This window comes from Caloenas nicobarica, chromosome 25 (genome assembly GCF_036013445.1).
Source record: "Caloenas nicobarica isolate bCalNic1 chromosome 25, bCalNic1.hap1, whole genome shotgun sequence".
Lineage (NCBI taxonomy): Eukaryota > Metazoa > Chordata > Aves > Columbiformes > Columbidae > Caloenas > Caloenas nicobarica.
The window spans coordinates 1889403-1956436 of NC_088269.1; the positions used below are offsets into that span (position 1 = coordinate 1889403).

General features: G+C 60.6%; 6 protein-coding genes across 8 annotated transcripts in view; 2 read left to right on the plus strand and 4 right to left on the minus strand.

The window, feature by feature from the left end:
• Window positions 1–3732: 3732 nt before the first annotated feature.
• On the plus strand, window positions 3733–7299 carry MRPS24 (mitochondrial ribosomal protein S24). 3 transcript variants are annotated; one of them, XM_065651722.1, is made up of 4 exons: window positions 3733–3788; window positions 5424–5492; window positions 5594–5705; window positions 6971–7299. In XM_065651722.1, exons 1-4 carry the CDS (start codon window positions 3756–3758, stop codon window positions 7252–7254), a joined length of 498 nt encoding a protein of 165 aa, XP_065507794.1. In that variant the 5' UTR covers window positions 3733–3755; the 3' UTR covers window positions 7255–7299. The 3 variants fall into 3 exon arrangements, with proteins under 3 accessions (XP_065507794.1, XP_065507793.1, XP_065507792.1); XM_065651721.1 differs by lacking the exon at window positions 3733–3788 and adding an exon at window positions 4610–4676; XM_065651720.1 differs by lacking the exon at window positions 3733–3788 and adding an exon at window positions 4917–5006.
• A 1690-nt stretch (window positions 7300–8989) lies between these two features.
• MXD1 (MAX dimerization protein 1) lies at window positions 8990–18653 on the minus strand. The gene is made up of 6 exons (XM_065651719.1): window positions 18545–18653; window positions 18367–18463; window positions 15317–15346; window positions 12980–13094; window positions 11837–11996; window positions 8990–11760 (listed from the first exon to the last, which is right to left on the minus strand). Exons 1-6 carry the CDS (start codon window positions 18615–18617, stop codon window positions 11570–11572), a joined length of 666 nt encoding a protein of 221 aa, XP_065507791.1. The 5' UTR covers window positions 18618–18653; the 3' UTR covers window positions 8990–11569.
• Window positions 18654–19700: 1047 nt separating this feature from the next.
• Window positions 19701–24229, minus strand: SNRNP27 (small nuclear ribonucleoprotein U4/U6.U5 subunit 27). Its single transcript, XM_065651783.1, has 6 exons — window positions 24148–24229; window positions 22880–23000; window positions 22639–22751; window positions 20580–20659; window positions 20433–20497; window positions 19701–19970 (listed from the first exon to the last, which is right to left on the minus strand). The coding sequence occupies exons 1-6, from the start codon at window positions 24182–24184 to the stop codon at window positions 19916–19918; spliced, it is 471 nt and encodes a 156-aa protein (XP_065507855.1). The 5' UTR covers window positions 24185–24229; the 3' UTR covers window positions 19701–19915.
• Window positions 24230–25030: 801 nt separating this feature from the next.
• On the minus strand, window positions 25031–36095 carry ADD2 (adducin 2). The gene is made up of 14 exons (XM_065651622.1): window positions 35909–36095; window positions 34968–35106; window positions 33658–33809; window positions 31670–31750; window positions 31440–31589; window positions 31214–31357; window positions 31043–31141; window positions 29790–29966; window positions 29446–29703; window positions 28851–28970; window positions 28653–28742; window positions 28411–28567; window positions 28233–28319; window positions 25031–27466 (listed from the first exon to the last, which is right to left on the minus strand). Exons 1-14 carry the CDS (start codon window positions 36074–36076, stop codon window positions 27183–27185), a joined length of 2106 nt encoding a protein of 701 aa, XP_065507694.1. The 5' UTR covers window positions 36077–36095; the 3' UTR covers window positions 25031–27182.
• A 576-nt stretch (window positions 36096–36671) lies between these two features.
• On the minus strand, window positions 36672–40153 carry FIGLA (folliculogenesis specific bHLH transcription factor). Its single transcript, XM_065651636.1, is given in 6 exon segments — window positions 36672–36743; window positions 37447–37630; window positions 37916–37983; window positions 37985–38071; window positions 38336–38488; window positions 39929–40153. Coding segments are annotated over 6 exon segments (789 nt in total).
• A 14087-nt stretch (window positions 40154–54240) lies between these two features.
• The window catches only part of LOC135998364 (hexokinase-2), a 29985-nt gene continuing 17191 nt past the window's right edge, over window positions 54241–67034 (plus strand). Inside the window, exons 1-2 of the mRNA XM_065651525.1 lie at window positions 54241–54369; window positions 63281–63443. Coding sequence (XP_065507597.1) covers window positions 54307–54369; window positions 63281–63443 — 226 coding nt within the window. The 5' untranslated portion in view covers window positions 54241–54306. The remainder of the gene's footprint in view (window positions 54370–63280; window positions 63444–67034) is intronic.

Below are 67034 nucleotides of genomic sequence, written 5' to 3' on the forward strand. Positions count from 1 at the left end.
ACAAGAGCATCGCATGAGGGGTGTGCAGGGGTATCGACTTTCACGAGGCGGGTAGCGCCTTGCACAAGGACGTTCCACAAGACAATTGCGGGGGGGCATTGCCTTGCACGGGGGCATTGCCTTGCACGAGGGCCTTGCGTAGGGGCTTTGCACAAGAGCGTTGCACGAGGGCATTGCATGCAGGGGGATCGGCTTGCACGAGGGTCTCACCTTGTCCTTGATGTTGACCTTGAGTCCTCTGAGTGCTGTCACCACCCGCTGGCACAGGGCCCACCAGTGTCACCAGTGCCACTAGTGCCCCACAGCTCCCTCCCAGTGCCACCAGTAACCCCCGCAGCTCCATCCCAGTGCCACCAGTAACTCCCACTGCCACCAGTACCCCCCAGTGCCACCGCTGCTCCTCCCAGTGTCCACCAGTACCCCCAAAATGCCATCCCAGTGACCCCCAGTGCCACCAGCAACCCCCAGTGTCCCCAAGTGCCCCCCAGTGCCACCAGTGCCCCAGTAGCATCATCCCACTGACCTCCAGTGCCACCAGTGCCCCCATAGCACCATCCCAGTGCCCCCCAGTGCCCCCCAGTGCCACCAATGCCCCCATAGTGCTGTCCTAGTGGCCCCCAGTGTCAGCAGTGCCCCCCAGTGCCACCAATGTCCCCACAGCACCATCCCAGTGCCCCCCAGTTCTCACCCAGTGTCCCCCAGTGCCCCCCCTGTCCCCCTCTTGCTGTCCCCCCAGTCCCCCGGGGTGTCCCCCCCCCGCTCCTCACCCCCCTGTGTGTCCCCGCTGTGTCCTCTCGCCGCGATGTCATCGTCACCCAGCTGGAGTGTGTCCTCAGTGTGGGGGGGACAGTGACACCCCGGGGTGCCCGGGGGTCCCCTCGGCCCCCGCCAGCAGCGCTGGGCAGGGACACGCCCGTGTCCCCTTCCCTGCCCCCATGTCCCCTCCTGTCCCTGACCCCACATCCCTGTCACTCTAATCCCCATGTCCCCCATGTCCCCTCTATCCCCTCCCCATGTCCCCATCCCACCAACACGTCCCCCACATCCCGATGCCACCAAAGCCCCATGTCCCCATCCCTGTCTCCCATGTCCCCGTATCCCCATTGCCCTGGTCCCCATGTCACCCCCGCCACGTCCCCATCTCCCCCATGTCCCCATCGCTCTGGTCACCATGTTCCCCATGTCCCTGTCACGCCCACATTCTTGTCCCCCATAGCCCCACGTCCCCACACCACCCCTGTCCCCATATCCCCATGTTCCCATGTCCCCCTCCCTGTCCCCATAGCCCCATGTCCCCATCCTCATGTCCCCCTCCCTGTCCCCCATGTCCCCACGTCCCCATCCCTACGTCCCCATGTCCCCATCCCCATGTTCCCATGTCCCCATAGCCCCATGTCCCCCGCCCTGTCCCACATGTCCCCACGTCCCCGTCCCTACGTCCCCATGTCCCCATCCCCATGTTCCCATGTCCCCATCCCCATGTCCCCCTCCCTGTCCCCCACAGCCGCATGTCCCCAAGTCCCCATGTCCCCATATCCCCATACCACCCATGTCCCCATAGCCCCATGTCCCCCGCCCTGTCCCCCATGTCCCCATGTCCCCCTTCCTGTCCCTCTGTCCCCCGTCCCTGTGTGTGTCCCCACCGGTGACCCCAGCAAGCAGGGCCAGCAGCACTGGGGACATGGTTGCCTGTCCCCAAGCCCCAGGGGACCTTTATGTCCCCACAGGGTGGGGTGGCACCCAGGATGGTGACAGGAAGGGCCCCCCCCAAACCACAGGGGGACAGGGGGACCCAGGCATCCGGGAACAGTGACACCAGGTCACCTCCGCTGGGGGGGACATGGGGGACATGGGGGGGAATGGCAGAGTCCTTAGGGACCATGGGGACATCGGGGGGACATTGAGGGGGGAGCAAGGAGAGACCGTGGGGACATTTGGGGACATCAGGAGGACATTGGGGAGGCAAGGAGAGACCATGGGGACATTTGGGGACATCAGGAGGACATTGGGGGAGGCAAGGAGAGAGCAGGGGGACATTGGGAGACATTGTGGGGGGACAAGAGGAGACCATGGGGACATCAGGGGGACATTGCGGGGGGGCAAAGAGAGAGCAGGAGGACCTGGGAGGAGTCTGGGGACATGGGAGTGACATGGGGGGACTTCGGGTGTTGCGGGAGTCCTTGGGGACCTGGGAGACATTGGGGGGACATTGCGGGGGAAAAGGGGACACCATGGGGACATGGGGCAAGGAGAGAGTGTGGGGACACTGGGGGAATGGGGACAAGGTGGGACCTGGGGGGGACAAGGTGGGGGAGATTGGGGGTGACCTGGGGGGACTTTGGGGACTGGGGGGGGTTGGGGAAGATAAGGGGGGACCTGGGGGGAGGGACGTGGGGATCAGGGTGACAGGGCCATGGGGCGGGGACAGGAGGGGACATGGGGGGACAGTGGCACCTCCTGTTCCCGGCAACCTCGGGGACACCGCAAACCCCAAAGCCACCAGGGGGGATATGGGGGGCTCTGTCCCTGTGCCCCCCTTCCTGTCCCTGTCCCCCCCATGAAGTCACCCACCTCTGTCACCCCCGGCCCCCCCATCCTGCGGGGGTGACAGGGGGACAGGACAGAGACACCCCCGCCCCCCCAACCACCCTGGGGCGCCCAGTGCCCCCCAGTGCCCCCCAGTGCCCCGCACTGTCCCCGGCATCCCCCGTCCCCCCCAGTACCTCCAGTGCCCCCATCACTCCCAGTGCCTCCCAGTACCCCCCAGTACTCCCAGTTTCCCCAGTACCCCCCATTGCTCCCAGTACCCCCAGTTTCTCCAGTGCCCCCCAATAGTCCCCACGACCCCCAGTACCCCCATTACTCCCAGTACCTCCAGTGCTCCCAGTACCATTTCCCCAGCATCCCCAAGTACCTCCCGTTACCCCAGTGCCCCCAGTTCCCCCCACTATCCCCAGTGCTTCCAGCCTCCTGCCCAGTACCTCCCACTAACCCCAGTACCCCCAGTTTGCCCAGTATCCCCCGGTACCCCCATTACTCCCAGTACTCCCATTAATTCCCAGTACCCCCTATTACCCCAGTACCCCATTAACCCTCCTTACCCCAGTACTCCCAGTATCCCCATTACCCCCGTTACCCCATTATCCCGGTCCCCCCAGTGCTCCCAGTGTCCCCCATTTCCCCATTATCCCGGTCCCCCCAGTGCTCCCAGTGTCCCCCATTTCCCCATTATCCCGGTCCCCCCAGTGCTCCCAGTGTCCCCCATTTCCCCATTATCCCGGTCCCCCCAGTGCTCCCAGTGTCCCCCATTTCCCCATTATCCCGGTCCCCCCAGTGCCCCCAGTGTCCCCCATTTCCCCATTATCCCGGTCCCCCCAGTGCTCCCAGTGTCCCCCGTTACCCCATTATCCCGGTCCCCCCAGTGCTCCCAGTGTCCCCCATTTCCCCATTATCCCGGTCCCCCAGTCTCCCAGTGTCCCCCATTTCCCCATTATCCCGGTCCCCCAGTCTCCCAGTGTCCCCCATTTCCCCATTATCCCGGTCCCCCAGTGCTCCCAGTGTCCCCCATTTCCCCATTATCCCGGTCCCCCCAGTGCCCCCAGTGTCCCCCATTTCCCCATTATCCCGGTCCCCCAGTCTCCCAGTGTCCCCCATTTCCCCATTATCCCGGTCCCCCAGTCTCCCCCGCACCCCGTTCCTCCGGCGCGGCCTCCAGCCGCCAGGGGGCGCTGCCCCGCCCGCCGCCCCGAGCCAAGATGGCGGCGCCCGCGGCTGCCCGCGCGCTGCGGGTGGGGGACGGGACGGGGACAGGGACAGGGACAGGGACAGGGGGACAGGGACACAGGAACAGGGGAACAGGGGAACAGGGGGACAGGGACGGGGGACAGGGACAGGGATGGGGGACAGGGACAGGGGGACAGGGACAGGGACAGGAGGACAGGGGTGGAGGACAGGGACAGGGATGGGGGACAGGGATGGGGACAGGGGGACAGGGACAGGGGCAGGGACAGGGATGGGGGACAGGGACAGGGGGACAGGGACAGGTGGCAGGGATGGGGGACAGGGACAGGGACAGGGGGACAGGGACAGGGACAGGGGGCAGGGATGGGGGACAGGGACAGGGACAGGGATGGGGGACAGGGACAGGGACAGGGGGACAGGGACAGGGACAGGGGGCAGGGATGGGGGACAGGGACAGGGGACAGGGATGGGGACAGGGGCAGGAATGGGGGACAGGGACAGGGACAGGGATGGGGGACGGGGACAGGGATGGGGGACAGGGACAGGGGGACAGGGACAGGGGACAGGGATGGGGACAGGGGCAGGAATGGGAGACAGGGACAGGGACAGGGGGACAGGGACAGGGGACAGGGATGGGGACAGGGGCAGGAATGGGGGACAGGGACAGGGACAGGGATGGGGGACGGGGACAGGGATGGGGGACAGGGACAGGGACAGGGACAGGGGGACAGGGACAGGGGACAGGGATGGGGACAGGGGCAGGAATGGGAGACAGGGACAGGGGACAGGGACAGGGACGGGGGACAGGGGACAAGGGGACATGGGACAGGGGGACACTGGGGACAGGGGGACACTGGGAACAGGGGGACAGGGACAGGGGGACAGGGGACATGGGACACCAGGGACAGGCAGACACTGAGGACAGGGGACACCAGGTGTGGGGGACACTGGGGGTTGTGGGCTGGGGGGGGGGTCTGGGGACACTGGGTATAGGGGACATGGGGGACATCGGGCATGGGGGACACTGGTTATGGGGGGCTCTGGGGACACCAGGGACACTGGATATAGGGGACACCGGGGACAGGGGGCTCCAGGCCTGGGGGGGGATGGGCTGGGGGGAAATGAGGGCATGGGGGAGTCTGGGGACACTGGGAATAGGGGACACCAGGTGTGGGGGACACTGGGGACACTGAGTACAGGGGATACTGGTCATGGGGGCTCTGGGGACACCAGGTACAAGGGACACTGGGTATAGGGGACACCAGGTATGGGGGGCTCAGGCCTGGGGGGGGTGTGGGCATGGGGGGTCTGGGGACACTGGGAATAGGGGAGAGCAGCTATTTGGGACACCGGGGACACCAAGCGGGGGGACATTGGGGATACAGGGTATAGGAATCACTGGGTGTGGGGGACACTGGGGACACTGAATATAGGGGACAGTGGGTGTGGGGGACACTGAGTGTAGGGGACAGTGGGTGTGGGGACACTGGGGACACTGAGTGTAGGGGACACCAGGCGCGGGGGTCACTGGTCACAGGAGGTGACAGGGACACCCTGTGGGGCGGTGGCTCCGCTCTGGGGACAGGAACAGGGGAGCACAGGGCAGGGGGGATCCAGGGCTGGGGGACACTGGGTGTTGGGGACACCAGGGCCCGCTGTCCCTCACCCTGTCCCCTGACCAGGCAGTGTCCCACATCCACCGTGTCCCCGATGGCACCCGGCTCCTCCACACCACCCCCGCCTGCCTCAAGGTGAGTCCTGGGGGTGTCACCACCTGCTCCTGGGTGTCCCCACCCCTCTCCCAGGTGTCGCCCCCCTGGGTGTCCCCCCCTCTGACCCCGTGTCCCCGCAGACACGGGCGGCGCGGGTGCGCGTGGGCAAAGGGGACAAGCCGGTGACGTACGAGGAGGCGCACGGCCCCCACTACATCGGCCACCGCAAGGGGTGGCTGTCCCTGCACACTGGTGGGTCACCCGGGGACCTGGGGACAGTGACACTGTGGTGGGAATGTGTGGGACGTGGGGACACCCGGGGGCATCATGTGGATGGGGACATGGGGGACAAGGGTGTCATGGGGATGGGCTGTAGGGTGTTGTGGGGGCAGGGACGTGTGTGGCGCATGGGGACAGGGTGCATGGGCATGGGGGGGACGAGGACATGGGGCATGTGGACATTGTGGGGACAGTGGTGGGGGGACACAGGTACCGTGTGGGCCGGAGCACATGGGACACGGGGGCATCCTGGGGATAGGACACGTGGTCACCATGGGCCACAGGGACATGGTGGGGACAGGGACATGTGGGTCACCAGGGCTTCCTGGGGATGGGACACATGGTCACCACGGGGCACAGGGACACAGTGGGGACAGGGACATGTGGGTCACGAGGGCAGTGGGGGGATGGGCCATGGAGCATGGTGGGGACAGGGACATATGGGACATGTGAGCACTGGGGACAGGGACATGCGGGGCACAGTGGGGACAGTGGCAAGGGGGACACGGGTACCGTGTGGGCCAGAGCACATGGGACACCGGGGCATCCCAGGGATGGGACACATTGTCACCGCGGGGCACAGGGACATGGTGGGGACAGGGACATGTGGGACTCATGGGTGTAGTGGGAACAGGGACATGGGGGACACAGGGGTGTCACAGGGGTGAGGCACAGAGGGACAGGACATGTGGGGCATGAGGGTGCTGTGGGGAGGGGACAAAGGGGCATTGTGGGGACAAGGACATGTGGGGCACACAGGCAGTGTGGAGATGGGGACATATGGGGGACATGGGCACTGGGGACAGAGACCTGTGGGGCATGAGGGCACCATGGGGATGGGGACGTGGGGCACACGGGCATCGCAGGGACGAGGCACAGAGGGATGGGGACACATGGGGCACAAGGGCATCGTGGGGACAGTGGCAAGGGGGACATGGGTACCATGTGGGCAGGAGCATGTGGGGCACTGGGGCATCCCAGGGATGGGACACCTTGTCACCGCAGGGCACAGGGACACAGTGGGGACAGGGACATGTGGGACACTGGGGCATCCTGGGGATGGGACACACGGTCACCGCAGGGCACAGGAACACGGTGGGGACAGGGACATGTGGGACACTGGGGCATCCAGGGGATGGGACACATGGTCACCGTGGGGCACAGGGACACGCCGTGGCTGGGACCGCGTGGGGTGGCCTCCCCGTCACCCCTGGCGCCGCGTCCCCGTGTCCCCTTAGGGAACCTGTGTGACGAGGCGGGCGCGGCGGAGCGGGCGCTGGAGGACGCGTTCCTGCGGCGGTTCCTGCGCGGGACGTTCCCCGGGGCGCTGGCGGATGCGCCGGTGCTGCGGCGCCGCGGGAACGTGCTGGTGCTGAGCGCGGCACTGACGCGGGCACTGCCTCCCCCCAAGCTCTACTTCCTGCTGGGCTACACCGAGACCCTCCTGGGCCACTTCTACAAGTGCCCCGTGCGCCTGGAGCTGCAGACGCTGCCCGTGCGCGTCCCCTACAAGTACCTCTAGGGACACGGGGACGCCGCGTGGAATAAAGACGGATTGTGCCTGGAATTGGTCCTGCTGCCACCTCCTGTGTCCCCAAGGTCATTCCGTGTGCCACCCTGTGTGTCCCAGGTCCTTCTGTCACCTCCAGCACCCCCACATGCCACCTCATGTGTCTCCCAGGTCCTTCTGTCGCCTCCTTGTGTCCCCAAAGCCACCTCATGTGTCCCAGCTCCTTCTGCCACCTCCTGTGTCCCCAAAGCCACTTGGCTTTCTATCACCTCCAGCACCCCCACATGCCACCTCATGTGTCTCCCAGGTCCTTCTGCCACCTCCTGTGCCTTCGTGTGCCACCCCAGGTGCCACCTCATGTGTCCCCAGTGCTTCTGCCACCTCCTGTGTCCCCAAAGCCACATGGGGTGTCCCAGGTTCTTCTATGTCCCACGCCCCCGTGTGCCACCCCATGTGTCCCAGCTCCTTCTGCCTCCTCCTGTGTCCCCAAAGCCACTTGGGGTGTCCCAAGTCCTTCTGCCATCTCCTTGTGTCCCCAAAGCCACCTCATGTGTCCCAGCTCCTTCTGCCTCCTCCTGTGTCCCCAAAGCTACTTGGGATGTCACAGGTCTTTCTGCCACCTCCTGTGTCCCCAAAGCCACCCCATGTGCCACCTGGCATGTCCCAGGTCCTTCTATCACCTCTAGCAGCCCCAAAGCCACCTTGTGTGCCACCCAGGGTGTCTCAGCTCCTTCTGTCACCTCCTGCACCCAAAAAGCCACCCCATGTGCCACCTGGCGTGTCCCAGGTCCTTCTGCCACCTCCTGTGATCCCCCCAAAGCCACTTGGGCTGTCCCAGGTCCTTCTGTCACCCCCTGTGCCACCCCGTGTGTCCCACATGTAGGGGACATCCCAGCGGGCCACAGTGCCAACTGCGGCGACGGTGACAATGGTGGCAGCAGTTGGTGACCCGGGGGGGACCCCGTGGATGTTGGGGACGTGTCGGGCTGATGCCACCTGCCCAGTCCCTGCTGCCGGTGGAGCTTCGTTACCCCGGGGCTTGGTTAATTACCTGGGATTCAGTACCTTCCCCCTCCTGGGTGCTGCTCGACCCCGCGCGGGCAGCAGCAGCTCCCAGTTTGCACCCAGGAGATCCCAGTAAGCAGCAGGGATGTCCCAGTACGCACCCAGCAGCTCCCAGTTTGCACGCACGAGCTCCTGGGCACTTCCAGTAGCTCCCAGTTACTCCCAGTAGGCGGCAGCAGCAGGTCCCAGTTTGCACCCAGGAGTTCCCAGTCACTCCCAGTAGGCAGCATTGAGCTCCCAGTACACACCCAGAAGCTCCCTGTAGGCACCCAGTACACTCCCAGTCACATCCAGTTACTCCCAGTAGGGAGCAGTGAGCTCCCAGTACACAGCCAGGAGGTTCCAGTTGCTCCCAGTATGTGCCAGCAAGCTCCCATTACACACCCAGAAGCTCCCAGTCACTCCCAGTAGGCAGCAGTGAGCTCCCAGTATGCACCGGCAAGCTCCCAGTCACTCCCAGTACACACCCAGGAGCTCCCAGCATCAATGGCAGCATCGAGCTCCCAGTTGCTCCCAGTAGGCACCTAGGAGATTCCAGTTGCTCCCAGTACACGCTCAGGAGCTCCCAGTCCCTCCCAGTAAACACTCAGGAGCTCCCAGTCCCTCCCAGTAAACGCATCCTCAGGATCCCCCCAGCACAAGCGTCTCTTTCGTAATGAAATAATTTATTTTCTAACAGTTGAACAATCCAGAAATATCCATATACACGGCAAAAGGTCTAAAACACGGAGTTTCTAAAAAACGCGTCTGAAAAAAGCACCATCAGAGGGGGACGGGGGGTTCCCGGTGACAACGCGGGTCCCGGCAGGACCAAAATGAACCCGGCACTGGAGCCGTGTCGGTAATCGGGGAGGAAAAAGAAGAAACGAATGGGAAAAAGATGGAAAAGCACAAATAAAATGTAAAAAACCACCCCAAAACAACCTGGCTCGGGCGGCTCGTGTGCGGCTGTGCCGGAGAAATTAAAAGGATGCGAGCGAAAAATGACAAAACCAACCCAAAAAAGCGTTTTTGACTCACATGCCGCCCCGTGGGGAAGGCGGCAGCGCCAGCGGCTCCTTGCGAACCCGTTTCGTTCGGCACGATCTATAAAAATGTCCTTTCCTGCAGGTTATTTCTCGGGAATGCTGGTGGATCGGGGGATTCCGGGAGCCGGACGCGGGTTTGGGGTGTCCTGGGGGTCAGTGCATCGCGGGGGGATGTTCTGCTGCGCAACGGGGCGATGGTTTGGGATGGAAAAAGAGAAGGGAGAGGAAAAAGAGGAGAAAAAAGGGAGGAAAGAAAAGAGGGCAAAAAAAGGGAGGGGAAAAGGGGGGGAAAGGGGGGAAGAGAAAAGGGGAGAAATAAAGGGAGGAAGAAAAAAAAAGAGAAAAAAGGGAGGAAATAAAAAAGGGAGGAAAGAAAAAAAGGGAGGAAAGAAAAATAAAGCAACCCCCACGTGGCGTTTCACCAACACAAGTAACTCAAAAAGGCACAACAGTGAAAAATAATAATTTACGTCGAGTGGAAACCTCAAGACTTGGGTCTGGCCAAACGACAACCACAAACCCACAAAAACCCACGTGTTGTCCCTCTCGATGGAGTTTCCCCGACGTCCCCGGTTTCGGGAGGGGGTTCTCGGCCACCACGCACCTCGAAATGCCGATATTCCGTGGCTTTTTCTCTGTGCTTTTCATCTTTTTGCCTTTTTTTCCCTGCTTTTGGGAGCCGGGGGTGCTGAGCTCGTGTGTCGAGGGCGGGCGCTGGGGTCTGTGGGACGTCAAGAAGCTGCAGCTGCTTTAAAATAACAAAAAAAAAAAGACAAAAAAACCCCCGGTGGTTTTGATTTTTCTCTCTTTTAAACCCGAGCACGTGCAAAAAGAGCCGAGATTTGGGAGATTTCAGCAGCGTCTCCCGTCTTCCTGCTTCTCAAAGACGATTCAAAAATAGATTGAGGATGTTAAAAAAAGAACAAAAAAAAATATTGAGTTTTATCTTGTTCACTCGCGCTTTGTAGGAGCCAAATCTTGGCGTTCGTTGGGGGGTTTGTACCGGGTGTGGGGTTTGTCTCCTCCCTTGGGCTGGAAAAGCCCTCGGAGCTCGAGGGGCAAAGAAACGTCTGTTAGCGCAACATCTACCTATCAAAGTCCGCAAACATCTAGAAAAAGCAGAAAGTCGTAGGATAGAAAAAGGAATAAATAGGATTTCTAGCTGGCGTCTCTGTACATTCCCTGGGCTCTCGGGCCGGACCCCCCGCCGCGGGCGCTGGGGGGCTCTGCCCCTTTTCTTGGCGTGTTCGGGTTCGAAGGCGGCGACCAAAATCCTTCAGGAGCCCGTTCGGCGCCCGAAAACTCCTCCCGGTGGCCGGGGAAGCGTTTCGGCCGTGCGGGGGGGACCCGCAGGACCCCGCGGTTATTGCTGAGCTGTGGCTGGAACGGGACCCGGCGTCGCTTCTGGCCAACGGCTGAGGCATCGTCTTGGTTTTTTGTGCTAAAGGGCTGGAGATCGTCTTGGTTCATCTCTCCGAGGTAGAAAACAAGTTGTCCCCGAGACAAGAGGTGGGAAAAGGGAATCGTGGAGTGAGGGCGACGTGCGGCCGCAGGGCGGGAGCGGATTTAGGACCAGGGGGATTTAGGGGGGACAGAAAAGCTTCCCCGGGTGTGGGCGGCCGAGCGAGGCTCTGCCGGAGGGAGGAGGGAGACGCTGAGCCAGGAGGAGGCCATGCTGGCACACGGGATCGGCGGAGAGGAGCCCCCGACTCCGGTACAATTCCTGTGCCCGCGCCAGACGTGACGCAGCCAAAACGCTCCGTGTGCCGACACCGACTCGTCCCCGCTCTCTAAACCACCGGAGTCCAGCTCCGTCCCTGGATCCTCACCCAAAACTCGGCATTTGGGCCTCACCGCTGATCAGCGGGTACGTGAGGTCACTGGGCAGACGTGGGGTAGATCGGGGACACGGGGCAGCGAGGCAGAGCCCGGCGGAGGCCGCTGTCACCGCGGTGATGTCCTCGGGCGCAGCGAAGCGCGGCTGGAATGTTCGGTGTGCAGAGGGAGTTTTGGATGGGAAGAGAAGCCGGCGGGTGCGGCGGGGCCGAGCTCGAGGAGCAGCATCACCCGCGGCCCCGCGCGGTTTTGGGACTTCGGCAAAGCTCAGCTTCGTGTCGGTCTGCGGGACGTTGGGATTTTTGAGGTGCAGGACAACGGCGGGACGGTCGGGTGTGCTACCTAAGGAGATCCAGGAGGGAAACGGCGATGGGTGGAACAGCTCCGGGAGTCGCTTCTTATAGCCCGGGAGACGGTTTGTGGCCGCTCTGCAGCTTCAACCGCTTCACGCCGGCGCTGGAATAGCCCTCGTCGCTGCAGACGCTCTGCAGGCTCCCTCGCTCGTCCGAGTCGCTGGGGCTGCTGCTGCTGCTCCAGTCGAGGTCGGCGGGAAGGTCGTCCGTGCTCTCCACGTCCACGTCGATCTCTTCTGCAAGAGGAACGTTGGTGTTACGCCGCGGCCGGACCGCGCTGGGCCCAGCGCCGCCCCGAGACGCGGCGCTCACCGCGGTCCGAGTCGGAGCGCTCGGAGGACACGGCGGAGCCGACGCTGTCCGTCCGCGTCCGCTCCACCCCCAGCTTCTCCAGCTGCCGCTTCAGGTGCCGCTGCTCCCGCTGCAGCTGCTCGATCTGGTGCACGGCTTTCCTGTCGTAGTCCTCAAGCTTCTGCAGAGGGCGAGAGAGAAGGTACCTGAGCCCCCCAGCTCCAAGTGAAACGTCACTTGAGGTACCCAAACGCGACCACCAGCAGCTGCCGAGGGGCTCCTGCTCCAGCACGGGGCTCTGTGCTCAGGGTGTCCGAGAGCCTGGCAATCATTGTGGTTGGAAAAGCCCCTCGAGCTCACAAAGTCCACCCATAACCCACCCCGGCACTGCCCCCTGTCCCTGAGAACCTCATGTCCGTCTGTCCAACCCCTCCAGGGATGGTGACTCCACCACTGCCCTGGGCAGCCTGTTCCAATGCCCCACAGCCCTTTGGGGAAGAAATTGTTCCCAGATCCAACCTCAACCTCCCCTGGCGCAACTTGAGGCCGTTTCCTCTCGTCCTGGCGCCTGTTCCTGGGGAGCAGAGCCCGACCCCCCCTGGCTCCAAGCTCCTTTCAGGCAGGTCAGAGATCAGAAGGTCTCCCCTCAGCTCCTGTTCTCCAGCTGAACCCCCAGCTCCCTCAGCCGCTCCCATCACACTTGTGCTCCAGCCCCTCACCAGCTCCGTTCCCTTCTCTCAACTCGCTCCAGCACCTCAAGGCCTTTCATGAGGTGATCCCGCCACCCCTGGGGCCGCTATTTTGTGTTTTGAGGTGATTTTGGTGCCCCTGGTGACACCATGTTGATCCCTGAGGTGATTTCGGTGCCGCCATTTTGAAGCCCCAGCTCCCTCAGCCGCTCCCATCACACCTGTGCTCCAGCCCCTTCCCCAGCTCCGTTCCCTCCTCTCAACTCGCTCCAGCTTCTCTGTGCAGCTGCGCCGGAGCTCGTCCCACCCTATTTATCCATTTTCAGAGCCTTTGATAACCAGGGAGTCGAGCAGCGGCCGACGCCGGCGCTGCCCCGGTTACCCCTCAGCTCATAAAGCTCTAAATCCACCCAGCGAGGAGAAACCCGTCAAGTCCGCGGCCGGGATCCGCGGCGCAACGCGGCGTGTCGCTCACCTTGATGTGGGACTGGGCGCGGGTGAGCAGGCTGAGCGTGGTGTGTCTCCCGGCGTCGGCGCCCGGCGGCACCAGCCCCTTCAGCTTCTCCAGGCACAGCCGCAGGTGCGCGCGCCTGCGAACACAGCGCGGGCGTCAGGGACCCGCGGCCACAGCCGGGTTCGCCCCCCCGGCCACGCCGAGCTTCGAGTCGAACCGCAAAAGGATAAATAGAACCGTCGCTGCGACCGGTAATGGTCCAAATACACGTCCAGGGTGCGCGCCCCCAACGCCTACGGCTCGGGACCAGAACGCGCCGTTGCTTCAACACGCATTACCTGGGAACTGCGTTTCACGATTCTGAAAGGGTGATGTGAAAGAATGAGGAGAATATAAAACTAAGTAAGCCAGCCCCTGTAGGAAAGAACTGGAGGTAATCCTGGATCAGATGTAGTAGAAACATATAATAAGACAACACACCTCTACTATCTCAGCCTAAGTGGTTTATGAGGGAGGCTCCTGAGCTTGGCACGGCCAGGACCCCTGATTCGTACACTGGTAAATGCTAAACCATCTGCTACTGCATCTCCTCCGCTCTTCTTCACTCCACTTCTCACAGGAGTGGCGCACAAACGCCCCCCTTTTTCGCTTCATACAACATTTGGGGTTGTCAAGGACTTTGCAAAGGTTTCAGAGTTCACCTTAGACAATCAGGTCTGGGTGTCAACAGATTGAAGTGCTCTCGACTGATGAACGTGATGGAAAACACCGGGGAAAACTGTGGCTGGACACCAGGACACCCCCGAAAAACCTGACTGCAGCTCTGGCCGACGCCACCGACAAACCTGCGGCGCCTTTCGGGGCGTTCGCTGGCCAGGAGCTGCCGACGAGCGCGGCTTTTTGGGCGAGCGAACCCGCTTTTGGGCTTTCTCCTCCCAAAAAGCTTCGCCGCGGGGACGCTGCTCGGTCACCGCGTCGCTCCGGCGGCACCGGGACAGGCGCCGTGGAGCTGGAAGCCCAGCGCAGCCCGTCCGTTTTTTCAGTCGGAACGGGCCGGTTTTGGCCCCGTCGCCTTGGCACGTGTGGTTGGAACAGCAGCAGGTCCCCGAGGGGACGCGGCACCAGCTGCTCGCCCGCCGGGAACCTGCGTCCAAGCCGATTTTCTCCGCATTAACGCGTCGGCTCGGGCTCTATCGCTCACGAACCGCTGCCGAGGACACTCGGGCCCCTCGGGGTCGTCCCTTCGCCCGCGGTGCCCGAGCTGCCCCAGCACCGGCCGCTTTCCCACGTTCGACGCCCCAACCCCAAGTTTTAGGTCACGTTCTCGGGCAGCGGTTGCAACACCCGCCTTAGAAACACCCGATCAACACCGGCAGCTGCAAATCGGGGTTTTGCAAGTCCCTGCCGACCCCGTTTGGGGCGCGCGGGGAGGAAACGGGCGTTTGCCCACACAAAGTCCCTCGGAATTATAACGTGGACAGAACACATGGGCCGAGATGAGGTTTTGTGGGCACAGACCTGCCCGGCCGCCTGTGCCGCGTCCCAAGGATCCACCTTGGGATCCATGGACAAGGAGCCGGCCCGGCGCTGCGGCAGCAAAATCAACATTTTCGGCTGCTACTAAACCAAAATACGTCGTCGCGCCGCCGTTCCTGCCCGAAAAACAAGGAATGGAAAAAAACCAGCCGGCCCTGCCCAGCAGAGGTTGCGCAGGAGCAGCAACAACCCGCCCGGCCAGCGCCGAAAAGCGTCCGGGTTTCACAACGCCGGAGCCAAACCGGGGTTTCCGCTTCGCAGTCAGATGGGCAGTGTCCGTAAAAACACGTTTCTGCCCCACCGAGACCGCTGCCACGCTTAAAAAAACCCCAAATCCCACTGGCTCGTAGTAATAAATGAAAAAGCGAAGGGAGAAGCGGCGAGCCAGCCTCGCACGGAGGGTTTGTCTCATTTCTCCAGCCGCCCCGTTCGAAGGGGCGGAAAAGACGGAGCATTTACGGCTTGTGCAACGTTACCGACGGGATTGCGACATGGCTCAGGCTACAGAAGGCGAGAGGGACACGAGGCTGAGCCTGAAGTCACCCAACTCTCATTTTCTTGGTCTTTTCATACGAGGAATAAAAATCTTTGGCCTTTTCTAACCCACGACACTGGGCACACGGGCAGTTCTGCCTCAAGATACAAACCGACCGAGGAGATAAATAGAATTCCCACCTCCTGATCATGCAGCTGCTCCGACAGCAAATTCTGCCAACGTCAGGGACCTTTTTGGCATCACTTTGTCCTGTTGTCCCGTCCCTCCCGCTCCCCATCCTGACACCGCTAGAAAAGCCGCGATTCCCCCAAACCTCCAGCGCTCACCTGTTTTTTTCCATCTCGTTGTGCGTCGACCTGCAAAAGAAAGAACCAATTATTAACACCTCCGTCTGACGCCGCAATCGGGATTAATTTAGGAAACGTTCCGTGGAAAAACGGCGAATTCGGGGGCTCTCGGAGTCGCTTGGTGAAGTGGGGACGGTGAAACAGCCGAAGGGACACAGACAGCCCGGTGCAATGGAGAAAACGGGAGAAAAATGGCAATAAAAGGGTCAGTAAACCCAAAAGATGGCATTTTTAAAGCAGGGAGGCTTAAGTTTTAGAGCTAGGACTAGGATTAAGCAGCAGTATCGGTGCCGTGATGGAAGGGGACGTTGCTCCGTCGCAACACAAACCTGCAACCAGCCTCTGTTGGACGGAACGCGGGTTTTAGGGCAGCACCGGTGCCCCGAGGCATTTGGTTTTTGGTTTTTAAAGCAGCTTTTTGAAGATTTCTCACACAAGGAAGGCACAGAAAGCCAACGGGAGAATCTGTGTCCCGACGAGAGCCGCCAAACGCGACGTGAAACCCTGACGGGTGTTAAATCCGTTTACAAATTCCCTGGAAGCTCCTGATTTTGGCAAAGCAAGAAGAGGCAGAAAGCACAAACCGCTGCTTATTTTCTCTCCCTCGAAACCCAAAACTGCTGCACTGACACCGGGAGAGACGTGCGGGAAGAGCCGCTTCCCACCTGCTCCTTCCTTCACATCTCGAGAAGCCGCTGACCCTAATTTAGGGAAAAACGTTGTTAACGTCAGTGAGGAACAACCCGCGTCGAGGCTCCGGGTGGATTTTGGGGAGGATAATTAAGGATTTTCCTTTTTTTCAAAGGAAAGCAGATCGCAGCAAAAAAGAAGGGAACGGGACCCACCGCGGCTACATGTTTTGAATATATCACAGACCTGCTGTTCTAAAGTGAAGAACAAGCTCTAAATCTTCCTAAAAGGAAACTCAGAGTGTGCGCAGGCGCGAAAAACACCCGCGAATTCGCTCGGTGAGGAGCCCGAGGTTTCACCCACCTCCTGCGCACCCCAAAACCCACGGGGAGGGGACGGGGCCGCGATTTGGGGTTTGCTCTCAAAGGTCGTGGCACGCCGGGGAGTTTGTCCCGGCCGGGTCAATGTGACGCGTCTGGTGACATCGCTGCCCCGCTGGGCAAACAGCTGGAAACGAGCCGGTGAGAGCGGCGACATGTCGGGATGAACCCAACGATGTTTCCCCCGAAACTGTTTCGAGGTGCTGGACACGTGTCCTGGCACAGCGGTGACACTCAGAAGCCGATAATTCCACCTCAATGACACGCAAGGGGTTTTAATGCTCTTAAAGCGACTGGATAAATCACCGGAATGAACAAAATCCACACGGCGACTCCGCGACACAAGCACAGAGGCGATATCTGTGTGCGGAACGGGAGAGCGAGCAAATAAAACGCGATGCGGGAGCGTTAAGTGATTAATCCCCGGCCCTGGGAGGCACAATTAAATACAGCCCGGGAAAAAATCCAAACCCCGGGCTGGTGGGACCTGCTCCCGAACACGACGCAGCTGCGCAGAGCGACTGCGACTCGGACAATCGGAGTTTTCGTGTGGATTGAACATCGGCGAGGAACAACCTGCGTGGTGGTTTTTGGGAAGGATAATGAAGGATTTTCCTTTTTTTTCAAAGGAAAGCAGGACTTGGCGATTTAATTTAAGCGTTGAACGAAACCCAAGCGATTCCCTGCGCTCGCTCGAACAAAATCTCGCTTTCTTTACGGCGAATCCTGACGGACGGGGACAGTTTCACTTCCCGAGCTTGGCACAAGCCGAAATCAAAAGCCCAAGTTCCACATTCCGCCACGTCAGGCGCCCGCACGGTCCCCACCCCGGTTTGCCCCAAACGGGCGGTTTCTCCCTCACGTCTCACCGGGAGGTGCCGGAAAAACACCGGGCGGGGGGGGGACACGAATTGGGGGTGACGACAGGGAGCCCTCGGGGGAGGCGCGAAGGGGACGGGGTGACACGGGGGCTGGCGGCAGAACCTGAGCTCCTGGGGACAGGAGGGTCCCCAGCCCTGTTACACGCCCTGTGACGGAGGGACCTGCCCGGTCACCCAGGGACAGGAGGGTCCCCTGAGGACAGGAAGGTCCCCAGCCCTGTCACACGCCCTGTGACGGAGGGACCTGCCCGGTCACCCAGGGACAGGAGGGTCCCCTGGGGACAGGAGGGTGTCCCCAACCCAAACAGCTTCTGGTGACAGCAGGATCCTACCAGAGCCGGTCACCGGTGACAGGAGGGTGTCCCCCCTGCCACACACCCAGTGACAGCAGCACCTTACCAGGCCAGGTCACCCGGGGACAGGAGGGTCCTCCCAGCCTGGGCACACACAGCCGGTGACAGTGGGACCTGCCCGGTCACCTGGGGACAGGAGGGTCCCCCCCAGCCCTGCCAGGTGCCCCGTAACAGCGGGACCTTACTGGGCTTGGTCACCCAGGGACAGGAGGGTCCCCTGGGGACAGGAGGGTCTCCCCAGCCCCGCCAGCACCTGGTGACAGCGGGATCCTACCAGACCCTGTCACCGGTCACAGGAGGGTCCCCCCAGCCACAAGCGCTGTGACAGCAGGACCTGGGGACAGGAGGATCCCCTGGTGACAGGAGGGTGTCCCCAGCCCCAACAGCTACTGGTGACAACAGGAACATACCGGACCCGGTCACGGGTGACAGGAGGGTCCCCCCAGCCCTGCCAGGTGCCCCGGGACAGTGGGACCTGGTGACAGGAGGGTCCCCAGCCTGGCCACGTGTCCCGTGACAGCGGGACCTGCCCGGTCGCCCGGTGACAGGAGGGTGTCCCCGGCCACATGCCCGGTGACAGGGACACCCTACCGGGCCCGGTCACCCGCTGACAAGAGGGTCCCCAGCCCGGCCACACACCGCGTGACAGCGGGACCTGCCGGGTCACCCGGGGTCAGCCCCCCCAGCCCTGCCCTGCCCGACCGGCGCTCCCCGCCCCGGCCCCGCATGGCTCGGCGGCTCCGGCCGGCCGCGGCCGCTCCCGGTGCGGGTCCCCCCGCCGGTACCTGCTGCCGCCGCCGCTCCTCCTGGCCTTGGCGCGGCGCCGCAGGGCCTCCCCGTCCTTCCCGCCGGGCAGCAGCGAGGCGTAGCCGTGCTCGGCTTCTGCGGAGACACAACCGGGGCCGCCGGTCACACCGGGCCCGCCTGACGGGGCACCGGGCCGGGGCGGGGAGCAAGCGGTACCTCGCTCCCGCCGCTCCAGGTAGTCGGCCGCCTCCAGCAGCAGCTGGATGCTGAGCCCGCCGCACGCCGCCATGTCTCCGCTGGGAGCGCCGGGCCGGGAGCGGCGGCGGCGGCGGCGGCGGGGGGAGCGCGGGGGGCGGCGGCGCCGTCTGTCCGCCTCGCCCGGCCGTTCCGCCAGGCCACGCCCCCCGCCGCCGCTCATTGGGCGTCGCCCCGCTGCCGCCGCTGCCCATTGGAGGAAGGAGGTGGGAGGCCCCGCCCAGCACCCTCACGGGAGGGAGGGCGTTAGGAGGCTGTACCCGAGGCCACGCCCCACGCTCGCTGTCATTGGCCCAGAGCTCCACGCCCTCCCGCCGTTGGCCCGGCCCCCCCCGCGACGCCCCGCCCACCCAGCCGCTGGCTTCATCCGCGCCGCGCCCCATTGGGCGGCACGCCCTGCCACGCCTCTCGCCCTGACTCACTTCCTGCCCGGGCAGCCAATGGCGGAGCGGGGAGCCGAAAGGGGCGGGGCGTCAGCTCCAGCTGGCAACGCGGGCCCGACCGGGGGGGGGTTAAAGGGGAACCCGCGGAGCTGGGACCCCCCCAAGGGGACCGACCCACCTCCTTGCTGGGACCCCCCCGTTCTGGACAGGGAGCCCCCCCTTCCCCAAGGCCCCCCCAGGTCAGGGAGAACCCAGGGACCCCCCCACCAGGGTAAAGAGCACCCAAAACCCCACTCCCCCCCACCCCACAGCCCCCCCGGGGTGACAACCAGCAGGTGACAAGGGGTCCCCCAACCCGGTGACCTGGAGGGGGAAGAACCAGCCCCCATCCACCCCCCCATCACCTCCATTTCGACCCCAGGGCTTCCCTCACCCTCTGCGCCCTCCCCCCGCGGTGAGCAGCTGTTAATTAGCAAACCCTGTTAATTAGCAAAAGACAGAAGCAAAGAAGCAAGCGGACACCTCGCTGGTGGGAAACACCCAGCCCGGCCACCAAAAAAATAAGTAAAAAGAGTGGGGTTTTTGCAATAAAAGGTCCCAAATGGGCACAGCCACACATGGTTTAATTGATTTTATGAATTTCTGTGTATTTGTGTGATGTGGGAATTGGGGGGTTTGGGGCGGAAGGTCCTGGGTGAATAAAATAACAGGAAATAAAATAATAGGGAATAAAATAATAGGAAAAATATACACAGGGTTTTATTATAACGGGGAAACAAGAAAAATACAACGAAATGCCAGGGAGGATCAAACCCTGCAGAAAATTGTACAAACAAAAATAAATCGAAGATCCGGTGACTCGTACCCGCTCGGGGGGGTTGCTGGGGATGACCCCAATTTGTCCGGGATCCGGTCTCAGGGCGGCCGCAGGATCCCGGGGGATCCCCCATCAGGCGATGAAATCCAGGGGCCGGTTGAATCCTCCTTTGCGGTTCATGTACTGCCTGTGGGGGGGGAACTGGATCAACCCCCCAAAATACCCAAAACCCCCCGAGAAAACCCAATTCCCTGCGGATTCACATCAACTGGCGGCATCTTGAGGGGTTCAGGGACCCCGGTGCTGGAGCCAGAGCCCGTCTGGGCTGAAGGCTCAAATTTTCATCAAAAAAGGAGCTTAATTAACAAACTGAGTGGGTTTTTTTTTTTAAATTAACAGGCAAATGGTGTTTTTTAGGCAGTGTCCCATCTACACACCCCAGCTCTTCCACTCCTCATCTAATTTCACCATTTCCAGGAGAAAACCGAGGCCTCTCACATCTTTTTGACAAAAAAAAACACCCAAATTTTGCTTTTTCCCCAAGGCCCACGAAGCCGGATCGTCCCCGTGGCTGCAGAGTTTCCTCCGCACCACGTTATCTCATCACAAAAATTCTCTTTTTATCAGAAGAAAAGGGCCGGGCACAAACCTGTACTTCCTCTTCTGGGACACGTTGATGGCGTAGGCGTTAGCGGCGCCGTCCACCTTCTTCCCCTGAAAGACAAAAAAGGGTCTCAAAACTCAGCGGATCGTCCCCAAAAAGGGGCACGGCTGTGGGAGGCCGAGCCACACTCACTTTGGTCGTGTCGAAGGAGGCGAATCCCATCGTCTTCATCATCTCGATCTCCTCCTCCGTCTTGCCCTGCAAATCCTCCTCTGCCGTGGCAAGAAAATAAAGAGGGTGATAAAAGGAGATGTTGAGATTTGCCAAAAATATTTTAACAAGCCCCTGGGTGTCCCTGGGACACAGGAAGTGGCAGAAGGACCTGGGACCATGGGGTGGCACACGGGGGCATGGGACATAGCAGAAGGACCTGGGACACATGAGGTGGCACCTGGAGTGGCACATGAAGGCACAGGAGGTGGTAGAAGGACTTGGGACACCCCAATTGGCTTTGGGGTGCTGGAAGTGACAACAGGAGCTGGGACACACAGGGTGGTTTTGGGGTCACAGGAGGTGGCAGAAGGAGCTGGGACATGCCAGGTGGCACATGGGGTGGCTTTTTGGGTGCAGGAGGTGACAGAAGGAGCTGAGACACCCCGGGTGGCACATGAGGTGGCTTTGGGGCTGCTAGAGGTGATAGAAGGACCTGGGACATACCAGGTGGCACATGGGGTGGTTTTGGGGACACAGGAGGTGGCAGAAGCACTGGGGACACGTGAGGTGGCACCTGGGGTGGCACATGAAGACACAGGAGGTGGCAGAAGGACTTGGGACGCCCCAAGTGGCTTTAGAGACACGGGAGGAGGCAGAAGGACCTGGGACACATGAGTTGGCACACGGGGTGGCTTTGGGTACACAGGAGGAGGCAAAAGGACCTGGGACACATGAGGTGGCACACAGGGTGGCTTTGGGGACACAAGAGGTGGCAGAAGGACCTGGTACAGACCAGGTGGCTTTAGGGGGGTCACAGGAAGTGGCAGAAGGACCTGGGACACGAGGTGGCACATGGGGGCATGGGACGTAGCAGAACAACCTGGGACACTCCAGGTGGCTTTGGGGACACAGGAGGTGGCAGAAGGACCTGGGACGTGCCAGGTGGCACATGGGGTGGCTTTGGGGACACAGGAGTTGGCAGAAGCACTGGGGACACATGAGGTGGCAACTGGGGTGGCACATGAAGACACAGGAGGTGGCAGAAGGACCTGGTACAGCCCAGGTGGCTTTAAGGGGGTCACAGGAGGTGGCAGAAGGACCTGGGACACGCCAGGTGGCACATGGGGTGGCTTTTTGGGTGCAGGAGGTGACAGAAGGAGCTGAGACACCCCGGGTGGCACACAAGGTGGCTTTGGGGCTGCTAGAGGTGATAGAAGGACCTGGGACATGCCAGGTGGCACATGGGGTGGCTTTGGGGACACAGGAGGTGGCAGAAGCACTCAGGACACGAGATGGCACCTGGGGTGGCACATGAAGATACAGGAGGTGGCAGAAAGACCTGTGACATCCCAAGTAGCTTTGGGGACACAGGAGGAGGCAGAAGGAGCTGGGACACATGAGGTGGCACACGCAGTGGCTTTGGGGACACAGGAAGAGGCAGAAGGAGCTGGGACACCCCAGGTGGCTTTGGGGTTGGGGCAGTTGGGGTTGTTTTGGGGGATTTGGGCTTTTTAGGGGGTCTTAAGAGGTTTGGGGAGTTTTGGGAGGTTTTTTTAGAGGGTTTGGGTTGGTGGGGGTTTTAGGGGGAGTTGGGGTTTTTCAGGGGTCGGGGGGGTTCTTTAGTGGGTTGGGATTTTGGGAGACATGGGGGCCTCAGGGGGTTTAGCAGGGGTTGGGTTTTTTTGGGAGGGGTTTCTGGGGGACTTGGGGGGTTAAGCGGTTACCAGGATTTTTGGGGACTGGGGGTTTTGGAGTTGGGGGAGTTGGAAGGGTTTGGAGTTATTTGGGTGGGGGGCTAGGGGCAGTTGGGGTTATTGGGGGGGTTGGGTGGCTTTTGAGGGGGTCTTGAGGGGTTTGAGGGGGAGTTACGGGAGAGTTTTTGAAAGGTTTGGGGTTTTGGGGGAGTTGAAGGTGTTTTGGGGGGTTGAGGGTTTTGGGGGGGGTTGGGAAGTTTATCAGAGGGTTTGGGGGAGTTTGAGGGGTTTTTTTGGGGGGTGGGGAACTCAAGATGAACTTAGGGAGGAAAATCCCCCCTCACCTGTGATCTGTCGCTCTTTGCCTTTGGAATCCTTAATCTCCTTCTTCTCCTCGTCCCGTCGCTCCTTCAGCCGCGGCGGGGAGGACGAACTCGATCGGTGCCGTCTCGGCGACCTGACGGTAAAAACGTGGGGCAGTTTGTGCCCTTCTGGCTCTGCCGTCACCTCAGACGGTGTGACGGCGTTAACGAGTCCCCAAAATTGCCTACCCCCCGATCCCATCCCGGTGTCTGTGCCACTCACCTGGATCGCCGCCGGTGCGGGGAGCGTGAGCGGCTCCTCCTCCGGTCCCTGTCCCGGGAGCGCGATCGCTCCCGGCGCCGCCTCTCCCGCTCCCGGGAGGTCGAGCGCGATCGCCGGCGCTCTGCTCGGGGAGACAAAGCGCCGGGTTAGCGGCCCCGTCCTCACAGCCCTTTGGCACAGAAAATCCCACCCGCGCTGTGACAGCCGAGTCACGGGATTGGGTTGGAAGGGACTTTTTGAGGTCATCGATGACCTCAATGAGCAGGGAAATCTTCACCAGCTCAGGTTGCTCAGAGCCCCGTCCAGCCTGGCCTGGGATGCCTCCAGGGATGGTTCATCCACCACCTCTCTGGATACCTGGGCCAAGCTCTCACCACCCTCAGGGGCCGCAATTTATTGAATTTCTTCTTTTGATGCAGCCTTCTGGGCTTCAATTCAGAGAGAAGGGTGTTCTGGGGACCTTATGCCTCCTCTCCTGCCCCCTCACCGCGATCCCTCCAGGATGGGCACAAAGATCCCCCGAGCACCCACAGAAATGGGAAGAGAGGCAGGAAAATACCTCTGACTGGGAGTGGGGCGAGTAACCTGTTGGCAGATCAGTCCCTGAAGAGCTGATGTGGGTACAGGGGGATGGGAGCCCATGTGCGGGAGGAGGAATCACAGAATCATTTTGGTTGAAAAAGCCCCTTGAGCTCACAAAGTCCACCCATAACCCACCCCCGGCACTGCCCCCTGTCCCTGAGAACCTCATCTCCGTCTGTCCAACCCCTCCAGGGATGGTGACTCCACCACTGCCCTGGGCAGCCTGTTCCAATGCCCCACAGCCCTTTGGGGAAGAAATTGTTCCCCAGATCCAACCTCAACCTCCCCAGGCGCAACTTGAGGCCGTTTCCTCTGGTCCTGGCGCTTGTTCCTGGGGAGCAGAGCCCGACCCCCCCTGGCTCCAAGCTCCTTTCAGGCAGGTCAGAGATCAGAAGGTCTCTCCTCAGCTCCTGTTCTCCAGCTGAACCCCCAGCTCCCTCAGCCGCTCCCATCACACTTGTGCTCCAGCCCCTTCCCCAGCTCCGTTCCCTTCTCTCAACTCGCTCCAGCACCTCAAGGCCTTTCATGAGGTGATCCCGCCACCCGTGGGGCCGCCGTTTCGAGCCCTGAGGTGAAGGTCTGTCCCTCCTCCCGGGTGTGACCCTCCGCGGCCCCGGTGCCTCCCCCCGCTCCGCCAGCCCCGTCCCCCCGGGCTGTCCCGGGTGTCCCGTCCCGTCCCTCCTCACCCCGCCTCGGCGGTGACCGGGACCGGCTGCGGCCCATGGCCGCCCCTCAGCGCCCGCACTTCCGGCCGCGCGGCCCCTCGCGCTCCGCACTTCCGGCCCCCCCGCCCTCTCTCCCCTTCCCCTCCCGGCCCCGGCGCCATCGCGATTTGGTTCCGCAGCGAACACGGGCCGGGGGCGGCTGAATCCCGCCCCGTGACCCCCAGCACGGCCCGGGCCGCAGCGAGGCTCCGGTACCCGTGCCCGGGCTCAGCCCCGAGCCCAGGGCCGGTCCCAGGCCCAGCCCGGGCTCAGCCCCTGGCTCAGTCCCAGGCTCAGCTTCAGCCCCAGCCCCTGGCCCAGGACCAGGCTCAGCACCAGCCCCAGGCCCAGCTTAAGGCCCAACCCCAGCCCCTGTTCCAGGCCCAGGATCAGCCTCAGGCCCAGGCTCAACCCCAGCCCCAGTTTTAGGCCCAGGTTCAGCCCCAAGCTCAGCCCCAGCCTCAGGCCCAGGCTCAGCCTGAGCCCCAACCCCAGTCCTGGTCCCAGCCCCTGGCCTGGATTCAGCCTTAATCTCAGGCCCAGCCTCAGTCCCAGGCCCAGTCTCAGGCCCAGGTTCCAGCCCCTGGCCCAGGCTCAGCCTGAGCCCCAACCCCAGTCCCAGCCCATGGCCCAGGCTCAGCCCCAATCTCATCCCCAGCCCCAGGCAGCCCGCGCCACTCCTCACCCCTCACCGCACACCGCTGCCGGGTGCCAAACTCGGGTTTATTTACACACAGGATTCTCCAGCGCCCGTTGTCACCCCCGCGGTCCCCTCAGCCCCACCAGCCGCAGCCCCGGGGCGGCAGAACCTCCTGGTCCCGCTCCGCGGGGGTTCGGCGGCCGCCCCCTCGCCAGGGCCCTCCAAACAGGCACCAAGTCCCGGTGAACTCCCTGCAGCATGAAGGTGGAAATCCAGCTGCTCTTGTTTCCAGACACAGAGAGCGATGAGCGCTGGGGCGGCAGATCCGCAATTCCCAGGGCCACGTCCCCGTTTCTCCGCGGAAAACCCAAAAAGGGTCGAGAAGCAGCAGCAAGCGGCATCCTGCCTGCGAACAGCGGGTGAAACGCTGGCCGGGGAGAGGGGGATGGTGATCCGGAGTCACTTGGGTGCCTGAAAAATGGGGGAGCCACAGCATCGGTGTGACCGCTCATCTCTTTTTTTCTAGCCAAGCGTCAAGGACTCGCGTCACCGCGGCTGTTTGCACCTTCCTCCCTGCACCTGCACCGGTTTCTCCGCTTCCCTGCACCGTAAGAGATGCCAAATGCACCCTGAACTTCCACAGGGGGGAAATAAATCCCCATCTCCTCCGCAAAGCCCCCGTTCCTCGGGGTCACCAAACCCCTGGGGACAGACCCTGGGGACAAAGGCAGCGCTGGCCGGGCCGGTGGGGCGTGCGGCAGTGTTGGAATTCAGGGAATTGCCCCAGGAACGACCGTGCCACGTTGCAGCCGCCGCTGTGGGGGCTTTCCCGGCTTGGGTTGCAAGGGGGGATGGGGAGGTGACAAAAATGGCCCTGAAAAGCCTGAAAATCCGTGGCAGTAAACAGCGGCCCACGGGAAGCGGGTGCAGAGCTGCGGCTTGGAGGCTGGACGGACACGGAACGCGGGCAGGAGCGGGGGCTGGTGGTGAGTTTGGGGGCTCAGGGTCCCCCCAGGCGTTGCGGGAGGGCGATGGGGAATTGGAGCTCGGGGGGGGACATCAGGCAGGTCAAACATTCCCCCCAAAAACTGGGCTCAGGTGGGCCCTGGGGCTCCAGGGAGACCCCAGCCAGGTGTGGATTTGTGCGATTTTTAACAACTACTGACATTTTAACTTTTTGATGCAGAATTTGCCTGGCATGCTCCAAATCGCAGCCCCCGCAAGGAAACCAGCCTGTGTCTGCAAACCTCCTCCCTTCGACCCGCAGCCGCCTGCACCCCCTTTCCCTGCCTGCATCCCGTGTTCTCGCTGCCCCCAAAGCTGGCGCCCAGCCCATGGCCTTTCTACTTTTCCAGATGGGAAAACAAAAGCCAAGAGGCTTCGAAAACACGGGGGTAGCATGTGAGAAAATCATATTTGAGGTGAGGGAACCCCAAGCCCTCAGGGAGAGGTTCTGGGGGACCCCCATGGGAAGGTTTGGGGCCAGCACCCCAGGATGGCAAACCCATTGGTTTAGTCCCCCAAATACCAGTGCTGGGGTGGCCGTGGGGCAAATCGGTGTCACTGGGAGGTTGTAACGATGGCTTTGTCGCCGTTTGGAGGATTTTAAACACGTGCTGGGGATCCAGTGCTGGGGAAAAGCCGTGATCCGGTGTCGTGGTGGTGGGATGGGGGTGCGGTGGTGGCAGTGCCTGGCGTGAGTTGGCAGCATGTGTTTGTCCCGAAGTAGCACTTAGTGAGTGGAGTTTTGCTTAGTTTTAAATAACACAAAAACTTCCCAGAGAGGCTCTTTGCTTCTCCCTTCCCAGGTGCGGTGCGTGCGGTGCGGCACGAGCTGTCCCAAATCCTGCTCGTCCTGTGAATGTGTGAGATGGTGGCATCGGGAGAAGGGGACAAAATGGCTCTCTGGCCTGGGGACAGGACGGTGACAATCCGGGAAGGAAAAGCGCCCAGGACATGATCCTCCCGCTCGATCCCATTTCCCTGCAGCAGCCAACAGTTTTCCCTGGGGTGAAGCCAGCGCCATTGCAGCAGAGCTTGAAACAGGAGGAAAAAAAAAATAACAACAAAACCACCTTTTTCTTCCTCAAACCAAGCAATCCGAGCTGCGCCTTGCGTTTCTCAAGGGATCTGCAAGCGGCGGGTGGGGAAAGAATCAAACTCTCAGCCCGGGTGTGGGAGAGGGAGAGGAGGGAGGTGACAGCGGCAAACGGGGCCACGATCTTCTCGTGAGCTCGGTGACGGCCGCCAGAAGCGGGTGACAAGGGACGAGGTGCCTCATGCCCAGCACACGACGCGTCCCCGGGGTGTGGGGCTGTGGCTCGGCCAGACGCCTGACGCAGGAGCTGTCCCTCCGTGCACGAGGCCTCGCGGAGCCTCAAGCTTCGATCTTTTCCTTCTTTTTGCCTTTTTTCAGGAAAGACGGGGTCCGGAATTTCTTCTTCTTCTTGGAGGGTGATTTGGAGGGTGACCCTTCGGGGGAGACGGGGCTGCTGGTCACCGTCTCCTTCTCTTTGGGGGTCTCCGTGTCGGTGCTGGGGGGGGCGGTCGGCTGCCCCCCACCTTTGCTCTCCTCGGTGCTCTGTTCCTCGTCCTTCCCGTTCACGGCTGGCGGCTCCTCGGTGTCACCCGGCGCTTGGCCACCGTCCACCTTCTTGTCACCTTGGCAAGGGGACAGGGGAGCGGTGACACTGGGGCTGGCGCTGGAGGTTTAAACCCCCGCCAAGGTGCTGGTTTGACCCGGGCAGGAGGAGAAAACGCCAGGACTTGTCCCCCTCCTGCCGCGGGCACCGCGTTCCTGAGCACCCCCCGTCCCCGCGGAACGAGTGGCGGTGGGATGAGAGCGGGACGGGGCAGCAGGGGCAAAGAAAAGCGGTTGGCAAAGAAAACGAGGCGACACGAGGGGTTTCCTGCTGTGACCCGGGACAGGGAGCGGGGACACCCCAGCGCAGTGGCCGCGTCCCTCGTCCCGGCCTCTCCGTACTTACTACGGTGACAAGGACTCAGAGGGGACTCCTGGGGCCAAAGCCACGCGTGGAGGGGAGAGACAGGGAGACGTTGTGGAGACAGACAGACAGACACCATGAGACACGATGAAAAGCCAGAAGCCACGCGCACCCGCCCACCCCCCAGACCCGCCGCGCTTTGGGGAGTGACAAATTTGCACTTTGGGGTGTATAACAACGGGAACGTCGCACTCCCGGTGCGGTGGGACAGGGGTGTCCCCTGCCAAAGCCACCGGTGGACGCTTGTGTCCCACTGGGATGTTCACGCCAAGCGGTGGCTTCGGTGCCTTTGTGGTGCGAACCCCCATTGGCACGGGGACCCCCCGGGGAGCAGAGGGACACAAAGAGGTGACATTTCTCTATATTTCAGTGGGTTTGGTGCCGCAGCCCCTTCTCTTTGTCCCCGGGGGTGACACACTCACCCTCCGAGGGCTCCGCAGGCGGCGGGGCGGCCGGGGGCGATTTGGGGGGCGTAACGGGGGTGTCCTCCGCTGCCACGTCCTTGTCACCTGCCGGCAGAGACACGTGCTGGCCCTGGGGTCTGCGGGGCACTCCCCAAGTGGGAAATTTGGGGTGAGGGCCCCCCCATTCCCCTCCTACCCTGCAGGCCCAGCTTTTTCCGCTCCACCTCGCGCTTGTACTCCTCCAGCTCCTGGTCCGTCAGCTGGCTGAAGGGGTTGGGGGGCTCCGGCTCGGGGGGTCCCTCCTCCCGCGATGCCTCTTTGGCCGCTGTGTCCCCCAGGTGACTCTCTGTGGACTGAAACAGCCCCCCCCGGTGTGGTGTCACCCCACTGTGTGCTGTGGTGCCGGGTGGCCGGGCTGGGGGTGCGGGGGGCACGTACGGGGCTGCGGCTGCTCTCGGCGATGACGCTGGCCAGGACCTGCGACTGCGGCCCCGCCGACTTCACCTCCTGCCGGTTTTGCTCCCGGATCTGGGGGGGCGAGATGGGAGGGGAGGACGGAGAAAATCCCCCCAGGCCCCGGGGTCTGCAGGGACCCAGTGTCCGAACGCCGTGGGGGTTTTGGGGATGGGACCGGACCTTGTTCCGCATCTCCAGCACCTCCTGCGGGTCCGTGTAGAGGGGCACGAACTGGTTGGGGTTCTCGATGCGGATGGGGGTCCCACTGCTGCCTTTCTCCACCTCGTCTGCTTTCAGCCACTGCGTGTCGCAGAGAAAACCCCCATAAATACATGTTGTGGGGAGAGGAGATCCCGATGAATGTGTGTTATATAGAGGGGAGACCCCAATAAATGTGTGTTACATGGAGGGAAGATCCCGATAAATGTGTGTTACATAGAGGGAGACCCCAATAATGTGTGTTACATGGAGGGAGACCCCAATAATGTGTGTTACATGGAGGGGAGACCCAAATAAAGCCCATGGTGCTCAGCCCCCTGGGCTGGAGCGGTGGGAATTTAAAAGAAATATTATTATTAGGTTGGGAATAAAGGAAGGAAGCAAACTTGTGTTCAATAAATGCGCTGAACAAAGCGTTTTGCTGTTCTGGATCATCCCCGGATGTCGCTGCACCTAATTTTGGTGGGCTCAAGAATATCCTGCACATCCACCCTTTGGTATCCAAAATTCCCCGAGCCAAACCCCTTCCCAAACAGACCCCTGGGACGGCCCTCACTGTTGTCTTGGTCCTCTGGCTGCCGGCGCTGCCCTGCGGCTCCTCGGCCACGTTGACCCTCAGGTAGGTGTTGGGAGTGTTGAGCCACCGCGTCTTCTCCTTCTGCTGCTTCTGCGCGTGCTGCCGCAGCGCGGGCATCGGCGCCGGCTCCTCCTCGAACACAAAGGCCGTCACGGTGGCGGGGATCAGCACGTCGCTCTTGGGTTTGCTCTTCTCTTGCACGAAGGGGTAGCGGTAGGTGTAGCCCGTGCGGTAACCCTGGGAAGGCAGAGAGTGCCCAGGGTAAAAAAAAAAAAGAGGTTTTTGTGTATTTTGGGGAAAATCCCTGGGGTTTTGGTGCTCACCAGGTTGTCCAGCATCCTCATCAGGGCTTCAAACTCGTGCTCGCCCAGGCGGCTCTTCTGCATGGGTCCAAAGGTGCTGCCGGCCCAGCGCACCGAGCCCACCTCGTGCGGCCGGTGCTTGGCGCGCTCCAGCACGATCAGGTTCTCGGCGCCGCCCGCACTCGCCAGCGCCGACACCTGCACCGGGCCGGGGAGAAGCAACTGATGCAGCCAAATGGCCCCGGAGCTGCTCACGGCCCCGCTGGTGTGTCCTCTGCCGGGCACCGCACTGGCTGCAGAGACCTGGTGCAGCTCAGTGCACGGTCTCAGATCAATATATTGGCAGCAGAGACCTGGCACAGCTCAGTGCACAGTCTCAGATCAATGTATTGACAGCAGAGACCTGACACGGCTCAGCACATGCTCCTGGGGCACCACACTGGCAGCAAAGACCCAGCAGAGCTCCGTGCATGATCTCGGAGCAAAGTACCCCCCTCAGAGACCTGCAACAGCTCAGTGCATGGTCTCCCATCAATGCACTGGCCTCAGAGACCCGGCACAGCTCAGCATATGCTCCTGGGCAGCAAAGACCCAGCACAGCTCAGTGCAAGCTCCTGGGACACAGTGCTGGCAGCTGAGGCCGTATCCAGCTCGGTGCATGTCTCTGGTGTGCCACACTGGCAGCAGAGACCTGGCACAGCTCGGTGCAGGGTCTGAGATCGATGTATTGGCAGCAGAGACCTGGCACAGCTCGGTGCAGGGTCTGAGATCGATGTATTGGCAGCAAAGACCTGACACAGCTCGGTGCAGGGTCTGAGATCAATGTATTGGCAGCAGAGACCTGGCACAGCTCGGTGCAGGGTCTGAGATCGATGTATTGGCAGCAGAGACCTGGCACAGCTCGGTGCAGGGTCTGAGATCGATGTATTGGCAGCAGAGACCTGGCACAGCTCGGTGCAGGGTCTGAGATCAATGTATTGGCAGCAGAGACCTGGCACAGCTCGGTGCAGGGTCTGAGATCGATGTATTGGCAGCAAAGACCTGGCACAGCTCGGTGCAGGGTCTCAGATAAATGTCCTGGCAGCAGAGACCTGGCACAGCTCAGCGCCCAGTCTCAGATCAATGTCCTGTCACCAGAGACCTGTCCCAGCTCGGTGCAGCCCCTGGGACGCGGTGGTGGCAGCAGAGGCCGATTCCCAGCTTGGTGCTGATCCCCGGGAACCCCCCCAGCAGCTGAGCCCGTGCACAGCTCGTTGCACGCCCCGGGCGCTCACCTGGATCTCGCAGGCCGCCTGCAGATGGAAGATGCTGTAAAACGCCTCCTCGGCCGTGTCGCCCAGCGCCAGCGCCCCGTGGTTGCGCAGCACCAGGATCTGCGGCACCCAGCGTCAGCGGGACGAGGAGGGGACAGGGACACACACACACAAATGTCCCCATCCCCTCACCTTACAGGTGGGGCCGAGGGATTTCTGGAGCGCAACCCGATCGGCTTCATCCTCCACCTCCCCGCGGAAATCGAAGTAGGCGATGTCGCCCAGCAGCAGCGCGGGGCGGGAGATGGGCAGCAGCCCACAGCGCATGGCCGACACCTGCGGCGGGACGTATGACACCCCCCAGCCTGAAAAACACACACACACCCCCCAAAAAAAACCCCCTTTCCCCCCGTCTTACGGCGGCGGTGGCCGGTGTGTGCAGGTGGACGATGCAGCGGGCGTCGGGCCGCGCGGCGTAGATGGCAGCGTGGAGGCCAAAGCTGCGGGTGTCGGGGGAGAAGCCGGTGCTGCCTGGCTCCACCACGGCCCCCAGCACGTTCACCTTCACCTGGGGGGCCGGGGGGGTCAGAGCTGCGGGGTGTCCCCCCCCGGGGGTGTGTGTGGGTTTTTGGGGGGACAGGGGCTCACCAGGCTGGCCGCTGTCACCTCGCTGCACGCCAGTCCCTGCGGGGCCACCAAGAAATGCTCCTGCTCCTTGCTGACCCGCAGCTGCGCCGGGGGGCGGGGAGGGGGGAGCAGAAATAGAGAATAAATACATGAGAAAACCCACACAACCCCCAGCCCTGAAAACCCACCCCCTTCCCAAAGCTCCCCCCAAAAAAACAACCTTCAGAAAAACTCCTCTCTCCAACAATTCCCCCCCCATAAAACAGCACGCCCCCAAGATACTCCAACCCCCCCAAACAAGCACAACCCCTTCAACCCCCCCATAACAGCTCCAGCCAAAAAATTCCCAAAACCCCCAACACCCCCAAAACAACCCCAACCACCCCAAAACAACCCCAATCCCCCAAAAAACCCCAATCCCCCCAAAACCGCCACAACTCCACCCAAAGAACCTCCAACCCCCACAAACCCCCAAACCTCCCCAAAATAACCACCCCCCAAAACTCTAACACCCCCAAACCCTCAACTCCCCCCAAAGCCTCCAGCTCCCCTAAATCCCCCCCAACCAACCCCAAAATTCCCTCAAACCCCCCCAAAAGAACCCACCCCACAAACCCTCCACCCCCACCAAAACAACTCCAACCCCCCCCCAAAAACCCCAAACCCCCCAAAAGCCCCTAAAAAAACCTCACCCCCTGCAAAACCCCCCAAAACGTCCCAAAACCGACCCCCCCCAATCCCCCCAAACTCCCCTTGAAACCTGCAAAAACCTCTCCCCCCAAAAAACCCAACCAACCCCTGCTACCCCCCAGCCCCCCATGTACCCCAAAAAACCCAACTCTCCCCTAAAAGCCTCAGCCCCCCAAATATCCCAAACCCTCCAAAAAACCCTCCCAAAACTCCCCCCACCAAAAACCACCTCAAGACCCCCTCAAAAGCTGCCGAATCCCTCAAAACAACACAAACTGCTCCTAAAACCCCAGTCCCTCCAGCTCCCCCAACAGCCCCAAAATCCCAATCCCCCCAACCCCGCTGAAAAGCCCCCAAACCTCCCACTCCCCCTCCAAAAAACCAACCCTTGCTAACTCCCCAACCCCCTCCAAACCCCCACATCTCCTACAAAACCCCTCAACCCCCCAAAAACCCCTCAAACTCCCCCAAACCCTCTAATAAACTTCCCAACCCCCCCCCCAAAAACCCTCAATCCCCAAAATACACCCTCAACTCCCTCAAAACTCCAAACTCTCAAAAAACTCCCCCATAACTCCCCCCCAAACCCCTCAAAAGCCACCCAACCCCCCCAATAACCCCAACTGCCCCTAAACGCCCCCAAATAACTCCAAACCCTTCCAACTCCCCCAACTCCAAAACCCCCAGTCCCTAAAAATCCTGGTAACCGCTTAACCCCCCAAGTCCCCCAGAAACCCCTCCCAAAAAAACCCAACCCCTGCTAAACCCCCTGAGACCCCCATGTCTCCCAAAACCCCAGCCCCCCAAAGAACCCCCCCAAGCCTCTGAAAAACCCCAACTCCCCCCAAAACCCCCACCAACCCAAACCCTCTATAAAAACCTCCCAAAACTCCCCAAACCTCTTAAGACCCCCTAAAAAGCCCCAACCCCCCAAACCACCCCAACTGCCCCCAACCCCAAAACTCCCACCCCCCAAAACCTAATCCCCCCAAACCCCAACTGCCCCAGAAAACCCCCAAAACCTCCCACCCCCTCCAAAAAACCAACCCCTGTAAACTCCCCAACCCCCCCAAAACCCCAATTCCCCCCAAAAGCCCTCACTCCCCGAAAAATACCTTCTAAAAACCCCCCAACTCCCCCAAAACCCTCACCCCCCCAACTCCTCAACACCCCCTGACCCTCTAAAAAACCCTCCCAAAACTCCCCAAAAAACCCCTCAAGACCACCTCAAAAGCCCCCAAACCTTCCCAAACAACCCCAACTGCCCCCAGGCCCCCAAACTTCCCCGAAGCCCCCCCCGAGGGCCCCCCGGTGCTCACGGTGACGGCCGCGTGTCCCAGCTGGGCCCACCCGTACAGGTCCAGCAGCCGGTGCAGAGCCCCCACCTTGCAGCGCATCAGCCGCTCCCCCCGCGCCAGCGCCGGCCCCTCCGCCCCGTGCAGGTCGTTGATGGGGGTCACGGCCACCAGCCCTGGGGACAGGACACCCCCCCGGTCACCGGGAACCCCCCCCCAAAATACAGGTGTTCCCCAGGGATGGGGAGTGGAGGGTTGTGGAGGTGACACCCAAGGGTTGGGTGGTCCCCAAGGTTTTGGTACCTCAAAAGTTTGGTGGCCTTGAAGTTCTGGTGACTCCAAGGTTTTGGTGGCCCCAAAGGTTTGGTGGCCCCAAAGGTTTTGGTGGCATCAAAGGTTTGGTGACCCCAAGGTTTTGGTGGTCCCAAAGGCTTGCTGGCTACAAAAGTTCTGGTGACCTTAAGGTTTTGGTGGCCCCAAAGGTTTGGTGGCCCCAAAGGTTTTGGTGGCCCCAAAGGTTTTGGTTGGCCCCAAACGTTTGGTGGCTTCAAAGGCTTGGTGACCCCAAGGCTTTGATGGTCCCAAAGGTTTGGTGGCTCCAAAGGTATGGTGGCCCCAAGGTTTTGGGTGTCCCAAAGGCTTGCTGGCCACAAAGGTTTGGTGGCCCCAAATGTTTGATTGTCCCCAAGGTTTGGTGGCCCCAAGGCTTTGGTTGTCCCAAAGGTCTGGTGGCTCCAAAGGTTTGGTGAATCCAAGGTTTTGGTGGCCCCAAAGGCTTGCTGGCCACAAAAGTTTGGTGGCCTCAAACGTTTGGTTGTCCCAAGGCTTTGGTGGTCCCTGAGGTTTGGTGGGCCCCAAGGATTGGTGGCCCAAACAATTTGGTGGCCCCAAAGGTTTGCTGGCCCCAGTGATTTGGTGGCCCCAAAGGTTTTGTTGTCTCCAAGGTTTTGGTGATCCCCAAGGACTGGTGGTCCCCAAGGTTTGGTGGTCCCCAAGGTTTGGTGGTCCCCAAGGTTTTGGTGGTCCCCAAGGTTTTGGTGGTCCTCAAGGCTTTAGTGGTCCTCAAGGTTTTGGTGGGCCCTGAGGTTGAGTGGTCATGAAGGTTTGGTGGTCTCCAAGGTTTCGGAGGTGCTGGGTGGGGGAGCAGGGTGACCCCACTCTGTCCCCATGGTCCCCCATCCCCTCTCCCCTCACCCTCTCCTACCAAAACCAGGAACAACGGGGCCTGGATGATGTTTTCTCACCTACAACCCCAGAAATTCAGAAAAACTCTCCAGAATTTCACCAAACGGTTCCATTTTCCCCCCAAAAGCCCCTGGTGGGCATGGCCGTACCGAGGGGGGAGGTGGGGAGGGTGGCGGGGGACGTGGTGGCCATGAAGTCGGCGATCTGCCGCAGGGCCCAGACGTGGGACGAGTTGTTCCCCTTCGTCATCTGCTCCTGGATGAGGCTCTCCAGCTCCTCCCTGAAAGACTGTGACACGCGGCCCCCCCGCTGTCACCTCCCGGGGAAGGGACGCAGTGACCCAACAGGGACCGTCTGGTGGCATCGGGGTAGGGACATTGCTGGGTTGGTGGCGGCAGCATCACCAGCTTGGTGGAAGTGTCGCCGCTGTCTTGGTGGCACGGTGATGGTGGCACCACCAGCTTGGTGGCAGCAACAGCACTGGCTTGTCCCCAACCCCATCCCTCTTGTCCCCAACCCATCCCTCCTGCCCCCAGCCTGGGGACATCACCAGCTTGGTGGCACCACTGGCTTGGTGTCAACAACACCAGCTTGGTGGCATGGTGGCAGTGGTGGCACCGGCAACGCAGTGACAGCAGCACCATGGGCTTGGTGGCAGTGACACCCACAGCTTGGTGGCACAGCTGTGACAGCAGCACCACCAGATGAGTGGGGACGTGCCCTGAGCCGACATGTGGTGGCATTTGGGACAGGAAGGATGGGGTTGGGGACAGGACAGATGGGTTGGGGACAGGAGGGACAGGGTTGGGGACAAGGGGACCGGGCTGGGGACAGGAGGGAAGGGTTTGGAACAGGGCGGGCAGGTTGGGGACAGGACAGATGGGTTGGGGACAGGAGGGATGGGATTGGGGACAAGAGGGATGGGGTTGGGGACAGGGGGGCAGGTTGGGGACAGGAGACGTGTTGGGGACAAGAGGAATTGGGTTGGAGACGGGAGGGAAGGTTTGGGGACGGGGGGCAGGTTGGGGACAGGACAGATGGGTTGAGGACAAGGGGACAAGTTTGGGGACAGGGGCCGGGGGCTCCTCACCGGGCTCTGCAGGATCATTGTCACCCGCTTCCTCTGCTCGGTGACACCAACGTCCCCCCGCAGCTCATTCCGCGCCCGCAGGTCCCCGGGGGGGTCCTGGGCCGAGCCCCCTCCGTAGCGGGGCCCGGGGGGCTCAGGCAGGGGCTCGGGGCTGGCGGCCGCGCTCATCCTGCGGTGGGACGGACGGACAGACGGACAGACGGACAGTGTCATCCCCCCCCGCCACCCCCCCGCGATACAGATTGCGAAGAAACCACCAAAAATACCCGAATACGCCCCAGCTGCGGGCGCAGATAAGCCCCCCCCGCGGCCCCACCCTGGCCCACCCGTGTGACAGGTTGTCAGGCGGCAGCGGGGACACTGGGGGGTGCGGGGTGTCCCCCCCCACCCCGGTAAGCCCAGCTGAGAACGGGCAGCTCAGTGCACTGATGGGAGCAGCGCCAGCGACACCCACCCCCCAAAACATGGCCGGGGCGGGGGTGCACAAGCTGGATCCGGTTATTCAAACCCAACCTGCTTCCCCAAATCCGGGGCGGGGGGGGGCACCTCCAGATCCTCCCCCCCAAATCCAGGAGATACCCCCCTACAGAGCTCCCTCCCATGTGTCGCCCCCAATTTTTGCTGCCCCGGGACGGACCTGGCTCGGGGGGGGGCGGGAGCCTTTTCCAGGCTGTATTCCCGGCGCGGGGGGGGGGTCCCACAGAGGGGAGGGCCCACAGATTGGGTGGGGAGGTCCCACGGTGCCCCCGGCCCAGGGGGAGCGTCAGGCGGCAGCGAGGTCCTGAGCATCGCGGGGGGAGAGCAGAGGGGTGTCCAGGGGCCCCCCCACATCGCTCTGTGCCGGACACCCCCCCCCCGAAAAGCTGCCCCCCCCCCCAGCATCCCCGGCCGCCTCCGCCCTCACCGCGCCCAGCGCCGCTGCGGCAGCCGCAGGGATGGCGGATGGGAATTAAAAAAAAAAAAAAAAAAAAAAAAAGGGATTTTTTTTTTTTTTTTTGGTGGGGGGAGTCGTATGCAGCATCGCACCCCCCAAGCATGGGCAGTGATGTGGGGGGGGGTCGGGTACCCACCGCCCTCGGAGGATAAAGGCCTTGGGTGGTGGGGGGGGAGATGATGCTCTGCACCCCCCCATATCTACATGCAGGCGGCTTGGGGGATGAGGCAAAAGCAGGAAAATGGGGGGGGCACCCAGATGGTCGTGTGTGTCCCCCCCTCCCAGCCCCCCCAAACCCTCCCCGCGGTGGGGGGGGGATGCTGCGGCCATCACCCACCTCCTCCTCCTCAGAGCATCCTGACAAAGGGCCGCCCCCCCGGCCCCCCCGCGCAGGTCCGGCTCCCGCCACGCCCCGCCTGGCCCCGCCCCCCGGGAGGGACCCCCCCCCCAAAATCACAGACACCCCCAAAGCCCGTTTGATTGCGAGATCCTTAATTGGGAATCGTGGGAAATAACCTGGCGGGGAGGGAGGGGGAAAGGAGCAGCACCGCTAATTGCTGATTACATCGGCACAGAGCAATTAATGACAGCGCGGGGTCCCCACCGCGGTTTGGGGGTGACACCCCCGGTTTGGGGACAGGGTGGGCGGTGCTGGTTTGGGGGTGACACCCCCGGTTTGGGGATCCGGGGCTGGATCCGACCCCGCGGCTCCAAAATTGGTGCTGGAATGTTGAACTTGGCCGTCACCCTCAGGACACCCCGGGTTTTCAGGGATTGGCAGGAAAAACCTGGAAAAAGTTAAAAACATTTAGAGGAAAAGAGGAGGGGAAAACGGGGGGGGAAAAAAGGCGGGGGGGGAAAACGGGGAAAAAAAAAGGGGGGGGAAATGGGGGGGAAAAAAAAGGGAGAGAAAAATGGGGAAAAAAAAAAAGAGGGGAGGAGAAAAAAAGAGAAAAAAATTTTGGGGGGGCTAAAAGCTGATTTGAAGCAACACCCTGGTCATGTTGACACAAACCACAAGCTCCCTGTGAGGCCCATGGTGCCCCCCCGCCCCCAGGGTGCACCCAACTCACCGGGTCCCCTCTGTCCTGCGGTGACCCCGGGCTGGGGGACAGGCCAGGGGGACCCCATGGGTTTGGGGGGGCACCGCCAGCCCAGGTCCCGGGTGTCCCCCCCGGGGGCCCCGCTCTGCTGTCACCCGGCTCCTGCTCAGCACCCACGTCCTGCCCCTGGGAATATGGGGAGAAACGGCAAAGGGGAATTAAAAATCACCCACATTGAGATTTTTTTTCTTTCCTGCCCATCTCTTTCTCCTCCTGCCCCTCAGCTGAGAAACGCCCCTCCCCAGAAAAATAATTCGATTCATTTTTAGTTTTAAAATGACCGGAAAAATGTCAAGCAAGAAAATCCAGCTCAGCCCCTCCCAACCCCATCCCAATATCAGAGGAGGGTTCAGGCTGGTGGGTCCCTGTTTTGGGGTGCCCCCCCCATACCTGGCAGCCCCCCGTGTCCTGCAGCACCCCCCGCAGCAGCTGGATGTACCGGGCAGCCGCGCGCAGCGTGTCGGCTTTGCTGGGCTTGCGGTCGCGGGGGACCAGGGGCACCAGCGCCTTCAGCCTCGCAAAGCCACTGTTCAGGTTCTTGATCTGCCGGAGGAGAGAAACCCGGCGGTTAAGCTGGGGCCCAGGAGTAAACCAGGGTCCTTCCAGCATTAAGCTGTGTTCCCGGGATTAAACAGGGGTCCCTTCAGCAGTAAACTGGTTCCCCAGGATAGAACCAGGGCCCCTCCAGCATTAAACCGGGTCCCCGCCAGCATTAAACTGGGATCCCAGGATAAAACCAGGGCCCCTCCAGCATTAAACTGGGATCCCAGGATAAAACCAGGGCCCCTCCAGCATTAAACTGGGGCCCCATCTTTAAAAATGGGTCCCCTCCAGCATTAAACTGGGACCCCACGATTAAATCAGGGCCCTTCCAGGATTAAACAGGGGTCCCTTCAGCATCAAACTGAGTCTCCAGGATAAAAGCAGGGCCCCTCCAGCATCAAACTGGGGCCCCATCTTTAAAACGGGTCCCTTCCAGCTTTAAACTGGGGCCTCTCCAACATTAAACCAGGTTCCCGCCAGCATTAAACTGGGACCCTAGGATTAAACCAGGGCCCTTCCAGCATTAAACTGGGTCCCCAGGGTAAAACCAGGACCCCTCCAGCACTAAACTGGGGCCTCTCCAGCATTAAACTGGGCCCCCGTCTTTAAAAGGGGTCCCCTCCAGCATTTAAGTGTGTCCCCAGGATTAAACCAGGGCCCCTCCAGCATTAAACTGGGGACCCCCAGGATTAAACTCTATTCCTGGGATTAAACATGGGCCCCTTCGGCATTAAAATGGACTCCCTCTAGGATTAAACTGTGTCCCCATTATTAATCCAGGGCCCCTCCAGGATTGAACTGGATCCTCAGCATTAAACCAGGACCCATCCAGGACTAAACCGTGTCCCCAGGATTAAACTGGTCCACCCTCAAGGATTAAATCGAGGCCCCCCACCCACGTTAAACTGGGTCTCCACCATTAAACCAGGCCTCCCCCAGGATAAAACTGGGACCTCTCCAGCATTAAACTGAGTCCCCAGGACTAAACCAGGGCCCCTCAGGATTAAACTGAGTCCCCAGGATTAAACAGGGGCCCACTCAGCATTAAACTGAGACCCCTCCAGGATTAGACTGTGTCCCCAGCATTAAACTGGGTCCCCAGGATTAAAGCAGGGCCTCTCCAGCATTAAACTGTGTCCCTGAGACTAAACTGGCCCCCCTCAGGATTGAACTGTGTCCCCAGGTTTAAACCAGGCCCCCAGGATTAAACTGGGCTCTCTAGGACCAACCCAGGGGCCCCCCAAATGCAGGGCCCCCCATAACTTGCTGCCAAGCGACCTCAGGGTGACACTGCTGGGCGTCCCCAACTCGAGGCGACCCCGAGTGCCACCACCGCGAGACATTTACCCGCAGCCTCCCGCGATTTGCACCCAGCCCCGTGCGATTTGGTGGTTTAGGGGGTGGGTTTTTTTGGTTGGGTTTTTTCTGAGGTGCCCTCACCCTCTCGCGCTCCTTGGCGTTGGCCGCTCGCCGTCGCTCCAGCACCTCGGCGGGGTCCCCGGTGGGCTCGTAGCCCCCGGCCGGGCCCCTGCGCAGGCGGGCGATGGCGGCGGCGCGGGGCAGGGGGCCGTGGCGCTGCCGCAGCACCAGCTCCAGCACCTCGGGGGCCGGCGTGGGCAGCAGGACCCCCCCCGGCTGCCCCCCAACTCCGCTGGGCTCCCCCATCCCCGGGGAAAAGACAGATCCCACACCCCAGGCTTAACTCTCCCAAACCCAAAGGAAATGCCTAAAAAAGAGCCTTAAATACCCCAGGAGCCCAACGAGCTGCAGGTGCGGCCCAGCTGGGCTAACGAAGGGGTGGGGGCTCGGCCGTGCCTCAGTTTCCCCACTCAGCGGCTGCGCCTGCAGATGCCGCTGGCCGCAACACCTTGACCCAAAAAGGGACCCAAAATTGTCCCCTGGGGGACCCTGGCAGGGGACGAGGCCTGACTGGGGATGGGCAGCGGCGTTGTCCCGCAGGGAGAAACAGGGGTTTGGTTGGGGCCTTCATGTGTCCCTAAAAGCGCAGGGAACTCTTTTGGGTGAGGGAAATGGAAATATGAGGGTATATTATAATAACGGCGAGGGCTGTTTCGGTAGATGGCAGTGTTAGTCCCTGCAACGCTGAAACCTCGGCGTGGCCGGAAAAATGGGAAAATTCTCCTTTTCTCCACCAAAACTGTGGCCAGAAAGGGGGAAAATTCCCCTTTTGCCACCAAAACTGTGGCCAGAAAGGGGGAAAATTCCCCTTTTGCCACTAGAACTGTGGCCAGAAAGGGGGAAAATTCCCCTTTTGCCACTAGAACTGTGGCCAGAAAAGGGGAAAATTCCCCTTTTGCCACTAGAACTGTGGCCAGAAAAGGGGAAAATCCTCCTTTTCTCCACCGAAACTGTGGCCAGAAAAGGGGGAAAATTCCCATTTTCCTCAACAAAACTGTGGCCGGTTCTCACCCTGGCTTATTCACCATGGGGGGAACTTCTTCCCAGTTTCCCCCCCCCAGTGCTTTTGGGGAGAAAAGCCCCCGAAGGCAGCTTTTTGGGGGGTTTAGGGGCTGTCAGTGGGGAGCAGGTGCCCTGCAAGGTGCGGGGGGTTGACTGTGTTCCCCATGCAGGGCTGTGGCTGCCGTGCCTCAGTTTCCCCAAACCTGAAAGCACCTGGGGGGGTGCTGAAAATCATCCCTGGGCTGCACCAAGGTCCTGCCATTTGCTTCTTGCTCAGAGAGAGAGTGAGGCTGGAGGAGCAAATTGCAAAGAAACCCACAAATAAGCCCCGAAACGAGCCTCGCGAACACCTGGAAGGCAAATGAGCTTTATTAGAAACTCAGAAAACCCAATTTTTCCCTCTTTAATGCTCCGTAATGAGCTTCCCTGCCCCGCAGCCGGATCGGGATAATCACATTATTACTGCCCTGATCTGGGGGACGCAGATCTGACATGTTAATCCAAGAGCAGGTGGGTTTAAAGCCCCCCCCCGAAAGAAGGTCTGTGCTCGTTTGCTCACTTTTACTTGATAGTGGAAGCATCTGAGGGGAAATCGGGAGCTGCCAAAATCCGCCCCTCCAGCAGCGGGCGTTTGCTCCTTTTCCCTTGTTTTACAGCTGGGGAAGTTGCCCCAGTTTGACTGTTTGTGAGTTAAAAATTGAGGGAAAAATGGGAATTCAGGGGAGGCTCCATGGGGGTGGGCGACGGAGGGTTTGGGGGGTGCTGGTGCAAATGGGGTTTGCAGGAGTCGCCCCCCAAGGGGAAGTAAGGAGACCGGGGTTGGGGGAAATTAGAGGTGAAGGTTATTTGGGTCAGGGTTATTAGGGGTCAAGGTTATCAGGGCTCAGGGTTATTAGGTCACTGTGCTTTTTAGGAGTCATAGCTATTAAAAGTCACGGTTATTAGGGACCATGTTGTTTAGGGACCACATTTTTTAGGGGTCACAGTTATTAGGGACTATGCTTTTTGGGGGTCATGGTTATTAGGTGTTGGGCTTATTAGGGCTCACAGTTATTACGGGGTATGTTTTTTTAGGGGTCATGTGTTTTAGGGATCACAGTTATTAGGGACCAGGGTTATCAGGGGTTGCAGTTATTAGGGACCAGGGTTATCAGCCCCTCCTCGCAGCAAACACAGGACAGAATCTGCAGCAGAATCTGCAAAGCCAGACAGGGGTTTATTTGCTTTTCCTTTTCCCCTCCATTTTCTGTTTCTGCCAGCCCAGGACACAGCCCCCCAAAAGGCACAGCAGCCTTGCAAGCCGGTGTGAACCAGGGGCGAGCAGCGGTGAACGGGCAGCGGGGAACGGGCAGCGGGGAAAGGGCAGAGCCCCCCCAGCGACAAAGCCTCACCAGCGCGTGCAGATAAGGCTCGAGTTGTGTCAAGCCAGGCTTAGGGCATCCTCAGGACTCCTGAGTTTTGGGTGATTCACCCCAAGTTCCCCCTCAGGAGGGGGTTTTGCTCTGAGCATCCCCTATGCAGCTCCCGGTGAGAATGGCAGCTTGGGCAGGATTCCTGCAAAACTGTGTCCCAGCAGCGGTTTGCCCGTCAGGACCGCCTCAGGCCCAGGCTGTTTTCCAACGCTTTGGGCTCAAACGTACCCAGTTTTCCCTTTATTTTCCCTCCTCTGAGCGTGGCTGGAGCCAGAGCCAGGCTCAGGTCCCAAAGCCCCGGCACCGGCTGCTGTCCCCGGAGCTGGTGGCTCCATCTCATCAGCTTCACCCATCCCACCCGGCAGCGCAGACGCTCCGGCGGGGTCTGACATTTGCTGTTATCACAAGACTGGAAAGACGACCCGGCAGTTTGTAATTCCTGCCGCGGGGTCGGTGCTGGGAAGGTCGGGGCTGTGACACGGTGGGTCCCGGTGTGGGGCAGCCGGTGACACGCGGTTCATCCCAGTCGCTCTTGGCACGGCCCCAGATGTCTCGGAAGCAGCCGGTTCCCGCCGGCGCCGCTGTCCTCGTGCCGGCTGTGTGCTCCCCGTGAACACCACCATGGGCTGTCAGCCAGGTCCTGGCCCATATAAAAGTCGTTGAGATGATTTACTGAGCGGTGGCATCAACGGACGTGGGAGCTGCAGCCAATGGTTCCATCTTTCCCTCCTGCTGCCACCAAACGCGTCCCGAGACCCCGATGTCCTGGGAACTGGCGGCACCGTTGGCAGCCGGATTCCTTGCTGGGCTGCCACGCCGGCAGGTCCCCAACCCCGAGCTGGTGCGGGGTCCAAGCTCGACCCACACCGGGATCCCCCGTCCTGTTTCCCATGGGCACTGGGCACCCAGGATGGGGCTCCCAGTGTGGGAAATGGGGAGTGCAGGCGGCCATACAGCCAGTGAGGCCTCCTTAAAAGCTTTTATGCTGCCATTAAAGCCATAAAATCATCTCTCCTGCTGCTATCAACACTACCAGTGATATCAATATCTGCGTCTCCCGAACACCTTATCTTAGCAAACATCGTGGGGCTCTGGCGAGAGGCAGAGAACTTGCCGTGGCGGAGTTTTCCCAGCTCGCCTGACTGTTCCAGCCGGAAATTTGGAGGTGTGTTTGTGAGGGAAAGTCCAGAGGCTGCTTCGCACCCAGCCCTGCTGTTGACATTGTGGGAGCTGCAGCTGGGCAGGTTCCTGGTGTGATGCCCGGGGGACGTCCCGGGGGACCGGGGGACATCACCATCCTGCCCGCGTCCCGGCCGGCTGCTCCTCCACTGCCTCTTGTAAAGAGGTTTAATGAAGAGCAGGAGGTGGGGACGGTCCCCGGCCACCCACCGAGGCTCAGGGGGTCCCGCGCTGGGAAAGGGCAGGTCCTGCCCCCGCCGTGAGCTGAATTATCCACGAGGCGGGAGGGACAATGACGGGTTTATCGGCCAGGTCTGGATTTCAGCAGGGATGGGTTGGAACACCCGGGAGATGGGGCTCAGCGTCGCTGGGCTCCCATCAAATGGACCTTTTTTATTACGGCGGGAGTTAAATGATCTTGACTTGGTTAAATAAAAAGGGTAATTAACTCCTGCTGGGACTTGAGAGGGGGCAAATACCTGCGTGGACACCCCGCGACACCCCAGCCCCACTTGCTCGCTGGCACATCTCCCATCGCTCAACGCTCACAGCCTATTTTATTTTATTTTCTCCTGGAGACTCTGGCGCGGACGTGCCAGGAGGTGAGTTGTGAAGCTGCCGGTGCCGAGGGCTCAGTGACGTTCCCTCCGTGCCGGCAGCAAGAGGAGCAGGGAGGGAACAAAGGCCGCTTTGTCCTTCCCCACTTGAAGAAACTTTTTTGTAAAAGCCGGCGGCCAGCGACGGGAGGATCCCAGCCTGGAGCAGCCACAGTTTTCCCCTTCCAAGGATTTTTGGAGATAAAAGAAATTTCCGTCAGCTGAAGGTGTTGCCAACCGCCCTGGCACAAGGCGGGCGCTGCTGGGGCAGCGGCTCGTGGCTGTGAGCGCCGTGGGGGGGTCAGGGTTCTGGCTGCCACCCGCCCCCGGCAACCGGCCCAGGCCTTCGTTAGTCCTGGGCTGTCACCGTCAGCCACGTGTCCCGGAGATGGAGGTGGGGACAGGGATGGGGATGAGATGGGGAGACGGACAGGGATGGGATGGGGACAGGGATGGTGATGAGGACAGGGACCAAGACAAGGACAAGGACAAGGATGGGGATAGGGATAGGGATGGGGATGGGATAGGGACAAGGACTAGGATGGGGACAGGGATGGGGATGAGGACAGGGACAGAGATCAAGACAGGGGTGGGAACAGGGATGGGATGGTGACAGGGCCCAGGATGGCGGCAGAGATGGAGATGAGATGGGGACAGGGTCCAAGACAGGGATGGGGACAAGGATGTGGATGGGACAGGGATGGGGATCAGGACAGGGATGGGGACAAGGATGTGGATGGGACAGGGATGGGGATCAGGACAGGGATGGGGACAAGGACGTGGATGGGACAGGGATGGGGATCAGGACAGGGATGGGGACAAGGATGGAGATGAGACAGCGATGGAGATGAGATGGGTACGGGGACCGGGATGCAGATGAGGATGGGGACAGGGATGGGGACGGCACAGGGCCAGGATGGAGACAGGGCCAGGATGGGGACAGGGCCAGACTCTCCCCAAGCAGTGCAGCACTTCGTAAAGGGAAAGTGCTGAGTTCAGAGGTGAGACTAAGATTCAGGGCTGGGTTTAACCTTCAGCAGATCCAGGTGCTGCCTGAGCCTGGGTGGGGATCCTGCTTCCCCCAAAATGAGCCTGGCACCTTCTCTTGATCCCCATCATGGTGCAGCCACCTGCGACTGGGAACCCTGGGGCTGCGGCTCCGTCCCCTCCTCCCGGCAGCAATTTCTGCCCACCCCGGATAACTGCTGATTGCATCTACTGCCGGCCCTGCGAGCCAGATAATCTCCGTCTGAGAGAATTAGGAGGTTCATCAACCTTAAACCTCTTTGCTCGGCAGCTCCTCTCCGGCAGCGAGGAGAGGGGACTCGCGTGGTCACGCAGGGATGCGGACACGGAGCCCCAGGGCCAGGGGGCTGCCAGGCACCGCGGCAGCTCTCCCCCTGCTCTTTTTCCCCCCATCCAGGTTTTTTGGGCTTCCCCAGGGCCCTCAAAGCTCGGCGTATGCCGAGGAGCCACCGCCGCCATGCCAGATGCCCGCAGATCCTGATTAAGCACTTTGCCGGGTAAGAGCAAGGTGGGTGGCCACGTGTCCCAGCCCCACGTGCGCACGCATGTGCAACACACACACGTGGACAGACACAATCCTGGGGCTCTACGGGTGTTTCCAGGATGGGGCTGTGCAGACCCAGCACCACCAGGAGCCTCCAGCCCCTGCCAGCGACCTCTCACAAACGACATCTATCCCGACTCAGCAACGATTTCCCCATTTCGTTTTCCCTTCCCAGGAAAAAGGAGGGAGGATTCATCAGCCAAACTCTCTGCACTGAAATTTGGGCTGGGGACAAGCCAATTCCCCCCAACCTGGGGACACTGTGGGGGTCGCCCACAGTTCGGTCCATGATCCAGCTGCTCTTTATTGCCGTGCGAAGGGGGACCACGCTGGGGGGTGTCCATGGGGCTGTCGGCGAGGGGGACAGGAGGAGCCCAAACCCACCAGCACCACACACAAAACCTCAGATCCCGAGCAGCTCCATCGCGCTCATCCCACGGCTCCGGGATTACACTGGTGCCGCTAAAATCCCAGATTTATCTTGGCAGCGTCCAGCCAATGCCCTCGGGGTGACGCGCACGACCTTCCTCCGCAGGGATCAGAGATGATAAAGCTCTCCTGGTCCCGGCTCGCCACGGGGCACAAGGTCTCAGTCCCACCAAACGGGCTCAGGTGCTCCAGGCATGACGTCCGAGCACGCGGCGGATGGGATGGACTGCAACATCTTCACCCAGGTAAGGGGATTTTCTCACTGGATTTGGGATTTGGAGGGTTTTTTTGCTCCTTGCAGCTGGCAAAGGAGCAGCAATGGCCCCAGTGTGAAGGGGCATGAGGCCAATTCCCATTGTCAGACTGGGAGTCACTGAGGGTTGTGGGGACCACGAGACGGATGCTGGCGAAATAATTCATGGAAGGGTGTTGGAGAGCTGTTCCCCAAACCTCTGGCCCCAAGCCAGGCAGGGTGACGCCAAAGCAAGGTGGGCTGTGATGTTTGGGGTGTTTTTCTGCCTGGTGGAGTCAATTTAAGGAAAAACATGTAAGCGGGGACTTGGAGACATGGTCCTGCTCGCGGGGAGGGAAGTGAGATGCTGCTCGGGGTGAGCTCCTGCATCCCAGGAGAGCCGGTCAGGTGTGGGCTGGGGCAGGGATGGCTTTTCTGACTGCAGAGCCACCAAGGAAACAGCAGCGTTTCCCTGGCAGGATGCTGAGCATCGAGGAAACAGCAGCGTTTCCCTGGCAGGATGCTGATCATTGAGGAAATAGCAGCGTTTCCCTGGCAGGATGCTGAGCATTGAGGAAACAGTGGCGTTTCCCTGGCAGGATGCTGAGCATCGCGCTCAGTGCAGGGCTGCCCGGCAGGAAGTTTTCCTGGAAAAGCCGCTTTCCCCCTGCGCCTCAGCAGCCGTTTGCTGTTTCGAAACTGTCTTCGCTGGAAAGCGCGATTGAAAAAAAAAAAGAACTATTTTTAATTTCCAGCCTCTCCTTGTTTCACCCGAGCAGCAGGAAGGGCTAGGAGAGCGGGACCCCTCGGCTGCAGGTCCCCTGTTGTGCTCCAGACTTGGGGCTCAGTGAGGTTTTAACCCTTCTCTGCCCAGCAGTTGCGCCATCTGCTTTCGGCCGGGCTTTTTGGAGAGGCAGGAGGCAGATGCCCAAATCAACCTGGGATTTCAGAGGCTGCCCAGCTACTTGGTCTGGTGAGAGCTCTTGTCGACATCTCACCAAAGCACGGAGGATGGGTCGGGATGTGCATCCACCTGCGTGTGGCTTTGCCGCGGTGACGTGGTGCCCGTGCAGCGGCTTTGCTGTGAACCCGGCGGGGCTGACGGAGGGTCCTGCCGCAGCCCTGCACCCGGGTCTTCCTCAACTCCAAGTCTTGGGTTATTTCCTCCGATCGCCAGCCTGGGTGGGAAGGATTTTGCAGGGATCGGTGCGGGTGGACGTCCTGGGGATGGGTTTGCATTTAGGATTTGACCCCAGTGCAGCCCCTGGGCTTCTCCTGAGCTTTCAGCTGCCACCTCTGTGGCCTTTTCCTGCAGCATCCTGGGGAGCCAGGACATCCCACGGGCTCCTGTTCTGCTGGCCGGGGCTCAAGGACCAACCCTGCACCGCGATGGGGCTGGATGTGGCTGTGGCTCAGGGGCATCTCAGGGTGACGGCCAAGTTATCCCACTGCCATCTCAGGGTGACAGCAGGGTTATCCCGCTGCCATTTGGGGATGGTGGTGGGTTATCCCGCTGCCATTTGGGCATGGTAGTGGGTTATCCCATTGCCATTTGGGGATGGTGATGGGTTATCCCGTTGCCATTTGGGCATGGTGGTGGGTTATCCTGCTGCCATTTGGGAATGGTGGTGGGTTATCCCGCTGCCATTTGGGGATGGTGGTGGGTTATCCTGCTGCCCGTGTGCTCCGGGATGGGACCCCTGAGATCCAGCTCTGGGAGGCTGGTGCAGCGGGTAAAAACACAGGGCAGCATCCACGCTCTTTGGATTGGAAATGGCAACGGCACCCACACACTTTGCAGGGGCTGCAAATACCCCTGGCTTGCTGACACCCAGGGCTCAGGGTCCCATGGAGCAGGTGAGGGACAAGCCCCTGCACCGAGCGTGTCCCTGCCTGCTGCTGCCTGCTCTCTGCCTGCTGCCGCTCGCCCGCTCGTGTCCCAGCCCGTGTTTGGTGGCACTGGGGACGTGCACTCGCCCCACGCCGCGGGATGTGACGGTGACCCAGCTCTGCCGCTGCCAGTGGCTGGGAAAGTGCCCGGGGACGCTGGAGAAACCTCCCCTTCTGCTGCTATTGGGAAAGTGCCGCACGCGGGGTTTGTTCATCCCAGCGCGGCGTGACTCAAGGTCCTGCGTCCCTTCTGACCTCGGGGTGAGCCAGGCTTGTGCGGTGCCCATACAGCCCTTAGCAGCCCCGGAACCCCCAGTGCTCCCTGGGTTTGGCCATGACAGCTCTTGGGGACACCATCCCTCCTGCCAGCTCTGACATCCCCTCCGGGGCTTGGGGACATTGCTGGGACTTTGGGGACGGCGCGGCTCATGGAAATGCAAGGGGCTCAGATGTCTCCTCTCCCCATCAGGTCGCAGGGCTGATCCTAGTCCCGTGGGGGATCCCATGTCCCCTTGGATCAGGAGACATTCGATGGAGCTGGCAGGGTCCTGCGCAGCTGGACAAGCCAAGGGCTTATGTCCGGTGTCACCACAAGGGAGGTCAGGGCTGGCAGCAGAAAGAACGTCAACGTCCCGTCACAGCCGTGTGGCAGGAGGCAGAGGGACGGACAGGAGCTTGGCGGGGACTGGGCAAACCGGGTTTGGCAACACTGCGGCTCCCACTGCAAAAATCCTCCTGGGCAGGGGCCACTGCTCGGGGCTGGAGGTGTTCCCAAGGCTGAGGGTGGCCGTCACCAGCAGAGGGTGGCCGTCACCAGGGGTCCCCTCTTGGCAGAGCTCCAGTGCCCCCGACGCGTCTCCCCCACCACTGGGCACCACTTCCCAGCCAAACCCCGTCCGGGTTCCCCCCGTGCTGGCTGGCGGCCCCAGTGGCTTTGCGGGGAGCGGGCGGCTCAGGAGAGCGACAGCAACGCCAGAGCACCTGTGACACGCGTGGAAGCTAAAATTAGGCGGCTGCGCCTAATCTAATTTAATCTCCCCTTTTCCGCCTGTATAACGGGGATTAGCCCGGCTGTGCAGGGCAGGGAGGCTGGGCCGAGCTTGGGGTGACCCAGCCGGGGGTCCCCATTCCCGCTGGGAATCCCTCTGGAGGGCGGGCTGCTCGGGGTGGGTGGTCTCAGGATGCAGCTGGATATTTTGGGATGGGTGGGCTGGAGGTGACCTGCGTGGTTATGAGAATCCCCAGAGGAGCAGCGGTAGGATGGATGGACGGACGGATCCCCCCAGCCCCCCAGCGCAGCCGGGTACAATCTTCCCCTCTCCTTCCACCTTTGCGGAGCGTTGGGATGGGCAAAACTCCTTCCTGGCCGCGGAGCTGGGGAAAGGTTCTTTTGGCAGCTCAGCCCCAAGGTCACGCGCTCCATCCCACGGCTGCCGAAGAAAGAAAAGTTCTCGGACCGGTTTTCTGCTCCCGGCCCCACACGGGGCTGGGTCTGCCCGAGTTCAAGGTTTCCGGTGCGTTGGGTGACCAGGCAAAGTAAATAACTGGTCACCGGTGTCATTCTTGTGCCGATGGGTTTGTTTGGGATGTATGTGTGTGTGTGTGGCAAACGAAACGTTGTTGGAAAGTATGTGGAGCAGCACTGGAGCGGTGAATCACGGGGCAGGTGATGAGTTAATGCATCTCCTGGAGCGGGTCCAGCTCCCGGCTCGTCGCGGCTGCTCCGCGCCGCACAGCGGCCTCGAGAATGGGACGCGCCGGGTCTGGTTCCCAATTCCTCTGTCCCCCTCCCAAGCCGTGCCTCAGTTTCCCCAGCATAAAAGGGGGATATTGCCCTCCCCAGGTTTGCAAAGCTCCTTCTTCGGGGGTCCCAGCCCCCCGGGGGGCAGCGCTCTGGGGGGATTTGGCTCAGGTTGGCCCCCATTGCATCCAGAGCCGGTCCCAGGACCCTGGGATGCTCCGTCCCCGCTCCGGCCGCTGGGCACGGCCCTTCCTTTCAAGCTCCGGCGTTGTCATTACCGCAGTCATTCGTCTTTAAAGAATCGCATTAGAGAAATTAGAGCTGTTTGTAGCTTCAATCCCTGCAATCAGCCCATTTCCTTTTGCTCAGGAACGCGGCATTAAATGCCGATAGATTATTACAAGCCCATACGAAGTCAGGAAGCAGCTGGGAGGGATGACTTGAAAAGATTTAGATTTTGAGGTTTATTACGTGAAAGGAATTACTAAACCTGTTAGAAAAACTCCTTTGAAATTAAAAAGTCACTTTAAAAGCAAGTGCTATTTAGAGGAACACGTAGGCCACAGACCCGACCCTCCTGCCTTTTCTGGACTAGAGTGTTGTCTGGCAAATAAATTGAGTCTTGGGGAATACGTGTCCCCAAATAAACTGTTTTTGCAGAGGTGAACTGAGCTACCGAGCGGGACAGAAGGATGAGACAGAGCCCTCGTTCTGCACATACAGTTGCTCCCTTCATTCAGCCGGGCCGGCAGCAGATGGGGAAGGTGGACAGATGCACCCGGCTATTTTTAGGCTAAATGCTGCTTTAATTTCATCTTAACCACTGAGAACTTGGGTATTTAGTAAAAAAAAGCTGGATGAGAGGGTGAATTGAAATGCAGGCTCACTGAAAAGGATTAAAAAGCATCAGCTGCTGATATGAGGTTTTAACCGAAACCCCGGTCAAACCGCGGCTGGCCGGGCAGGGTCCGGCAGGACGGGATCCGGCAGTGGGTTGGCTTGGCCACGCTCCTCCGGCTCCGTTCTGGTTGCTTCTCCCCCTCTCTTTCCTTTGAAATGGAGTTTCAATTCCTGGTTAAAAAAAAAAAAATGATGTAAATGACCGCTTAGAAGGAAATATTTACAAGGTAAAGCCGTGAAGAGTTTGAGCTGCTCCGAACTGGTTGGGAAAGCGCGGCGGGGAGCGGGCAGACGGGTTGGGTAACTCCTGCCCCAGGGCTGCTGGGACCGGCTCTGCCGGGCGGCCGGAGCGGCGCGGAGGGCGCAGGACGTGCCACCGCCCTCGTAGGGCTCCGGGCAGCGCCCGGCGAGGGGCTTCGCGGCCCTCGGGGCCCCAGCTGGAGCAGGAGAGGGGAGCTGGGGTGGCGGCGAGGACGGCGGGATGGTGCGGGCAGACCCCGGCCTCTCCCTGGGGTAACGCAGGATGAGGTTTCACAGAATCGCAGAATGTCAGGGGTTGGAAGGGGCCTCGAAAGCTCATCCAGTCCAATCCCCCCGCCGGAGCAGGAACACCCAGATGAGGTTACACAGGAAGGTGTCCAGGCGGGTTGGAATGTCTGCAGAGAAGGAGACTCCACAACCTCCCTGGGCAGCCTGGGCCAGGCTCTGGCTCCCTCACCATGAAGAAGTTTCTTCTCATATTCAAGTGGAACCTCCTGTGTTCCAGTTTGCACCCATTGCCCCTTGTCCTGTCACTGGTTGTCACCCAGAAGAGCCTGGCTCCATCCTCCTGACACTCCCCCTTTCCATATTGATCCCCATGAATGAGTCACCCCTCAGTCTCCTCTTCTCCAGCTCAGAGCCCCAGCTCCTCAGCCTTTCCTCACACGGGAGATGCTCCACTCCCTTCAGCATCTCCGTGGCTGCGCTGGACTCTCTCCAGCAGTTCCCTGTCCTGCTGGAACTGAGGGGCCCAGAACTGGACACAATATTCCAGATGTGGTCTCACCAGGGCAGAGTAGAGGGGCAGGAGAACCTCTCTGACCTACTGACCACCCCCTTCTAATCCCCCCCAGGATGCCATTGGCCTTTCACAAAGCTTGGGGTGCGCTGAGCATTTTCCCCCAGCCCTTCCCTGCGCACGAGGAGGTGTGCACAAGCAGCGGTGCACAAGGAGGTGCGCACGAGCAGCAGTGCACGAGGAGGTGTGCACGAGGAGGTGTGCACGAGGAGCGGTGCACAAGGAGGTGTGCACGAGGAGGTGTGCACGAGGAGCGGTGCACAAGGAGCGGTGCACACGCATGCAGGCGTCGGAGCCCCACGGGCCGCGGGCTGATGGATGCGGAGTGACGGGTGCACACGGGCGCGCACGTTGAGGCGCATGTGACCGCGCACACAGGCAGCGCGGGGCATCTGCAGGACACACGGCGGCACACACAATCACCGGGGCCGGCCTCGGGCGTGGGCACCGACACAGCGGTGTGGGCACGGACACACGGCGCTGTGTGCACTGACGGTGCGTGTGGGTCCCGAGTGCGCACATGCCAGTGTTCACAGACAGCGTGCACGCTGCCCCCCCACCCCGCACACCACGTAGAAGAGGCGTCCACCGCCCCTTGTGCGCACACCCCACGCCAGCTCATGCACATCCCCCCCAGTGCACCCACTGACCCCCCCGTCCACCCTCACTCCTTCTCCACATGCCTCTCAGTGCCCACCTGAGATCTTGTTCATACCCCCCTAATCCAACACCCCATGCACCCCCCCAGTACACCCCAGTGCACGCACATACGCCTCCCATAGGCCGTCACCCCCTCCCATGCACCCACAGCCCCCACCTCTGTTCACACTCATCTCCCTTGCACTGACCCCCCGAGATCCTGCTCACCCCTCATAGACCCGGCGCCTCACACCAGTTCACCCCAGTACCCCCCCAACGTACCACACCCGCCCAGTGCACCCCCAGCCCCTCCCACCCACTCACACTCATCTCCTCCTCACCCCCTTCCAGTGCCCACCCAAGATGCTGTTCACACCCAGCCACCCTGCACCAGTTCACCCCAGTACCCCCCATTCATTCCCCCATCCCCCCCATTCCATTCACTCCTGTTCCCCCAATTTACTCCCCCATTTACCTCCCACTCCACCTTGCACTCCCCCATTCACTCCCATGCACTCACCCGTTCCCTCCCCACCACCCGCCATTCCCCTCCCTTGTTCCCTCCCTATTCTCCCCCCATTCACCCCCAGTCCTCCCCATTCACCCCACATTCCCTTCCCATTCCCCTCCATTCCCTCATTCACTCCCCATTCCCCCCCATTTCCCTCCGATTCCCCCCCATTCACCTCCCCATTCCTTCCCCCATTTCCCTCCCATTCACCCCCACATTTCCCCCCATTCACTCCTCCATTCTCCCCCATTCCCCCCCATTCACCCCTCATTCTCTCCCATTCCCCCACCATTCCACCCCATTCATCCCCCCATTCCCTCCCATTCCCCCCCATTTACTCCTCGTTCTCCCTCCCCATTCCTCCCCATTCGCCCCCCGTTCATCCCCCCATTCACTCCCCATTCACCCCCCGTTATCCCCCCCATTTCCCTCCCATTCAGCCCCCATTCATCCCCCCATTCCCTCCCCATTCATCCCCCCATTCCCTCCCATTCCCCTCCATTCCTCCCCAGTCATCCTTCCATTCCTCCTCATTCACCCCCCATTCCCCCCCCATTCCCCTCCCATTCCCCCCTCATTCTCTCCGCATTCACCCCCCATTCACCCCCCATTCCTCCCCATTCCCCCCCATTCCTCCCCATTCCCCCCCATTCCCCCCCATTCCCCCCCTTCCCCTCATCCCCCCCATTCACCCCCCATTCCTCCCCATTCACCCCCCATTCCCCCCCCATTCCTCCCCATTCACCCCCATTCCTCCCCATTCCCCCCCCATTCAGCCCCCATTCACCCCTATCCACCCCCATTCCCCCCCATCCCTCCCCATTCACCCCCATCCCTCCCCATTCCCCCCCCATCCACCCCCATCCCCCCCATCCCTCCCCATTCACCCCCATTCCTCCCCATTCCCCCCATCCCTCCCCATTCACCCCCATTCACCCCCATCCCTCCCCATTCCCCCCCCATCCACCCCCATCCCCCCCATCCCTCCCCATTCACCCCCATTCCCCCCATCCCTCCCCATTCACCCCCATTCCCCCCCATTCCCCCCCATTCCCCCCCTCCCTCGAGCGCCCCCTAGCGCCGGGCGCCACCCCACACGCCGGGCACACACCCTCGCTGTTCAGCCAATCAGGAGCCGCCGCGGCGCCGCGTCACTCGTGGGCCGGGGGAACCTCCTCAATGAGCCACATTGTCGCGGCGAGTCCCGCGGTGCGCACCGCTCCGCACCGCTCCGCACCATGATCGCCTCCCACCTCCTCGCCTACTTCTTCACCGAGCTCAACCATGACCAGGCGCAGAAGGTGAGGGGCGGGACAGGGGGGATGCGCGGGAAAAAAAGAGCGGCGAGAAAGGGGGGGGGGAGGGAGAAAGAAAAAAAGGAGGAAAAAAAAAAAAAAGGGGGGGGGGGAAGTAGGAAGAGAAGGAAAAAGGGAAAGAAGGAAAAAATAGAAACAAGGAAAAAGGTAAAAAGAGAAAGGAAAAAAGGGAGGGAAAAGAGAGGAGGGGAAAGTTTAAAAAAAAAAAGAAAAAGGGAAAAATTAAAAAGGAAAAAAGAAAAAGGAAAAAAGGAAAGGAGGAGGAAAGTAAACAAAAAAAGGAAAAGTGAAAAAGGGAGAAAGGAGAGGAGTAAAGAAGTAAAAAAAAAAGGAGGAAAAGAAAAGGAAGACGGAGAAAAAAGTGAAAAAGAAAAGAGAAAAATGGGGGAGGGGAGGGGGGGCGAAAGGAGGAAAAAGCGAAAGGCGAAAGGGGAGCCGGGGCAGCGGGCGGGGGGCGGCGGAGCGGCCGCTGTGGCCCCGGCGCGGCCGCCGTGCGGTACGTGCCGCGGCGGCTGCGGGACCCCGCGCGGCCGGGCGCCCCCGCGGGCCGGCGGCGGCAGGAGGAGGAGGAGGAGGAAGGGGGCTGCGTGTGTGTCTGTGCATCTGTGTGCGCGTCTGTGTGTCTGTGCGCGCCTCGTGGCTGCGCTCCCCTCCCCGGCCGCCCCCGCGGGATTCGGGCCCCCGGGGCCACCACGTGTCGCCGCTTCCCGCCGCGGAGCATCCGCGGAGCATCGCCCGGAACCGGCGCTTTCAGCCCCTCGGCGGGGAACCCCCATGGCCCCCCATTGCCCCGGCCGTGTCCCCCACCGCGGGGTGCCCCGGGGGGGCTGCTCCGAGCTCGCCGGCAAGCGCGGCACCTCGGGCCGCCCTTCCCCAGGCTGTGCCCCCCATCTCCTGCACTGCCTGGGATAGAAACCACCCCCTTCCCTTCTCCCCCCCTTAATTTAGGGGTCCTGAATGAAGGACCAGACTGCAAATGTTCCTGGACTGCAGATGACAGCCGCAGCGTCCCGTTGGGATGCTCGGAGCATTTGTCACCAGGAATTCAGGAGTTCGGGCACTTGAAAAATGCGAGTGTTTCTGCTTTCCTCTGGCCGGTGGAAAGCAGCCGGCCTGTATTTGGTCAGGACAGCGCTTAGGCTCCAAGTGTTAAATGATTCCTGGAAAAAAATGCTGGCTGGGGGACAACATGAAGGCTCAGGCTCTTCGTCCAGCCCTCTGCCAGAGTTCGGGGCATCTGAGGATACATCAGAGCTTTCAGCTCCGAGTCCTGAGGTCGTGCAGTGGTTCCTGTTACCGAGATCACGGTGCCCAGATGTGCAGGGGGTCAGGATTTGCAAATGTCCCCTTAATAAAAAAGCCAAAATGTAAAACACACGGCCGCAGAGAGCCCAGGCTCGCTCCGTCGCCTAACGCCGGAGAAGCCCATGAGAAACGAAACTTGCCACGTTGGCCCTTTGCCTGCGTTAAATAGAAAGCAAAACAAGAGAGAACATCAAAAAAACCCCAACAACCCAATAAACAAAGTACATCGAAATAACTTCCCGACGCAAAGCGATCTGTAAGGAAATAGGGGCTCGGCTTCTCCCTCCGCTCAAGTGTCCTGGGTTGTGCAACAGCCGAATCCGCGGGAAGGGGTTGTGTAACCCGACGGCAGAAATAGGCCAGCGGCTGCTGCTGCTTGGGCTCCGGGCAGCTCACGAGTTCCTTATCGGGAGCTGGAAATAATGGAGGGGAAAGGTTCTGGTTTGAGGTATTCGGCTTCATTGCCCGATGGGAAAAGGGTGTGCGAAGCCTTGGGAATCGGCTTCGTTTTCCTCCCGGCTCCGAAGCCCAAACAAAACGAGTTGTTGAGATGTGTGTGCGTGTGTGTGTGGGGAAAATACCCAGGAGCCGTCGGCCGGGGCTCCGGCTGATGTGGGAGATGGCGCTGCCCTCCCGGCCCCAACAGTCGCTGCCGCAACTGCATTTTCCCTGGGTTATTTTTAAACAAATGCTTGTGAATCCTCCGGGAAAGGCAAACCTGGGGTTGGTGCAGCCTCCAGAGGAGGGAAAGCGGGGAAGCAGCTGGGCTTCCGAGCTGGATGCTTCCACCGTGGGTGCAGAAATTATTCCTCGCTTATGAATTTTCCCAGGCAAGGAGAGTGGGGAGTCCCTGGCACAGGGGCTGAAATTCTTGGAAAGCTGTGATTTACTTATTTTCTCAAACCCAAAGGCTTTGCCCAGGCTCTATCCACATCAGGGCCTTGAAAACAGACCCCAAAATAGAATTTTTCTTCCCGTTCTTGACATGGAGCAGCTTTACCTGCTCTGCTGCCCACCTGGGGGGGTTGTCACATACATCCCCAAATTCCTCCTGCCCTTCGCTTGCGGTACTGACTTATCTAACCCCCAAGGGATTGCGCAAACTTTAATTAAGCTCAGCAGCGTCCTTAGAGATCCCAGCTTGAAAGTTTGCCGCCGATGAACCACGTTCCCTTGGGATGTGCCGGCTCACTCTGGGTTTCCTGCTCCCCGAACCTCGTCATGCGACGGGAGGTGAACGAGCTAAACAACCGGGCTCTTCCTCCCCATCGCTCCTTTGTAAGAAGGAAAAGCTGGAGATGGAGTTAATTTTCCTGCATTTGCTGCCATTCCCAGGCAGGGACAGGTTTTCCTCGGTTTTATTTTGGTTTTCCTTTGCTGAGGGATCAGTTTTATCCAGCCGATGGCTCCCCGGCTGTGTCTCGCAGGCTCCTCTGCGGCTGTGGGAGGGACGCGAATTCCTGGAAACCAACTTAACAGCTTCTCTGTTAAGGTCAAGGGCAGGACGGCCTTTCCCGTCCTTGGCACCTTCGGGGAAGTCATCGCGTGTCCCCGCGCCCCTCAGCTTGTCACGGGAGCTGCCCCGGGAGCCCGGGCGGGGGGCTGCCTCAGTTTCCCCAGCCGCGGGGGGATGCTCCAGCATCCGAGGGGGTCTCGAGGATTTCCGATCCAGCAGCACCCGAGGGCAATGCCACCTCAGATCCGCCCCAGAGACCGAGAGAGAAAGAGGGTGTTTGGCCAGGGGTGTCGTGGAGGCCAGCGGGGGCTGCTCAGAGCCGGTGGGAGCGGGGTTCAGTTTGACATCTCTGACCCCTCAGCTGGAAACCAGGATATTTTCACGGTTAAACTGGGCTTTTTGTGGGGCTGCGGAGCAGCGGGGTCACCCGAGGATGGGTCCCCGGCCGCCGCTGATGCTCTGCAGCGTGACTTCTTCACCATGGGTGCCCAGCTCCACCGCCGGCGTGGGGTTCAGCTGCTGTCCCGGCAGGGGGGGATGAGGATGGGGAGGAACCGGCCGAGCAGGAAATCATCTGACTCACCCGGGTTCAGGATGACTCCAGGCGTGTGTCATCAGAGGCTTGGCTGCAGCGAGGAGGGCACGTGGGGTTTAATTCGGCGCCGAGCCCTCAATAGCAGCCGAGGACGTGGGTGCTGCGGGGTCAGGGCTGCGGGAGGGTGGGTGCAGCCCAGTTCTGTGTCACCCAAGGCGGGGAGGTCGGGGAAGGGGATGAGCTGGTTCCCCACGCTGAGTAACGGCGCGGTGACACAGGGACACGGGGCGCTGGTTTTCGGAACGGACGGGCCTGTCCTGCAGCGCCCATCCCTGAGCCGGCAATAAAAGTTGCAGAGCGTGTGCCAGGTGATGGTCCCCAGCCAGGAGACAAAGTGCTCTCCGTGCTGGATGCTTTCCCAGCTTCGCTTTGCGATCTCGGTGACCCGTTGCCGCTCCCCCTGCCTCAGTTTCCCCAAATCCGTCGTGTTCCGCTGGGCGGGATGGGGGCACGGCCGCCGCTCGCCCTGGTAACTGCTGGGGGCTCGCACAGCATCCCCCTCTGAGAGCGCCAGTATTCTGACAAACTAGAGGGATCTTTTTAAAAAGCAGCGTGTTTTAAGTTCAAAGCTGGGCTAGGGAGGGAAGTAATTTAAAGAAAAAATAATTTCAGGCAGAGATTACCCCGCAGAGAGGATCGACTCTGCACGCTTGTGGGTTAGGAGTGCTCGAGCCTTCCCCGAAGTTGAACATCTTTCTGTTGTTCTCGTACACAACAAATAATTGAGTTTTCTGTTGCCAGAAAGGAAAAGAATCCAGCCCAGAAACCAGCTAACCTCTTCCAGTGTTGTGCTTTTACCCCAAACGCTGCTGAAATTAGGCACATCTGGCTGAAAACTATAGCAAGCAGATACTGGGGGACTGGAAACGTTCGTTCCCAGCCTGGTTCTCGTCAGACACGTGGCTTTGGAAAGAGACTCAGAGCAAAACTAAAACTAAAGAGGAGCAGCTTCCCCTTCACAGGGCCAGGGATCATGAACAAGGAAGACGTGGCCAAGACTTTATTGCATGAAAATAAACCACCCCGAGTCCTTCCCCTTCCCCGACGCCCTTTGCTGGGCAGGAAGCGGTTGCTTTTCTCCGGAAGCCGCTGTTGGGCTGTAATTTCCATCACCGAGAGCAATTCTGCCCCACGTCCCCCCCGAGCGATGCGGAAAAGTGTCCCCACTGTCCCTGCGAGGGGACGAGCCGTTCCAAGCTGTTCTGAGCCATTCCGAGCCATTCCGAGCCATTTCAAGCCATTCTGAGCCATTCCGAGCCATTCTGAGCCATTCTGAGCCGTTCTACCACCGTGCACCAGGGACGATGACACAGGACGGATCTGTCAGGCATGGTTTTTCCACTTTTGCAAGCAGCTGCATTGATGGGAAACATCTTGCAAATATATAAGCTTAGGAATTAATTTTTTTCTCTGTGGATAGTGGCGTAGTGTTGGAACGAAGTTATTTGCAGGTTAATATATTTGCAGAACCAAGTCCTTAGGGTGGTTGGGAGGATTAAGAGAAGTCTTGAGGCAAAAGGGCATCATCCAGCTGCGGTGCCGAGGTGTGGGTTATTGCCGTCATTGCAAAGGCAAACCTGGCTTTTGGGGTGCTTTAAGCTCAGCACAGCTCACTCGGCTTCCAGCTGGCAGCAAAAATTGGGCAACTTGAGGTTTCTTCAGCCTTGGGGCGGGTGGACGTTGCCCAACGGTGACCGTGCGGCTGGGACGGGCGATGTCGGGCACGTCCTCAGCACCCGGGGTAGAAATCAGCTGAGCCTTTGGAGACAGTCGTGAGCCAGGAGATGCGGATTTGCTCAGTTTCAGTTTAAAAAAAAAAAAAAAAAAAAAAAGCATTGAACTCGTTATGCCCACAGCGGCTCCCACAATCTGATTCTTTAGCAAAACGTCCTGCCCCGTGCAGCCGTCCTCGGCTCTGCGCACGCCCAGCGCTTCCCAGCTTCGATCTGTTCCTCCTCCGCTCAGTTTAGATTTCCCCAGGTAAACGCTATTATTTATAATGGAAGGTTTCCAGAAATTCAATTGCCCCGCTCCGGATCCCAACCCGGTGACTTTGTTTATTTGGAATTAGCAATGATCTTAAAAAAAGGTTAAACAGCCGAGAAAGTTGTTTGTCTTGAAAGATACGAAGATATTCATTCACGCTTCGGCGCCGCAGGCTAATTCCCCTGTCTTAGCAGATCTTTGCTCTGGTTTGAGGTGCGCTTGGGTGCAGGGGGGTGATTGGGGTGACCCCCCGGTGGCTGCGGCTGTGCCGGGGGGTCCGGGTGCCCGCCGGGGTGGTGTCACTGGGAAGGGGCTGAGCGGCTGCCCGCAGGGCGCCCTGAGCCGCCGCGCGGGACGTCTGCGCTCGCGGGAGGAGATGATCCAGGTCTTAAAGGGCTTTGGAGATTAGCAGGAGGTCACCCTGTTTCTCAGGCCGCTGGTTATTCCTGGTGCGGTGGAGCTTGGAGGACATGGGGAACGTGCTGAGCGGTGTTGTCCCGGAGAAAGGAGGCGGCGCCTCCACGCCGGTTCCCCGGGCTGGGGTTTTGGGGGCTGGCGGGCCTTGGGCAGGAATGAGGAGCAAACGACGGCGCCTTCTTGTGCATCCAAAACGGCCCCCTTTGCTGGGGCGAGGTCGTCCCCGAAAAGCCAGCAAAGTCAGGTGTTGGGCAGCAGACGCACCCCAGCAGCACGGGGGTTTGTGCCAGGCGAAGCTGGGCCGGGCACCCCGGCCCCGCTCACCGTGGTCTGCCCAGGACCCCCGACCACCGCAGTCCGGTGAGGGACGGTGTCACAGGGCCGCTGGGCCGCGGTTCGTCTCTCATCGTCACCCACAGCCCGGTCAGATGCCGCTGGAGAGGAGCCGGGGCCTGGCTGGGCTCCCCTGCGTCCCCGGGGAGGTTGTGAAAGGCCCCTGTGAACCGGGGTAACGCCATCTCTGGCTCACGGCTAAGAAACAGGGCCGGGCCTTCTGTCCTGGGTCCGTGGCGTCTGTCCTGGGTCCGTGGTGTCTGTCCTGGGTCCGTGGCGTCTGCCCTGGGTCCGTGGCGTCTGTCCTGGGTCCGTGGCGTCTGCCCTGGGTCCGTGGTGTCTGCCCTGGGTCCGTGGCGTCTGCCCTGGGTCCGTGGCGTCTGCCCTGGGTCCGTGGTGTCTGCCCTGGGTCCGTGGCGTCTGCCCTGGGTCCGTGGCGTCTGCCCTGGGTCCGTGGCGTCTGCCCTGGGTCCGTGGCGTCTGCCCTGGGTCCGTGGCGTCTGCCCTGGGTCCGTGGTGTCTGCCCTGGGTCCGTGGTGTCTGTCCTGGGTCCGTGGTGTCTGTCCTGGGTCCGTGGCGTCTGCCCTGGGTCCGTGGTGTCTGTCCTGGGTCCGTGGCGTCTGCCCTGGGTCCGTGGTGTCTGTCCTGGGTCCGTGGTGTCTGTCCTGGGTCCGTGGCGTCTGCCCTGGGTTGGTGCCGCCGACCGATAACGGGAGGTTTCCCTCCCCGGGGCTGGGGGAGGAAGTTAATATGGTATCATATATTAGGAAAAATAAAAATATGAGGACTGGTATTGTATTAAAAAAGAAAGTCTGCTTAGCCCAAAGTTAGTAGCAGCAAATCGATCTGAGGCAGATACATTAGTTGCTGCCGTAGTGTGAGCATAGAAAGCATTTATATTGGCCAACGACGTGCTCGTAACTGCTGGAACACCAGGGCACATGTACTTAGAAGATAGACAGGAAAAGTGCCTACGATTCAAACAGGCATTTATTAAAGATGGTGAAAATTCTGATCTTTTCTCACGCAATTTCTTTCAGTTCCAATAATGTAACTTTCAAGCTACCTCGTGGACAGTTGTGCAGATACAAACGAGGAAAACCCAGACAATTGGTATAATTGCCACTCGTTGCACACTGGGGCCCGGGCCCCTCTCGACGGAGGAGGAGGAGGGTGGAGGTGACCTGGGCGAAAGCCGCGTCCCTGTGCCGGGAACTGCAGCAATTCTCAGCAAGCGAAAGCAAACAGGAGGGCAAGGAGGCGAATGTTTGCCTTCCTGCTGCTGGGGTGGATAGGGAGGAGCAGGTAAACAGCCGGCACCGGGAAACCTCCAGCTTTCCTTGTCCTTTCCCTCACGCCTGCCTGGTCTCCCGGCTGCTCCCGGTTAATGGGAAAGAGCTGGAAGCACTGGGAGAAATCAGGGGGAGGTTTTGCCCATCGCATTCCTCAGGGAACAAAGCGTCTCTCGTGAAGCGTGCCCGGCCGGGCTCCCCTGCATCCTCCCACCCCGCCGCAGCAAATGGAGCAGCTGGGGACTCGGCTTCCGAATGTCCAGCAGAGCTGGGGAAAGGCCACGCCGGAGCATCCCAAGCCGGACACGCAGGCAGCGAAACCACAGCGGAGCTGTTTGGTTCAGCCCAGGGTCCGAGCAGCTGCAGCCGTGAGCGAGGTCACGCTGGGGCGCTCGGCTATTACTCGCCCACAAAATGCCCATTTCCTACAGCGTAGCCCTATAAAAGAAAATTCATGCTTGATTTCTGATGACCTTATGTTACGTGCCTACAGACAGGTGAGCTAACTGGGTGGAGTTTTCCTCTTGACTTCTCAGGGCTTGCAGCTGCCCTTTAATTAATTTTAAGTGAAGTTAATTGAAACAGGGCATAGTTTGGCAGCTGGCAGTCTGTCCACCTCTCCGATTCCCTTCCCTGCTCTGGCCAGGCTGTGGGAACACGCACAGCACTAATGGATGTGCCAGGGAGGAACTTTTTCACGCCTTTTCCAGGGAAGAGAAGATGCTTTGAGGCCATTTAGAAGGAGCCGGGCATCTTCACAGCCTCAGCATAAGGGCATAACCGATGGCCAGGAGCAGGGGGGTGGATTTCTTCCCTTTCTGGCCATGGCACCCACTGGTGTCACACAGTGGTGTTTGCTCAAGGGAGCTGAGCAGCTCTTGGCCACATAACCCTTCGTAGGGGTGATCTCAGCAGGGAATAGACGAATGGGCAGTGGGTTCCTGCCAAGCATCCCTCACGTAGGAAGAGGCCCTGGGGGTCAAGGTCGAGGCACGTTGCCGCCGCGGTGCAGGAAGGGCTCTGCAGTTGGAAAACCTCCGGCATCGACCTCCTGACTCACGGCGCGGGCAGGGAAGGTTGTTGAGTTTGGGTCCTACTTCTGTCGCAACCTGTTTGGGTGAACGAGTGGGGAAGATGCTGCGGAGCAGCAGGAGCTCCTTGGGGTTCGGTGTTCCCAGCACCGCCTGGGCAGGGGACACTGAGGAGGGCCGGGGTGGCATTTCGTGAGCTCCGTGGAGAGCGGCCCCGACGCGCAGGACAAGGTGCCGGAGGCCGGCGCGCGTTATCGGCGCCGGGAGATCAGCTGCTGCGGCTGTGCCGGCTGTGCCGGGCGGGCGATGTGCTGGCACAGCCGTGTCCTGCTCTCGGCTGGGTCAACACCCACTCCTGCTTCTTGCATCAGCCCTGGCAGACACGTGAGGAGGGCTCAACGCCGTCCTGAATGTGTCACGGGGGTCGTGCCCGTGTCCCCAACTCTCCAGCTGACTTTTTGGCTTTATCTCCACCTTTCAGGTTGACAAGTACCTCTACCACATGCGTCTCTCCGAGGAGACCCTCCAGGAGGTGTCCCAGCGCTTCAGGAAGGAGATGGAGAAGGGGCTGGGAGCAGACACCAACCCCACCGCCTCGGTGAAGATGCTGCCCACCTTCGTGAGATCCACCCCCGATGGGACAGGTACCGTGAGACAGGGGACGAGCGGTGGGGAGGTCTCGGAGGTGCCAACGTGTGCCAGGAGGGCTGGGGCCACCCGTCCTCGTGGTGCTGCCAAAATCCACGTACCCGCTGCCACGTTCACTCCTGGGGTGGCTTCATCCTGCTTCTGCTGAGTGAAGCTTAGCGTGGGGACAGGTCTCATCCTCCCTCTGTGCTGGGACTGGGGGGCTCCCAGCTCCCAGCGGTGGGAGGGAGGGTGGGAACGAGCCCTCGCGTGCCCTTCCTGGCAGGACACAGACGGTCACGGGTCCGGCTCATCAGCCGTAATTAGCGCAGGGGGGCAGCGGTGCCAGCCGCTCTCAGAGCCACGAGGGCCGTGGGAGGGGACGGGGATCTCCGGACTCGCTTCTCACAATACGGCCTTTCTGCCCGCTCCCCGTGCCGGCAGGAGCCGCTGCCTGCGGCACCCTCCCGGCCGGGCACATAACCGTTTTGGGCTCCAGCTTGCTCCTCTCAACCCCAAAAAACCGCTTGCTTCAGCATCCATATGGGAAATTTCCGCGCGTCTCCTCTCCTAGTGTGGTGTTTTGAGAGGAGCTTTGCCGTGGTCCCTGCGGCATTGCCCCTTGCCCACCGGTGCGCAGCGGGATGTGGATGCCACCCAGGACCTGCTGGTGCTCGAAGCTGATGGGGGGTCCTGGCCGCTGAAGGATGGGGGGACAGGGAGCCCCGAGCAGCCGGAACTGCCCCCAGGATGAGTCCCTGGGCTGCTCGGTCCCGCTGGCTGGAGCTGCTCCGAGCTGGGGTTGCTCCGGCGTCGGCACCTTCACGGGGTCTCCCGAGGCAAGGACAAGGTGATGAGCTGAAGGTCTGTGTCACCAGCCAGTTCTGGGTGGGTGTTTGCTGGTAACATCTCACTGAGGTCTGGGGGGTGGTGGCGGCACCTCCCGAGTCCCTGGGGGGTCACCGGCATCACAGAACAGTTTGGGCTGAAGGGGCCTCCCCAGCTCCCCCAGTGCCCCCCCTGCCATGAGCAGGGACATCTGCACCAGCTCAGGTCGCTCAGAGCCCCGTCCAGCCTGGCCTGGGATGTCTCCAGGGATGGTTCAGCCACCACCTCTCTGGGCACCCTGGGCCAGGCTCTCACCACCCTCGGGGGCAACGATTTCTTCGTTATATCCAGCCTGAATCTCCCCTTCTCTAGTTTAAAACCATCACCCCTTGTCCTATTGCAACAGGCCCTGCTGAAAAGTCTGTCCCCATCTTTCCTATAAACCCCGTTTAAGTACAGAAGTGTCCCTGCACCCAGAGCCGTCCTACGTGCCATGTGCTCGGCCCTCCCGGTGCACGTACACCCAAAAACTGGACCTGGCTGCCTGCCCCGGGATCAAGATTTCAATCTATTTAAATATTTGAGAATATTTTTAATTACAAGGATGGCTGGAATGCCGCCCCTGGGCATGCGAACTATTGCAGCCAAAGGTGCTGGGTGCTGGCGGAGCGTGTCAGAGCTCCCGAGAGCCAGCAGCAGATCTCTCAGCACCCTGACCCGTGCCGGGGAGCAGGTACAATCCCTCTCCTTGCCCTTGCAATAGCGAGCCCCGGCTTCCTTTGCCGTATCCTCCCGATTTGTGGATTCTCCAGTGTCCCAGCTGGTATTTCTCGCCTGCAGCAAGCTCAGCACACGGGGAGAAGCGGCGCGGCAGCATGGAAAATGTCACGCAAAAGGGATGGTCACGGGGCTGCAGCTGCCCAGGGCCTGGGGAGCGGGAGGGTTATGAGCAAGTCATAGGATCAGAGAATAGTTTGGGTTGGAAGGGACCTTCAAACGTCATGTAGTCCAACGCCAGGTCCTGGGGAGCCGAGAGCCGGGATCCCCGTGCGGCTCCAGCGGGACCTGGGCTGTGAGCGGCGTCCGCGCCGTTGGGTTTGGGGGGGCTGGAGGGCGGCACGTCGGGGCCACGGGGGCGATGTGCGGCCAGCCTGAGGGGAGCTCGCTGCCAGCTTGTTGGCACATGGCTTTGTGACGAGACGGTGTGACAAGAAAAGCTCAACGCCCAGGGGTGCTTCCTCCCTTCTTCTGCCTTTTTTGGGGTTTTTTTTTGGAAGCTTTTGTGCACAGTCTTTGGCCGGGCACATAGTCCTGCTCCCAGGACTGCTGCAGCAGCTCTGACCCGACGCCGGTGCCACGACGGGTTCGGGAGCTCCGCACCTTCCTCCCGCAAAGCCTCCCTGCCCCTCCTTGCCGTAGCACGGGGTGTCTCTGCTTTCGGATTATGCCCCGTTTAATGCGCAGCCAGCGGCTCCCCGGGATCCAGGCGGATGAGAGACGCTTATAGAAATACAAGGTCACATCTGTGGGTTGAAGTCAAAACACAGACCCGTCTCCCGACTGCTCCATCCTCCTCGTGGTGGCTTCGCCGTTCCCGATGCAGCGCGATAAGGGAATTTCTGCTTCCAAAGCGGGGTCTCTCCTAAAAGCAACTTCTCTTGCTTTGCTCAGCTCTGGCTCCAGCCAGACGCCTGCTGTGCTCCAAACAAGCTTTTCCTCGGAGCCCCAGTGCCCCTGGGCAAGGGCTCCACCGCCGTCCTCCCCGCTCCCTTCCCGGTTGTGCCAGGCTTTGCTGGTGTCACCGCGTTTCCTCCTCCACGCCAATGTTGACACAAGGATCTCCTGGTGCATCCTCCGTTAAGCCCCAGCAGCTGATAGCCGTGGCCGCGGCTTTTCAGGAGGATGCTGCAGGGCTTTGGAGCTCAAATCCTGGAAATTCAAAGGGTGGTTCTGGGCTGGACTTCTTGAAGGGTCTTTGCAACATCCCTCTCTTGGCTGGTGGGCTCAGTTCCTGCCAATAACCAGCTGCTTCTGCAAGAAAACTGGCTCGCATGGCCCATGATCTTGAAAGACTTTAAAGAAAATGCTGGTTTGATGCCCAGAGCCCCTCACCTGGTGATTGGGTTTGCTCTCCAGCAAGGAATCGCGTTGGGGAATTGCTGCCAGGTGCCTCTCGCTGTGGTCAATGGGAGCTGCTCCTTACCGGACCCAGTTCTGTCCAAAACAAGCCACCAGGTTAATCCCGGATCTTTCGTTGCTGCAAACCCACTATTTCACATCCTAAGCCCCTTTGCTGCTCTCCGGCGCTAATTCGGTGGAGATGCTGATGTGAGCACCAGGGCTTTCGCATCTCCTCTTCTGCTGGAATCCGCTCGAGTCGCGGGAAGGAGCCGAGTCCCTGGGGAGCAGAGCCTGGACCTGCTCCAGCTTCTTCTCTTCCTCTTATTTTTTATTAAGCCAATTTGACCGAGGATTCCTACAGAATGGGGTTGCAGCTGGAAGCCTCGAGGTTGACTTGAGTGACTTCGGAGATGCCGGGACACGATCCCGCATGCGATGCTCCGATCCCCTGGCCCCGGCTGTTCCTGGGGACGGCTGAGCTCCTCTGCCTGCTTTCTTCCAGGGAGCGCAGGCATTTCTAGAGGCACGAAACACTCACCGTTAGGTGGTTTGCTGAGAGCAAACAGACCCTTGAATCAAAACTCTGTGTTTGCCCTTGCTGTTTGGTCTGTGAGCTGTGTCTTTATCTTGTCACACAACGAGGGAGCCCTAATCGAAGG

Bases quoted from the DNA above. Each gene is read 5' to 3' on its own strand.
- ADD2 (XM_065651622.1), bottom strand. From the start codon at position 36,076: ATGAGCGCGGCCGCCAGCCCCGAGCCCCTGCCTGAGCCCCCCGGGCCC. The intron at 33,810-34,967 runs GTACGGCCATGC...TCCTGTCCCCAG, and splicing joins CCTCCCCACCTCCCCCCTCG to GGCTGGTGGCCGTGACCCCC. The intron at 28,320-28,410 runs GTAGGAGGGGAA...CTCTGCCGGCAG, and splicing joins GAAAAAGCTGGGCCTGCAGG to GTGACAAGGACGTGGCAGCG.
- MRPS24 (XM_065651720.1), top strand. From the start codon at position 4,953: ATGGGGGCTCTGGGGACACCAGGTACAAGGGACACTGGGTATAGGGGA. The intron at 5,007-5,423 runs GTATGGGGGGCT...TCCCCTGACCAG, and splicing joins CTGGGTATAGGGGACACCAG to GCAGTGTCCCACATCCACCG. The intron at 5,493-5,593 runs GTGAGTCCTGGG...GTGTCCCCGCAG, and splicing joins CCACCCCCGCCTGCCTCAAG to ACACGGGCGGCGCGGGTGCG.
- SNRNP27 (XM_065651783.1), bottom strand. From the start codon at position 24,184: ATGGGCCGCAGCCGGTCCCGGTCACCGCCGAGGCGGG. The intron at 22,752-22,879 runs GTGAGTGGCACA...TTTTACCGTCAG, and splicing joins CCGCACCGGCGGCGATCCAG to GTCGCCGAGACGGCACCGAT. The intron at 20,498-20,579 runs GTGAGTGTGGCT...TTTGTCTTTCAG, and splicing joins CCTCCTTCGACACGACCAAA to GGGAAGAAGGTGGACGGCGC.
- MXD1 (XM_065651719.1), bottom strand. From the start codon at position 18,617: ATGGCGGCGTGCGGCGGGCTCAGCATCCAGCTGCTGCTGGAGGCGGCC. The intron at 15,347-18,366 runs GTACCGGCGGGG...TTTCTTTTGCAG, and splicing joins AGGAGCGGCGGCGGCAGCAG to GTCGACGCACAACGAGATGG. The intron at 13,095-15,316 runs GTGAGCGCTGGA...CTGTGTTCGCAG, and splicing joins AACGAGATGGAAAAAAACAG to GCGCGCGCACCTGCGGCTGT.